Below are 72,089 nucleotides of genomic sequence, written 5' to 3' on the forward strand. Positions count from 1 at the left end.
GAGCAAATTATTGATATATTAGTTATTCAGCCAGTCTGAAACAGAATTTGGGGGATCTATAGTTGGTTTTACATGCCTTTAGAGCTGTGTTTCTTTATGCTGGATGTAAACATCTACTAGAATATAACATTTGGGGGACTTGTATTTTTACTTGACTTGAGATTTGTAAAGCATGTATATATAGTCCATAGATCTACACAATATTTTTATGTAACTTTGAATACAAACACAAAGGGCTTAATGACATTTTTCCATGTTGATTTTTAAGCATCTGATATTGTTTATACCAGAAATATTTACCAAAAGTATTTACCAAAATTAAACAGAATTTGCTTTCTGCAATTGTTCTTTTCACCTGTTTAGGGTTCATGTAGGCAGTGCTCTGTGACAGAAAAATTCACAGCCTAAGCTGTTTGGAAAAATGCTTTGGTCTGAGACATACACCTGATAATGTCATTGCATTTCTCTGACTTTTATAAACTAGTTGAATATTTGTACATATTGAAGAGGAGTATTTACCTAAGTATAGAAACTTTTAGAATCAGACCTGAAAAGTAAAATTCTTGGTGTGTTAAAATGAAATCCATGTGGACACATGCAATAAAAGCAGAAAGAATAATGGCAAGTAGACTTCCTGTCTCTAAATATCTTAAATTTGCTATAATTTTCTGCTAAATCATTGCTACTTATACAATTAAGACTGAAGCCACATAAAAGACTGCCAACTTTTTATATTTATTTAAAAAACCAACAAATCACAATCACTGGATGAGGTTAACTTTGCAGATCATTAGCAGGTAGATTCACATTCTCCTACAACCTGGACATCAGACAGTTGTGGCATTTCATAGAAATAATATATATCGCTTGTTTAATAGTGTAAAATAGCTAATTTTTAGATTTATGAACTCTAATATACCAAAATCCTCAGCTGACATAAACCAGTGAAGCTGTACTATTTTATGTGAGACGAAACTCAGACACTGAGTCTCAAAGGCTATTTGTAATTTTGGAACAATCTTTTGGAATAATGTATATACTTTTATGAATAACATGGTTTTCAAAATGTGCACACTTTGGTCAGTGTTTGGTAGCTGGGAAAGTTTGAGTTATGAGTATTTTATTCAATTGGGAAAATATTGTCCTTGACTATTATAAATATATGTACTTCTTTGCTGGATTTGCTTTTGTTCCTACTAAAAACTGTCAAAGCTATTGACTTATATTGTGAGTCTTTTCCACTCTATACACATTGCAATCTCTCAGACACATATTTGAGGTAGGAATAATATTTTTAATAAGTAAATTTGTAAAACCACATAATGGAATTCTTATTACAGGCAAAAATTTGAGGTACAGTACATGGGCTATAAGCCAGGCCACTACTTGAATATTTTTTCTGCTAAGAAAGTTGGCTTTTGCATGTGTGATTTCCCAAGCCTCAGTGACAAAATGACAGACACTTGTAGCTCTTAATTATTCATAAACCACATTAATGATACTTAGAAAATGCAGTCATTAGAAAATAATTAAAGAATAACAGTCCATCTATATTACTACAGTTTGTGAACAAGTTGTTCAAATAAAAAGAAGCTTTGAAATGATATTTCAAATTGGATGACCACATATATTTATGTACTTGTCTATTACATTTTAAGGATCTTTTTCAATGATTTTTTTTTTCAGTGCCATGTAAGGGAAATACCAGTTCCCTTCAGTATATCATAATTAGCAAACCTAACATGACAGCATTTCAAAAGTAGTCAAGAAGAGGAAAAAGATGTGACGATTAGAGAAGGATGCACTATACACTGATACAGATTGTTCATGATAGTCTCTTTATTATGGATGATGCATATACCTGCCTTCTAAAACAAATTAGAAGAAAAAGAAGTCAAATCATTGCTACATATTATGTCTGTTGAAATAACATATGCTTGCTTCATATCTATGCACTTGCATTAGCCCAGTGATAGAAGAAAAGGTGCAAAGAGAAAATGTGCAAAGCTACTCCAAATGAAACTACGTTGTTGCATACAGTTACAGTTTAAATACAATAACTACCCTGTTTGATATTTATATATTCCTTAAGATTCTCTTTGCTGGTAAATATTTAATAATGCCAAGCTCTTTTGTAAACGTGATGTTTGCAATGTAGGTGACCACCAATAAAATTATCCATCCGTAAGGGTTCAAGGTGTGTTGATAAATCATATTCAGGTTGCCAACATAATTGAGACTGTGATATAGGAAAGGGATTCTTGCAGGATAAGGTAGCACTCAATAAGGCTGTAAATCTTCAGTGTTTTGCATACAGGGAGGGGACAGGGATGTTCACTGCTCCTTCACAGAGGTCCTTTGGCTTCATTGGGGCTCAAATCAGATATGGATAGGAAGTAGGAAAGGGATGGGACTCTGCAGATGCTGCAGACTTTAGGAATTTTAGGAATAAATCTATCCAGGGCTGATGACTGCTGTAGGACAAGTACACCATCTAAACCACCCAGATAGAACTCTTAATAATGCAGTTGTGCTATGCTAACCTTTCACACGGGGGAAAATTTAATGACCTGGAATATAAAAGAGCACACTATGGCTCATCCACTTTCACAGAAGCAAGTAATCTCAGACATTTCAAACTTCATCTCCTTAGCACGGACAAGAAATCATTATTATTTTTACCAGTCATCTTTATGTTGACCATAAAGAGTCAGATCTTGGGAGGTGCTGAGTTACATTGCCAGGCTTGTTGTCAGTGAGCAGCTGGTAAGGCTGCTGATTGTCTTGCATGAATCACTTTGACTCTCTTGAGGCAACAGACTCGGATTAAAAGCAACCATTACTGCAGATTTAAGCATCATTCATTATTCTTCTACTTTTGCAACGAGTAGTTTTGCAATCCTTACCTAAAACATACTTCAGAAGGGCAGCAAATGCAAAAGTAATCTCAAGAGGGCAGCAGATATTATCCAAAATTTTCATCCATAATAATTTAAACAAAATTATCAACTCTCCCCCCAAAGAAGAACAAGAGATAAATTTCTCTAAAATTATTGCTATATTTAGCAGCTCATAACATCACCGACATGCACATTTCTGTGATTTAGACTTAATACAAATATTTCAAAATACAGATCTGAAAAATGCTCTCAATTTTTATTACAGGCCTATTCAATAAAATATATACCTTTGGTATAATATGTTCTGTTGTGTATAGCAAACCATTTTCATTGTCATCAAAAAATATATTTTAGCACTTGCGAATTACAGGGGACTTTAACTCCTCAGATAACCCACATATTGGATACAGTATCTCCAACCAGCTCATAAATATGTGGACGTGATACAGATGTACATTTTCTATAGGAAATGGAAAGTGAAAGGTCTTTGAGAATTCTAAACTTACTAATGATTAAGCTACTTTAATTGTCTTTATGCTACTTTCATAGATAGATAATAAAACATTATTTTCATTGAAAATATGCTTTCAATAAGGCAATTTTTGTAGGAATTTAAATAGTATTTTTTTCTTGCATGAAAAATCCATTTGCTCGTAAGGTGGTCATGCCTCCCTTCGTATTCTAAAATCACTACAGGCAAAGCAATAAAATTACAGAGCTTAGCATCCTTCAAGGATGAAATCACAGTGAAGAAAGCTGTGATAGAGTTTATGCTGTAAATCATATCGTATCATATCATAGGATGATACCACAATAGAAGAGAGCTGGTTATTTACACAGTGGTTCTGACTGGAAAATGTAAACAAGGATGAGTCAAGCACCTCAGCAATGCATTGACTTTCTAGTTCATATCCAAGGTTTTACAATGTTTTTCATTTAGTTCCATTGATAACTTGACATGAGGCACCTGTTTTTAAGGTAAGAAACTGGTCAGGGGATGAAGTGTCAGTGGGGCTTTCAAGTAAATACGAATCCATTCAGTTCATTAGTAAACCAAGGGTTTACTCATCTATGATCCAAGAAAGATGGAATGCTGTTTATATGCAATTTAAGGAGTTCAGAACGACAGAATGACTATTGTCTTCTAAGACATATAAGCTCAAGAAAATCTCCAGTACAGTAAATAATAAATATTTTAAAATAACTGTTTAAGTAAAATTCACATTTTAACATGGATTAACAAAATCTGATGGCTATTCAGAAGCTCTTAGTCCCACTGACATTTTCAGAATTAGCTTGGAAAAGCCCAAGTGTAATTGAACATCACTGTAGGTATAAAGAATTGAGCATTAAAAGGTATGACACTTGGAGCTTCTTTCCAGAACTAAATGCTCCTTCTTTTTAACGTCAATTTGAAGGTGAATCCTATTGTGAATTACTTTTCTCTGCCAGAGAACTTCATTACAAGGAGAGATTCATTGTTGCGGGAGACAGCCTGTCTTGCTATTCTTCCTCACCTCACACTGTACTTCCCCTTACTGAAGAGGTCCCTGCTGTCTGAGGAAAGTCCTGAGAATCAAATGTTCTTCTTTGTACCATTGTCATAAGTAGTATCTTCTCTTTTCTGTTATTTCAAGGTGTCTAATTACACTTAGGTTATTACACTCTGTTCATAATTTCGGTAGACACCTAATTATTAATTTGAAATCTTTATCCATGGCAAATTAAAAAATAACTGCTAGCCTCAAGTTATTCTCAGGAGAACAGTTTCAGAATGACCTTAAATACTCATGCTGTATACATGAGTCTTTCCCCAGTGTTTCATGGGCTTAAGATTCCACTTACCAGACAAAACTGTCATACTCTACTATCACCCCTATTAAATTAATCTTCTCACAGAGATTTAGAACTTCTGTCTTGTACACAAGTGAGATATTACAGTTCTTCCTCACTTATGTTTCTAGAAGGTGTTTCTCCAGAAACTCCTCTGGGGCACCTCCTGATTTCAGGAGTTACCATCTCTTCAGAAGTAATGGTCATTTAAATTTCACATCCCAACCCTCCTACACCTCTTTTTCATGCTGAAACAGCTTGAACTGATGAATCATGGCTCTTCTCCTTTCTTGCTGTTTATCCTCCTGCCCTTGGAGCTTTGAAGATAATCATTCAGGCATGTTTCTCCTCCTAAAAGCTATTTTAAAATTGAGTAGTCAATTGAGAATGTCATTCCTAGGAGGACTGATGAGATTTAATATCCAAAAAATTATATTTATGTCCATGTTAGTAGCAAAAATATATAGGTGGAGGTACTTATCAAAAATCCTAATGAATTTTCAATTACCTACATTATTCAATTCACATCTTGTAATACGTTACATAAAGGTCAGATTTAATTTTTTGAAAGAAGTTTTCAGAGATTTTAGAATCAGGGCCGTAACATAGACAGAAAAAACATGTGGAAAGTGGATTTGTTTTACTGAATCAGGCAATAAGGATACTTCTGATTCAATCTCTTTCTAGGTGCTTATCTCCATCTGGGAAAAAAAAAAAGTCGCCATTCATAACTTTATATTCCACTGAGGAAATCATTATGCCATTATACAAGGGATATACCATTGTATAATAGGACCTGTATGTCAAGGCTCTGTAACAAGTTTCCAAACACCATGCAAGGAATTTGAGCAAAGTGCTTTCAGTGTAGGAGATATATTTCACTACAATATTTAACAGGAGGTCTAATAAAATGGACACTTTTTTTTGGATGCTGTTGAGTGATAATAGTAAGATTCTCATTTTCAGACAGAGTCCACCTTCACTTGATTGTTGTTTGTAATCAGCGGAGAAGGTTTGCTTCTCATTCTGTCTCCTGCTTCATTAGAACTATCCTGGGAAAAAATTTTTGCTGTACAAAAAGTGACAATAATTCTCTTGTATTCTCTTCTGAAGTTCTGGTTCAGGAGTCCATATACTATAGCATTAAGGCAGCTGTTGAAATACGCCATGTAATAACTGGACACAAACAACCACTCTGGAATCCTAGGGATTACAGTTTTGGGGTTGACAGCCACCGCAAGGCCTATGAAGTTCAAAGGAGCCCAGCAGACTGCAAAGAGTACAAACACCACAAACATGGTGACAAAGTTCCTGAAGTCGTGTGGCTTCAGCCTGGGGTTGTTATCTGGTTTCACCCTTCTCCTTACCTGAATGACGAGGATCCATATTCTCAAGTAGCAGAAAGTGACGACGGCTATGGGGAGCAGGAAGTGGAAAAACACCACTGCTATAGTGTAGGCTGAGCTCACAGACTGGGCAAAAGTACAGGAGTAAATCCTGGGGTCGTACTGCAGCGACCCCACGAACAGGTTGGGCACTATGGCCACGAATGTCAGGGCCCAAATGAGGACAATATAGCACAGAGAATTCTTGTCGCTGTACAGCTTGTCGTATTTGAGGCTGTGGCAGATGTAGCAGTAGCGGTTGATGGCGATGCCCGTGATGTTGAAGATGGATCCAATGACACTCAGGCCCATCAAGAAGCCACTAATCTGGCAGTGGAGGTATCCCAGTTTCCATCCGTTGTGAAACACAGATGTGAGGACCAGTGGGTAAGGGTAGATAGCTACTATCAAGTCTGCAACTGCCAGGCTTACAACAAACACATTTCCTGGAAAATAAATATAAAAAAGGCAAGTATTAGTTTTTCTTTTGCTCTTTTCTCCCGTTTCTGGTCTCATTATATTGACGAGCAGCCTCAGTGGAACACTTTAAATGTAATTAGTTTCTTCTTTCTAGCTCAAAATCCATTGTCATATACCAGAAATAAGACACCTAATTTTAGTTTAAAAAGTTAGATTGACTTAAAGATGCAGCTTTTGAAAGAAAACTGTCTTCAAGTTTATCTACCATGACCTATTATTTTTCTTATGTCATTTATTTGGATTCTTTCAATCACACAGTCTTAGGATTCATATAAAATCAAAATATTCATAACTCTAAGGCTTGCTTTGGTTTTAAATAGTGTCTCTTGAAAAATTAGCAAAAACAATATTACTAATAATTTTGAAACTCACATTTACCTTCTTTATTTAACTTCCTTTCATTACATTAACTAGCCCTTAACTTTTCCAATCTTGAAATTAAAATCTCTGTTCTCTCATTTATATTTCAAGCTTCCATTACTTTAGTGTGACTTTTACATTATTCTCTTTGAGTATGCTGGCAAGTATGTAAATAATCTTAACTTCTAAGGGCCTAGTTGTCTTTCCTAAAGACATGGTCTTCAGTAAAAAAGAGAGATGCTGGGCAGTGGCCTTGACAATTCCCAGACAGTATTGATGCCCCATTTTTCTCTGCCTCCAAACTGGAAAAATTAAGGCAATGAAACATTCTGCTTATTCATTTTTAAACCAAGGGAGATGATATTCTTCAAAGACAATTTAATCCATCTTGGTTTGAATTCATTTTTTGAGAATAGATTTTATTTTCTTTTTTTTTTTAATTGCTTAAATGATAACCCATATGAAGGCCTCCCAACCATTCTAATTTCTAAGAAGAAGCTCACAAGAAACATTGATGTCACTTTTATTAATTTCTTTAAAATAACTATTACAGGTAAAGCTCTAATTATTAATGTCCACAAGTACAGAAAGCTATCAATATTACCTATAAATGCATGTTTTTAGGTATATAAATGCACATAGGCATTTGATATTCTACTTTGTAGTTCTGAGATTATTCATGGAAGATGAAATATGAGCTTCCATTGCAACCTGTAACAAAATATATTAGCTTTAGATGACGTACAATTTCAGTGCTAATCAAAGATGGGCTTGGTGAATTGTTTTATGCATTTATTTTGGGCATACAAAATATAAACAGATAATAGCAGGTTAGTTGGAAAGGCAATGCCCAATGGGGCATTTTATTCTCAAATAAAACGCTAATTTTATTAATTAGCTAATATTCTCAAAACTAATTTTTGAATATATTATTTCAGGTGTCTTCAAATGCATAGTCCCTTACCAATCTCTGTCTTTAAAAGTCCAGTTATAAATGTTTAATCTGCAAATACAGTCAGAGAAAAACATAGAAATTATCTTTCTCTGGTTGCTCCCTACACTGTTGTGTTTAAATTTTGATCCATGCACAAATACCACATTTGATTTGATGATACCACGTTATCCTAATGGCACCTGGAACAAATGGCCTCAATTAAAAGACTGCTGCACTAGTTTTTTTTCCTTGATTTAGTATCTGGATTTATAAATAACTTCCTTGTGATAGTGTCTGTAGCTGTTTCATCTTTGACTGGGGATTCACTGCCAGACTGAAATATGCTTATCCTGAAGCCTTTGGCAGAATTCCAGATCATTTCAGCACAAACATCAGAGCTTCTTTAGGCAGAAGATGACACAGGAAAAAAAGCACTGCTTTGAGAATTTATCCTTGACGTAGTGGCAACTGATATAAGAACAAGAGACTGTATGGAACTTATAGCTCTTTGTTTATCTGATGAATCAAGAAGTGGAAAATAAATGAAAAGGAGCTGTTGGCAGGTTTTTTTTTTCCCCTGTCCAGAATATTGCAGGATTGACGAAAGGGTAGCATATAAACTCCAGACACTTAATAAAATGCAATACTTGAAAGAATTCTATTTATATCTTTTTATTAACTTTCTGCTTAGCTGGACACTGCCCATCCTAAACTTCTTTCTCTGCCTTCCACTAAAACTTGCTGCTGCTCACCATTATTATTATTGCTAATATTGTCACCATTTACCCACTTTAGCCACGTGATAAGGACCAAATTAAAGGGTTTTTTTTTTTTCCTTTTAAAAGGTGTTGTACTGAAAGGCCACGGATGGTACACATTTCTCTGAAGAGTTTTAGCTTTGGAAACAAATGAGTCTAGGAGGAGCAGGCACTCTGTCTCTGAATCAACCAAATTTCAGGCTTCCACAAACTCATGCACCATGGTTGCTCCAGCTTTTTTTCAACTCCCTGCTGTAGAATGGCAAAAAAATGGAAAATCTTAGAAACACAAGGTGTTTCATGGGAAATTTGGAGGCTGGCAGGAGCCTAGCAGAATATCCTAGTGGCCTGTCTTAAAAAAAAAAAAAAAAAAAAAAAAAAAAAAAAAAAAAAAAAAAAAAAAAAAAAAGTAAAAAAGAAATCATGATTTTGGAAACCAAGTGCCAAGCTGCCAGCTCATGGTTGGCATGTCAGCTGAATGAATGAAGCTCTGGGGGTGGAAGCTGCTTGGGAACCAGATGCCTGTTTGCAGACAGGACTTTTAATTTGCCTTTCAGGAAGGGTTATTTCAAAACTTGAACATCAGATAAATTTTCCTTATGAGCATGGAAATATTTGGGATTAGCATGACTGTTGTATGTTTTGAGCTTCGTTGTTTCAGACCCTGAAGTTGGAGGTGAAAAGAGTTGAACTTTCATATGTTATATAATAAACAATTTAAAAACATGGTCCTAGCTTTAGCTACCACGTTCACAGAAAAATACTTCTAATTTATCAAATTTCCATATTATAATGGCATATTGTGATATTAAACCCTTATGTTTGTAGAATACTTGGTATTTTAGAGGTATCACAAACATGTATGTAGGAAAGGGTTAATTTTTATCTTCAGATTTAAGTTTGAACAGAATGCTATAAATGAAGCCTGAAGTTCTATATTGAACCCTTCAAAAAGGCCACAAAATCAAAATCTTGAATAACTCTTCCTTGAAGTAAAAAATATTCATTCTCTTTAGAGAGTAAGATGACGTTACTGTGAAAAAATGTGATTTTGTGTACCTAAAGAATATATTATTATGCATTAACACCACTTGGCTGAACTGAGAAGGCAGAGGTTGAATTTCTTGACTTTGACATAAGCCAAATAAGCTTTAATAAAATTAAGCAAATGTTGTGCAGTGGATGTATGTGGGAAGAAAGATAATCTACTGGTAACCAGCTTGAGCAGGTTATGTTTTTAGATGCTGTCTAAAGCAATGTTCCAATAAATACTTTCACCACCCTTACTGAAAAAGAAGCTTTTCTGCTCAGCAAACACACAGCAACATCAGACCTATCTGCTGAATATAAAACTCTATGAATGGAACAGAAAACAAACAAGTGTTTTCCTGGACAATTTGACTTCTGAGAGCACAATACAACATGAACTGAGTGTAAAAATCGTGACCCTGACAGATTATCAGAAAAATGCTTATGGGATTGCCAAGATGTCAAAATGAATGTAAGAGCCTCAATAAGAACTACATGATGTAGTTGTATCAGTAGCAACTTGTATTTGCAGAGCATATACCAATTACTGTGTGGGTTGTTATTCCCTAGATTTAGTGCTAAGTATGTCCTGAATGATAATCAGAAGGCTTCCAGAAATTTCTAACAACTTAAATATGTGCAGAATATTAATGGAAAAAAGATTAAAATTACATAGCTTAGGTGGTGCTGAATGCCTGCCATAGAGTTAGAATGGAGAGCTGAACACAGGTCAAAAATTACTAATTCTTCAGGCAATTTTAGGAGAACTGAGGGTGATGTGGTCTACAGAGCTCTTTCCTCAAGTGTTAGGACTGTGAAGTACTTTTACTGCTTTAAAATATTTAGTCTGAGGAAAACAACCTACTGTAAAAAAGGGAAACAGCTTATGTATAGAAAAAAAGCCAAGAGTGTTTTAAACCATTAGGGAGATTCCAGCTAAAATATTTGGTGCTCAGAAAATCTGAGTGAATTTTAGAAAAGATCTCATATTGCTGGGAACATCAGTAATGCTACATTTTCTCCTTTTTTTTTTTTTTTTCACAAGTTATTTCTATACCTTTTAATATTGGTGGCCAAGTCACTATTCTATTCACCTTTTTCAAAGTTTTTTCCCTGGATAATTAATGCTTTGGCTGCTTACAGCAAACGTTTTCCACAAGCCATCATGTTTTCATCATGTGGTTGCATTTTGAAACACATACCATCACGTTTCCGTTAGTGCTTCAGGCTGGACCAGTTTTAGGTGAGGGTTTTAGTCCTTATGCCAACTGGAGCTGCTTTATCTTTTAGGTAAAACTAAACAGTATCTGCATCAGTCACTGAAATCATATACAAGGATTTTCTTTCAGGGGCCACTGTCTCTAATGTTTACTTGCTAAGTATATCTTTAAGGAAAGAGAATTGTGTAATTGGTCCAACACTGCTAATTTTTAGATCAAACTTAGTTTCTAATGATCAGATTCATGTTATTCTTCTCTACTGTCTTTTCATCACTTGTAAGATGCTGCCAAATATGTTAACAGTTATTTATAATTGTTTCATGACTAGGCTTAAGTAACAGGAGGCTTTCATATAAATTTTGATCATTTTTTGCAGACATTAAACTGTATTTAAATATCATGCTGCCAAGTTTATGGACACGGTTTTTTCACATCTCATGGCACAAATAATAAATGTAAATAAAAAAAATTTATTTACATTTCAAAGCACTGGTTTCTGATCATTCTAATACTTCTACAAATTTCCCTCAAGGATAGCTTACAGACTTTTTTGACATTATTAAATCTTTCTGATTAATCTAGCCCTTGCTCAGGATGTTAATTTGAAAGTTTTTGCTCCTGGCTGAAAGCAAGACTATGATAGGTGCTCACCAGTGAACGCCTGCAGCATCAGAAACTTTTAATGTGATGCCTCATAACTGGGTACAGCATCACAGAGATGAGCTTCTTCCTTGGAGAGGCATTTTGTCAAGCCTCTGATTATTTAATGATGTTTCCATGCACAAACTGATATCCCAATAACAAATATTAAAGCTAGATTTGTTTCATATTCCATGAACATTTTTGCCTCGAATGTTGTTCCATTAATATCAACATTTCACTTGTAAAACATCATAAACAACAACAAAATCAAGGAGTCAAAGCTGGTTTTGGGAGCACCTAATACAAATTTAATAAAATCTTCTTGTACATGTATCCAGAAACAGATCTTAGCTCCTACTCAGTGTTTCTTCTACCTGGGAGACCATCCAGTCAGAACGTTTCAAGAAAAAGATCAGTTCATAATTTTTCTAGCATTAAATTAATATTGGATAGTTGTTGTACCTGCCAGTACAGTTTAGTTTTCCACAGAGATCATGCAGAACAAAAGCTGCTAAATTAAAATACTTCTAAGTGGGGACAATGACCATGGTTTCTTAGGAAAAATCCCAAAGTCAAGTAAGGTTACCTAGACAAGAAAATGTGCAGCCCCAGCTTCACTGAAGAAAGATTTGAAATGTCTAAGAAACTAACAGTCCTTGCAGCTCAGCATCAAAATGGCACAAAACAGCTGAGCAAAAAATGTAGAAATAAATATTACATAAGCTCTAGTTACCCCTGGGAGCTTCATTCACTTTACAGATCATAATATCAACTCCCCTAGATCTGTAAAGCCTATTTTTAAACTAAAGGCACTATTTATAAACCCGTCCTGAATCAAGAAGTCCACGTGCACATTAAATTTGAATAGCATGATTGGCCCGTGGGTTCTGTGTCTCATTAGAAAGTTAACACTGATGCTGCAGGTGGAGATGCAGGGAAATGTGAAAGGTTTAAGCCCATAGTCAACCTTGTAGCTTTAAGCATCTGTAAAGAAAACCTCTCTCTTTCCTTTTAAGCTGAGGAAAGACCTTTGTTATTTTCATAAAACCTCATTCAAATGTACACTTCTGTCATAGAAGGGACTTTTTCAGACCTTCTGTCATCTAGTAGAGATGCTAATGAAACCAATAGGGCAATTAAAGACATCGCCACTGCCTACCAGAAATAATGATGATGGGCAGGTAACTTGTTAGCACTGAGGAGAGTATTAAATATTTGAGGTTTAAACTCATTTAACTATCTCACTAAAGTAGAAATATTTAGTGTCGGGTAAGTTCAGATATTGAAATCACCTAAGTAACCTCAACACTTAACTCCAGTTAATAGAAATTCAGGGTCCTGATTCTTACAGGTCTGGACAGCTGGAGTACTACATAACAGTTTATCAGAGAGATATTGCAGAATAGATTTGTGAAAGAGCTATCAGCATAATCCATACTGTAATGGTTTGTTTCACTGTGCTGAAAGTTGAAGAAAAATTTATGTAATCAGCACAGTGTAAATGAAAGATTACTGAGGCATTCAGAAAAGAAAATGCTATACTGTATTTAGATTAATTATCATACGGAATCTTCCAGCAAAGCTGCAGCAACAATTAAATTTGAAATGCCTATGCCATCTTCTGGCCAAGAAAATCAGATGCACGAAAGAGTAATTGGCAGAAAATGGCAGTGAGAAATTATGTAGTATTCAGACCAAAGGAATGGTTGTGCATCAGGTCCAAGTTGACTGCAGCCAAGGAGTATGCAGATGAGATAAAGTGGTTTCACAGATATGCCAAACAACATACAGTTTGCTGTGGTTTTTATCACCTGCCATTTTTTCTCTCCAGTCCCATGGTATACATGTGAGTGAGAAAGCTCCTGCTATCCTTCTCACAGTCTAAAAATATTTGTTGCTGCTATTTTTGGAGCTTCAGTCAAGAGAGGAAAGTGATGTGAGTTTACTGTCAGGCACAGAAGGGAATTGAATCCATATGCTGGATGAGTGCCACAGACTTGGGGATGCTCCTTGCCTCTGGAAGTTTTTGTATGGCATGCCAGGGCTGCCTTGAAAATATCTCTTATATTGGAGCTGTAACATGAGAGATATACTTAGTTTGTATTCTGCAGCAGATTTAGGAGGTGCATGGGATATTGAATGCCTCAGTACTGATAAGACTGAGGTATTTCTGGGTGTGCCAAGGAGGGCATCACTATCTACTGGATAAATGTACTTGACATGAAATATAAAGCACCTGAGGAAAGCAGCACTAAAGAAAAGGCCTAGAGAACCACTGCCCACCTAACATAGGACTAAACAGGAGCTGACACTAACTGAAGATCTCATGTGAAACTGAACTTCAAAAAAATCTAAAAGTGGTGAGGTTATGGGTCTTTTTTAAGAACTTCTAAGAAATGCCATTTTAAAAAGCACTTTAAATAGCTCTCAGAGCAACAGTGCACCTCAGGATACACTCATCTTTCTGTTACATTATGCAGTGGCATGAAATATTTCTCTTTGAGATTCTACATAATGGGTTCATGTCCAAGATATTTTCCCTAAGAACCAGCAGCAAATTGAACAAGGCTTCTGTTCTTTTACAGAAATTTCTAAAATTTCATCCCAGCTAATACCTATTTACCTCGGTAACAAGATTGCATTAAGCTGACACTGGCATAGGGTTTGATAGTTTTAAAAACATAGAAATAAAAGATAAAAGTGACTCTTGTCACCCAGCCAAGAGCAAATTAAGACATAACATAAAATATCAAGAAGACTTGTAACGACACACGTGAATCAACAAGTCCTGCTGTCTTACAGGTGAAAGTTAGAAATCAGGGCAGGCAAACGTACTGGTGAATGTCTCAACTTCTGTGACCCTGGTTTTGGCTCTGATATCTGCCTGGCCTGTTCTTTCCACAGTTCACTGGGTGGGTGTGTTTTCAAGGTCAGAACATCCATCCCCTTTGAACATCAGCCTCTTCCATCACGATGGCAATATTTCAGAGATCAAATAGATTTGCCTGAATAACTTATCCGCTTTTACAGGAGGGAATTATATTGCCACTTCTGACTTGATCTTTTCTATCTCTAATTCCTATGATCCATTTGGGAGGAAAAAAAAAACCCAAAAAACCCTGTGGACAGCCTGTTCTCCAACAAGGTATTGCCTAGATGTTACAGAACACTGAGGTTCAGCGAGCTGTATGAAACCCATTAGAATAACAATATTGCTGATGTCAGAGGATCACGGCACTGAACTGCATCACAGTAGAATCAGTGTGACAGTACTTTTGTCCCCTTCAACTCCATTTGCACTAGAGACTGGAAATATATGGAAAACCAAAAATTGTACCGTTCACAGCAATATCAGAGCTCAGATAAATAAAATTAATAATACAATTTGACCGTAAGAACAGGCAGAGATGGATGCTTATGAAACATAATTACGTTTTGTGTCTGTACAAAACCTCACAGATCTGTCAGGGCTGATGCTAGATAATGTGAAGATGCAGTCTCTTCCCTTCCAAATTCTAATATGTGTTTTGAGAAGACAAGTAGGAGAAAACAGGAGAGTGAAGTTGCAACCACAACTGACAGGAAAACCTGACAGGAGAGGCTTCTGTACTGTTTAAAGCATTGCAAACACAAAATCACTTCCCTGAATCTCTTTGAAAGTCACACTTTTATGTAACAGGATTTTGTGCCTGCAGTTGTCCAGAATTATTCATGGCATGAAAAAGAAGTTTAAAAGTTCTCAAGAGGACAAAATAATCCATTTTCTTTCTGTTATACTAATAACTGTAGCTGGTCATTCAGCCTATGTAGACAGTAGACAGCAAAGCTACTAAAATGTGTTCATGAAATAGTCTTCCCATTTCTTTCTCTTAAGCATTGGTAAGATGGTTTTACGAGAAAGAAAGTGGGAAAGAAATACTTTCCACCTGCCAAGAAAGTGGAAAATAGCATTATAGAAAGAAATCACTTCTATAGAGTTACACACATGTGTTTTCTGTCTTTTCTTCTATCCATTCTCTTTTTATCTATTTTTCCTTTTCCTCCTTTCCATATTTATTCCATCACTGTTTTTTCTCACCTCACTGACTTATGAGCCAGAATCTTTTGTTTCTGACAGAAGCCTTTTTCCTCCATCTTTTCCTCTATTCCTTTTTCCTCCATCTTTTCCTCTCTTTTCCTCTTTTCTTTTTTGCCCCAAGTTTCTTAGAAGAAAAGACACAGATGATTATTATACTAATTTCCACCTTGATGATTTTTAGAGTGTATTCCACTGTGCCACTATCACAGACCCAAGTGACTATATCTCTTCCTCCTTTCCTTTCACTTCTTCATTTTCTCTTTTGTGCTACAGCAAAAGTCAAGTTGAATGGTCCCACACCAGAGTGGAGCAAGTGAAATGGCATCAAGTATCACGGGGAATTCACCCAAATAAGTGCTATTTTATTGCAATATTAGTGGGAATTTTTTATGAAAGCAACTGCTGGCATCAAGAATTCTTGCTGTCCTGTACCATCAGGAATGCATTCCCACTGGAAACTGAAGGATGGGCAGATAAGTGGAGCTTCCATCTGCATGGCAGCAAGGTGAAGAATCCTAATATCCATCTTCTCCATGGTCTTTTCCATTTTATGATGGACAATTGGATCAAGGAAACAGGATATGGGAAAACAGCTCTGGATTAAAAGAGAGTGAAGACCCTAAGATGTTCCTGTCTTCTGTAAAAAGGTTGTAAAACCTTGTGAAATTTGCTCCAGCTGTTGGACTAAAAACTATCTCTAATTCTAATTCTGTTTCAGCCCAGCTGAAAAATATTCCTATGCTATACTTCTTTTTCTGCTGTTTCTATATGTCCACAGGCTGCCAGGAGAAACCTTTGCTGAACACATTCTTTTGTAATTTGATGGGAACCCACACCAACAGCATTGTTGGGTGTAAATGGGGTAAAAATATGCAAGAAATTCAAATTAAATCTTAAACTGGTTACATTGAGTGTCAGGAAAATTCAAAATATGACAAAACAGCAAAGCAGACAACTTTCTTAGTGCAGATATTCTGGATTGTTGCAGCTTGCAATTAGAATGATAGCTCTGGCAATTTGAATTTGTCAAAAGCTCAGAGAATATTTTTGCCTCCTGTATTATTCAAAAAGATGGATTTAGATATAGGATAAAATTATAAGAAATCAATTGATAAGAAATTAAGGAATAATAAATTAATTTATAATTTAAAAATTATATAAGAAATATATAAAAAATTAAGGACGAAGGTATTTTATTTGTTATTGCCCTGATTCATTAATCATAACTTTTTAGCTTCTACACAATATAATTGACTCGGAAACAATGTTTGTTTGCTAATATTAGATGTGTACTTTAAAATACACTGCTGATTAAACTTGCAGTTGAAATTTTGTATTAGAGGAGAAAGAATTAGGATGCTGCACTACCTTAAGTAAAATCTGTATTTTAATTTGTATCAAAAAAGTTGCAGGGAACATACACTTTATCTTCACCTAAACCCCCTTGTTTCTTTTTTTTTCTTTTGTTTTTGTTGTTTTTTGGGGTTTTTTTACCTAAAAGGTCTAACTTCTAGTTCTCTCATAGAACTCAAATAGATGTGAATGAATAAAACTCTCAGTTTTCTAATGTTATCCTCATTGCTAGTAGCAATAATCTATAAAGAAATTAAGATAAAGTTTAACACTTGTGACATTTAAATGACCATAAATTATTTTAATTTATTCTAAGGCTCCCCAGGATTCTTATCTTTGTACAATTTAGTTTCTTCATTATGAAAGCAAGTGTCAGATTAGAGGAAACAACAGGAACAAGCTGACTATAGATTTTACAGAACTTTAAAAATAATCTTAAGTCATTTCTCCTGTAATTCTTCAGGCAAATTAAGATATGAATTTTTTTTTTCAGTATTTCTTCTAGACAGCCTAAATTAGACACTGTGACTTCACTGCAGGAAAAAAAGACTAAGTTATCCTAAATTTATGCCGACGCCTTTATAATATACAGTGATATGGGAAGTACTGATGCTCATACACATCACCAGTTGTTCTGCAACTGGATGCAAGTAATTAACATATCTCCACTTAAATTTTAACTGAATGATCTGGTTTTTGCTATCAGTCTAAATGATGGAACTTTCACAGGAGTTGGCTCTGGGTTGAGCAGATCTCTGGAAGTCATAATGAGGAGACCCCATTTTATTGCTTGGTTCTTTGTTTTTTTTTTTTTCTTTTTTTTTTTTTTTTTTCTTTTTTTTTACCTGCATGATGAGATTTTTTCATACAGAAGAGAATAAAATTTTCAAGCAGTAATCATTTTAGAGAAAACTAGTTAGACAAATAGTGAGGTATGATTACCCTTTGACATCACAGGAGATTTCAGGTATTTCCACACTCTACCTTACAAAAGGTGAGGTCAACTTGAAGGATTTTTCCTTCTCTTTAGCAACTACTGATAGAGAAGTCCAAAAATTTTTCAATATCCTCTAGATTATTTAATTAGCAAATACATGACTTTTACATTTAATGCTTATTAGAAATAAAATGGGGTTTGGATTTGTGCCTTTTATCTTAACAGTATTAAATTAAGTTCTTTATTGAGAGCTCCCTTACATAGAGACATATAATTCAGCATACAGATGAACTTGCCAAACCATTGAAATCCTTAGAAGTAGACTTTTGAAAATAATAAAAAAATGGCTAAAATAATGATTCAGCTGACTCCACTGACAAGCCGAAATAGTGTAAGTGAGCAAATAAGTGGGTCATTGCATTATTGAACTTTTATTCCTCTCCATCTTGTTTTAGTCACTTGCCTTTTCTCTGGGTTGTACTTTCATGAAGAGTGGTGTAGAATTTCTCAGAAAAGCATTCATCTCTTTTTATTGCTTAAGACTAAACTGCTTGTTTATCAGGGAATGTAGTCAAAAAACTCTGACTCTATGGCACTAGCTAATATGAAAGAAATATATAAATGGTGTTGACTTTCAGTATCCACATTTGTCTTCAGAACTTATCACCCAGTGTTCTTATTTAACATGCTGCACAAGACTGTCCAGCAAAATAATACAGAACTGCTGGAACCTACACTGGCTGTCAAAAGTATTGGATTTTGTATTATAGTCATTTCAGTGTGGGTGCATTTAAAAGCTGTGTTATGATAGTTCATCTGAATTATTTGTACCCATTGATTTTTGTTATGACTCAGAAATACCCTAACTGAGCACTTTGGGAGACCAAACACAATTTGTAAAATTAAGTTCAATACCTCCAGTGTAAAAATGTGAACCCCTTCACTGTGTGAGAACAAAACAAATCTGGAAAATGATACCACCATTATTACCTTAATCTCATAATTTTATGTGTATAATATCTTAGCTGTGCAGCTCCTTTCTTTTTTTAATGCCTGTTTTTCCCCCTCTTATACTCCTTTCTATCTTTGTTTAAATGTTAGCAAGAATCTAACAGAAAAAAAAAAAAAAAAGCTTTTAAGCAAGCTGAAAAACTATATATAGACAGCTAAAGATAGTATCCTTTTAAATATTCAGTAAAAACATTTCCAGTTCTCCCTCTGAACCTTACTGCTCAGTTCTTCATCTTTTTTTAGACACAAGCTTTCTGTATGCCAACATACTTCATTATTTAACAAAATTTAGCAAACCAGAAGTCAACACTACTACTTATGAAACTAAAAATAAGAAGCCCAAGGAAATGTGGGATAACTATCTCAATGAATATTAATAAGAAGTATTTCTATGTTGAAAGGATGCCAAAAAGTAGAGAAGTTCTGTACAATTAGTGTATGCCAAAGATGCCATGTACTTATATTGTGTTACAAAACCTGACTCGAGGTTTATTGTGAAGAAGAATGAAGCCTTAGCTTCAAACAGCACTGAACAGTAACTTCACATTCCTTTACTTTATTCTATTGGGGAACAATATCTCATTTTAAAAACAGTATCTTTGTAAAATATCCTACAGGTGATTGAATGCTAAAAAAAATGGTGGGGAACAAAAAGCATCTTTCACACCTCATCTAAAAGATTGTCCTACTTGAGTTTCAGAAAGATTGGCATTCAGCTTTGTAGGTGAAAAGATTTTCTCAAAACACAGCTTGAGCCCCTCAGAGAACCACTTTAGGTGTTTCCACGTATGAACACAAAAATGTCTGCTTCAGCACAGGAATGTTTTTATTAAACTAATAGCAGAAGGGCTTCTCCTAAAGATCTGACTAACAGCTTTCATTTGTGTTGTGTAAAAGTGGTCAGCTCACTAATCAAAGTCAATTATTTTGGTAACAGTTATTATTAAATTAATTGTTAAATAACAATTATTTTGGTAAAAATTCTCCTTCTAAAATCTTTTATTCAAGTTGTGGGTGTCAGTTGAAACCCTTGATGGGCAACAGCAGAATTTCTTGGCATTACAGTCACCTCCTGATAGACTTGACTTCATATTTTAGGAAAGTCCAAGTGGATTATTTGTTTAAAAATGCCAGTATCTGGAATAGGACTGTGTCAGCTCTTTACAGTATTTTTAGATGTATTAACAAGTTTGTGTCCTGTAAGTTTGGTGTGGAAGGATGTTGAAGTTGGTCAGAGCTTTAAAACAGATCAATCAACCTTCTTACAGTGAGCTCAGTGAAAAAAAAAACCCACATAAGACAGAGAACAATAAAAAACCCACAGTTTCTCCCTGATTTTCTTGTATTTCTAAGGCACCTCCTTTCTTCCAGAACTGATTTCTGTCAGTCCCATACTTTGATTGTCTCCTGTGGTCCTCTTCTCATTCCTTAGGCTGGTGTGTTTTCTGCTCTTCTCAGCCATCCCACTCCCTGCTCTCTTCTTGGTGCCTTCTTGTGCCTGAGCCTCCTGTTGGCTGGGGCTGGCTTTGACTCTGCTCTTCTGAGGGAGAGTCATTTCCCCTTTTTTCTGGGAGATAAATCTCACCCACATATCCCTTTACTAACAACTTGGGGCAAGCAGAGTGAGGAAAAAGGTAACAAACACTCTTAACCAGATTGAAGGGAGAGGAGAACAGAAGTTAAACTTTTCATTCTAAAGACAGTCCCTGAAAATGTCTTTTGCAAGTCTGCAGAGATTTAAAAATCTACACCAAACCACTAAGTCAAACAAAGGAACAAACACATCCAGCCTTATTCCTCCAGCACAAGGAAGCACTGAGTTAGGTTTTCAGCAGAGGTACAAAAGTGAGAAGATGTAAAAGCAGGACCAGTATCAAAGGAACAGAGTCTTGTTTAGCTTAACCATCAGTGGTTTGGCTGAAGGGACAGATGCCTCCTCAGCAAGCTCAGTGAACACAAAGCTGGGAGGAGAGGTTGACAATCCAGAGTGCTGTGCAGCCCTTCAGAGGGACCCTGAGCCTTGGGCAGAGAAATGGATGTCCTTTTGACAGGATGATGGGGAGAGCCTTGCTCCTTATCCCTTCTGCCACAGCCAACTGCATTTTGGAAAGTCTCTCCACTGGTGGAGCATGAGAGCAGGCAGGTTCACTGTGAAATGCAGCCTCTCATGCTTGGATTCCACCATATCTGGACAGTAAAAGGTTTGTGGAACAAATGTTCATGCAATTGGTCATTATTTCAAACGTGATTTTTATTATAGACTGCAGAGGTATAACTTTTATGTCTTTTAATGATAGAAAAAAATAAATAAAATTTGGGGGTAATTATTATCCTGTGCATTTTAGCATAGTTTTGCTCACTCAGATAACAGAATCACAGAATCATCAAGATTCTAAGAGACTTTCAAATTCAACTCGTCAAATTCAACTAATCATCAACCCAGCAGCACCATAATAACCCCTGAACTTTATCCCCAAGTGCCTCATCCAGATGTCTCTTGAATATTTCCAGAGGTGGTGAGCCCACTACCTCCCTGGGCAACTTATTCTATTGCCCAGCCTCTCTCTCAGTGGTTGGTTTTGTTGGGGATTTTTTCTGAGATGTAATCTGAATTTATTTTAATCCAGCCTCTCTCTCTGTGGTTGGTTTTGTTGGGGATTTTTTCTGAGATGTAATCTGAATTTATTCTAATGCAGCCTCCCTCTCAGTGGTTGGTTTTGTTGGGGATTTTTTCTGAGATGTAATCTGAATTTATTTTAATCCAGCCTCTCTCTCAGTGGTTGGTTTTGCTGGGGATTTTTTCTGAGATGTAATCTGAATTTATTCTAATGCAGCCTCCCTCTCAGTGGTTGGTTTTGTTGGGGATTTTTTCTGAGATGTAATCTGAATTTATTTTAATCCAGCCTCTCTCTCAGTGGTTGGTTTTGCTGGGGATTTTTTCTGAGATGTAATCTGAATTTATTCTAATGCAGCCTCCCTCTCAGTGGTTGGTTTTGTTGGGCATTTTTTCTGAGATGTAATCTGAATTTATTCTAATCCAGCCTCTCTCTCAGTGGTTGGTTTTGTTGGGAATTTTTCCTAAAATCTAATCTGAATTTATTCTAATCCATCCTCTCTCTCAGTGGTTGGTTTTGTTGGGCATTTTTTCTGAGATGTAATCTGAACCTCCCCTGTTCAGTTTAAGGCCAGTTGCTCTCATCCTTTGAGACATGGCAGAAGAAGTCAACCCCCACTTTACTACAACCTCCTTTTGGGTGGTTGTAGGGAGCAGTGAAGTTGTCCCTGAGCCTCTTTTTCTCCAGATTAAACCATCCCAGTTCCTTCAGCCTCTCCTGTAGGACTTGTACCTTCTCCAGCTCTGCTGGAGTTCTGAAGTTCTCTGGACTATCTCCAGCATCTCCATGTGCTTCTTCCAGTGTGTGGCCCAAAACTAAACACAGGATCCAAGCATCTCCCCTTAGCTTCTATATCCAGGCACTTCTATACTCTCCAGGAACCTTCTAGAACCTTCTTCTTCTCTGCTGTGCTGTATTTCCAGCAGACATCTATCCAGCTGAAGTCCCCCAAAAGATATAGGAAGAACAAATATAGGCTGCACATGGCCAGAAATTATCTTAGTGGAAAATACAGCGGAAAAAAAAAAGGTAGGGACTGCAATGGATTTGTGTCTCTGTAAATAGGGAAGATCATTTGAAACCACTGTTGGCCTTAGTTCTTAATAAAAATTTAGATGTTGATGTAAATTTGATTTACGGTCCGTTTAAGATTTAAGAGTTAAAAATCATGCTTCAAATTAAACATGGCTTCAAGTCAACCACACATCTATTTCAGTTAATTGCACAAATGCAGAGTATTGGGACTGGGGTTTATAGTATTAAATGACTGCATTAGTGTTTTATAATTTGTAAGCACGTTGTTAATACATAAAATGGTTCACTGATAACACATTATTATATAGTGACCTTTTATTGCTCCCTACAGAACCCTGCTCACTGAGGTTATTGAACTTCACAGAAATGAGACAAAATCTGAATCCCCAAAAGGGCCCATGATGGAAATCCAGCAGAATTATCCAACCACCATAAATACATCTTTTATTGTATATTACTCACACTTATTATTATTCCACACAATCGAGCCCTTTAAGGAACACACATAGAAATTTCCAGTAGCAGCTATTACTGCATTTTTATTATTTTAGTCATTTTATTCCCCCCACCAAAAAAACCCTAGTGTGTAGTGATATCAAAAAAATGCTTTTCTAGAATAAAATTCCAAGCAGCAATAAAAATATATATTAAAAAAAATCCAGAAAAAGTAGCATTAATTTGAATAAGCATAATGGGGGCTTAGTAGATTAGATTTTTAGATTAGATTAGATTAGATCAGAGTTAAACATAATATCTTTTTATATTTTTATTTACTAATTCATTATGATTCAGTTTCCAAGATTAAAAAATCAGGCATAACCTATTTCCTTGTAGAGTTAAATATTCTGAAGATTGAATTCATTTCATTGCACTCAAGTGTGTTTAAGAATGAATAAAAATACCCCAACAGATTTATTCATATAAGGTTCTGAATAATCCTTTGAAGTAAATTCAAGGGTAGAAATCTATTTCAGTGCTTTGGTTTTCATGACAAAGATTAAAGAATACTTTTTACAGATGGCAGAAATATTTCCCTTTTTCAGAGAAAAAAAAAATCATTAATTAAGTTCTTATTTTAAGTGTCTTATGGGTGAGGCTTTGCCTTGCTCTACAGGATCAGTATTTGCTGTAGAGCCTTACCTTCATTTTCTGAGCAAAGGGATTACTTCTTAAAAATCTCACCGTTATGAGGCTGGGTCAAGAGTTTAATTTAAAAAACTCCAGCACCCAGCACAGACAACTTTGTGTGTAATAGATTTTGCTAAAAGGTCAGAAAAGCAAAATTTCTGCTCTGAAAAGAATGGCTGCATTCGTTAGGACAGGGCTGTTACTAAATCTGAGCCTCCAGTAATCTTTAGAGAGCTGCAGTGTGGTCATGTCCAGCCTGACCTGAGCCTGCAGAAGATATTGAAGGTATGTCACTTCTCTAGACAGCAAATTGATGTATTAAATTGAGTAAATGCCAATATTATGATAGCTACTATCATTATTATTAATTATCATTATTAATAATATATATATTATAAAAATAAATAATAATAATAATAATAATAATAATAATCCTTCTCTGTATTTTGATTTTTTTCTCCCCTTCTTCAACCCCCAGTTTGAGGCACAAACAGTGGAGGACATGCAACCTCTAAATGACAAGCTCTGCTTTCAGCACGTGAATGCTCCAAAAACAAAAAAGAATGAGGCATTTGAAGGTAATTTAATCACATTAGGACCAATCCTTTTGCTTTTTTTTTTACTCATGAAGATAAATTGATGTCGGATGGCAAATGGGGAAAGACAGTCTCTGAAGAATAATGTTTCATTTTCCTTAGTCTTGTAGATACATGAAAGGATATCAGTGTCCATCACTAAGTGATGGACAGCTTTTTGGCCTGAAGTTTTTATGCCATGAATTTAATAAAAAAATTGGTGCCTTTGCCAATGGCAAGTGTAAAATAAGGTGAATTTGCAAAGTTTTTTATCTAGCTGCTGGAAATCTTAAGAAATTATAATATAAATACTCTACCCTGGTGATGTTGACATTATAAACACATGGCAATGTCTCATGGAGGTTGTACTAGAATTTCAATAAAATCTATCAGAACCATTAAATATTTGAAAGAATGAAAAAAAAATAAAAAAGCTTATGTTCTTTATCAAAACTTTACCATTAAACCCACTTTCAATCTTTCAGGTAATCTTTTATTCTAACTGGCAAATAGCTTTTGTGTCATTAAATGTTGGTGCAGTCATTGCAGTTAACAAATCTATCAAAGCCTGACATTTCCTCCTGCAAAGTTAACTGCTCTGGGAATAGAATTATCTTATTTGCTCTCAGTTTGATTGTGTTTAAGAATGAATGCAAATCACACATCAGATTTAGTAGCCTGAATGAATCTTCCAGTTATAGCCCTGCATTCCTTTGGCAAAGGCCAGCTATAAAAGAGCATAAAAAGTGAAAGTGTTTTTTGCTAATATGCATTCATCTTACCACCTCCAAAAAGGGTTCTGTGTTTGAGAGAAGTTGTAACTGCAATGATCATTGTACTGGATATGTGTTCAACTTCTGGGAAAAGGAAGACAAAGTGCAGTGACTGTTAATGTGCCATTTCTCTGTATTTTCTCGTGATTGTATTGGAGGAAAAAAACTTTCAGGTCCTAATATGTTTGCTTAAGTTAATCAACATAATTACAGCAACTTTGAGGAAACTCTACAGGGTTGCAGGCACTGAGAACAAACCCATTCTGAGTTTTTCTCAAATTTAAAGTCATATACATTTGACAATGTGTCCTTATCAAGGCCTATTACTATTTTACAGGATTTCAAATAACCTAAATGTTATTATGTTGAAATCTCTCCAATAATTTCAGCATAAGGCCTTGGTAAAAATAGAAATTCTTACTAAAAAATAATAAACATATCTTTAACACATCTTTTAGTTTTTAACTTTAAATTCAACTTTTAATGTTAATGTTAATTATATAAAAAAGAAAATCAGTTTTAACATCAAATAGCAGGAGCATTTTAAGATATTTTCATTTTCAGAAAGCTGACAGAATATAAATAATCCACTGGTTCTGTGGCCTGTCTCTCATCTGTACTGCTCTTTGTGTGTGAAGACTGGGGGAGAATGTTCTTTAAACCATCTCACCCATCATGATACAAGATACCAACATTTCTGGGGTTTAGATCATTTGGGAACAACAGGCACGAAAAAAAAAAAAAAAAAAAAAAAAGGACTTAAAAATGGAATTCTTAACTCATAATGACATATGCTATCTACTGTAGTAAGTATAGCTCCAGAAGTTACAATGTTTAGCACAGGTACAAATTTCTGTTCTAGAACCTGAACAGATATGGATTTTATACAGACATTGAGCTTTTAGAGGTCTATTTATTTCTCATGTTCACAAATCTCATGCTATTGGGACACATGGTAGTTTGGCATATTTGAAATTTCTGGCCAGTTGTTTGAGTTACTGCTCCGTGAAATAATAATTTTTAGTTATTTCCCATGCATATAAAAATACTACAGCATTTCAGGGCATATTGTAGTTGTCACCAGCTGGAATTCTGTCTGTTAGCAACATTTATTTTGGTTCAGATCTCACTGTGTACATTTGAATTAAAATAATTACAATCTAGGAAAAATCTTTATTTTCCTAGCTATTATTGCTAATCGTCAATATTTTTCTTAGTAGATGATTGTGAACTTGAACAGAGTTAAACACTGAAAATAACAGACAGCTCTTGTAGACACCTAAATTAGAATCCCTGAGGGTAAGATCTGCACAGAAGGAAAAGGTAAGCTCTTCAGAGTCCTGAAAGCATGTCTATGAGCCAATATGCCCAAGTGTTTGATAGAGACAGGGATCAGACTTGGAGCAAATTTACTTAAGCTTCTAAACATTTTCCTTCTCCATTAAGCTAGAAAATGTACAGATAAAAGCTTTGGCTCAGGTCCAGATCATATCTGTATGCCAAAAGTTGGCTCTTGTCACATAGAAGTTGACTCAGTCACATCTCAGGAGAGCAACTTCTCAAGACCCTCAGTTACTTCTAAGTTTTTTCTGAGACAAAATTGTCAAATCAATCTGAATTTGCACATTGGACTTTTCGAGAGCTATGATCATACTACTTTGTGAAAAACTCTGCCAAGAGCCAGCCAAAGCCATCATTAGGAATATGCCTGTTTAATTAAAGGATGCCATTAATCCGGCGAATAATGTTGCCATAGAGAAGATTTCTGTTGCTTCACAGTTTAAATTTACATTTGAAATATGTTTTTAAAATATTTTAGATAGCTTTCAAATTTGGATTAAAATATAATGAGAGAACCATTTTTTCATGCAATAACACATAGTATTTACATGCCTCTTAAGCTCCACTCATTTCAAATTATCTGCTCTCAAAATTCAAGACTCTAAGAAAAGTCAAGTATAAAGTTGCAATGACATCTTTAAAATTTTTTTCCAGAAAAACAGATGGGTGTCCAAGTTGAAGTCAAGAATCCTTTCTGAGCCAATAATCTGTAAATTTAGCATTTCATATGTGCATCCATGACTTAGCCCACAAAAAAAATATCTTAGTAAAGTAGTAAGTTAATGACTTGAACACAGTGCAGCTCTCTCAGCTTTGCATCTGCAGTCTAAATGCAGACCACTTTCAAAAGTTAATCAGCATTGGATCGATGATTACAACAGTTGCTTTGCTTTTGTTGACTGGAAGTCTGGTGGACAAGAAGAGAAAGGAGGCTGATATCACCAATGAGGGCATCACCAGCAAGGAGAGAGAAACCACTGTGCCACTCTGCTCAGAGCTTGTCAGGCCACACCTGGAATACTCTGATCAGTTTGGGCTCCCACTACACAAAAAAGAAGTGTATGGGCTGTAGAGAGTCCACAAAGATGACCATATGACTGGAGACTGGAAGGCTGTGAGAAAAGCCTGAGAGGACCAGGTTTGCTCAGCCTTCAGAGAAGAAGGCTTCTAAAGACCTTATCACCATGTTCCTGCGCTTAAAAGATAAGATAACTCCCTTTTTACAAGGAGTCACATGGAAAATATGAGGGGTGATGGGTACAAGTTACTCCAGGGAAGATTCCCATTAGACACAACAATTTTCACAGTGAGAACAATCTCCCCAGGTAAGTGTGGGACTCCCCTGTGTTGGACACTTTAAAAATTCAGCTGCACATGGTGCTGAGAGATCTTGCTCAGACTGTGGTTTTACTGTGTTCTTGCCAATAAAGATTAATCCCCCTTGAGGTCCCTTTCAACCCAGTGTCCGATGATTCAAGGAAAATATCTCAGTTAGGGGAGACGACTTGGGAATATGCAGAAGTAAGTAAAGGAACATTTTTTTATTTTTTTTATAAGATAAATTATTACTGGACGAGATGAAGTAGTCGCCAGTCTTCCCTTTCAAAACAAAAAATTTAACTTATGTACAAAGTGCTTAAAAAAATTACTAAAGAGGACCCTTCTGCAATATTTCAAAGCCAACCAAATAAGTGCACAAATAAGTGCCACCCAGAGCAGGGCAGCACTGAATCTTTCCTGTCATTTTTAAATTAGGATATTAGGAAAGCTGTCTGTAATATTTGACAGTGGTCTATTCTAAGGAGTAAGAAAATGTGCTCCTGCACTGTGAATTGCAGTGGAGAGATGGCTGCACATCCATAAAAAAAGTACTTTCCAATATACTTGCTAGTCAAGACACAGAGAGGACTGATTCTTACAACTCTGTGGGGAACTGGCTAGAACAGAGTCTGCAGTCTATTTAGCTGCATCTGAAATGGCCCTAATGTACACCACAGACCTCAGAAAAGACCATCCAGCTGTGCTAGGAATATGCATGATGTAGACTTTAATTTTGTTCGTACAGAACTGGTTGTGGAGGCTGGTTACACAGCCAACACTTACCATTTGAAGAGTGGGTTCAGTAATGATTTGACAGTAGAGACAATGGGATAAGAAGCTGCAGCAGGTTCAATCATAGCAGTTTTTAATAACTTTAGTTGAGGTTTTCAATGTTTCGACTCACGTTTTGTACCAATTTTAACTGGAACTGGCCATCTAGCCACTGGAGGTGGCTTTACAAATGTTACCCACCAATTAATATTTTACTCTATCAGCAGCTGATGCTAAAATGTTCCCAGCTGTTACACCAGGCACTACCCTGGGGTTGTTGGGTGAGAACTAAAATCAAGGTACAAGAGAGAATAGAGGAAAAAATACTTTTCCATCTACATGAAGAAAGCAAAATTTAATATTTCTGGATTATTTTTTTTTCATATTTTATACCTATTGGTAATCTTTTGCTGTACATCCTATGATGAAAAAACAGGACGAGGTAAAATTCATTGACAAATAAATATCTTAGCAGAAGGATCAGTCTTGTATTCTAAATATTAAGAAATCCTTTTCTAGGTAATATCTTTAAATATTAAAAAAAAAAAAAAAAAAGAAAGAAAAAAAAGAAAAAAATGCAAAAAAAAAAAAAAAAAAAAAAAAAAAAAAAGCTTTAAAGTCACTCCTACCTGGATGTTGAAACTTTTGAAACAGGGAAACAGGGTCTCTAAGACACTGATGCAAAGTTTCTACAAGGCCCTTTTTCATTTTGGCTTTTTGTCCCAGTTCTTAGCTACTGTACTGCTAATTGTCTCCATAACATTTTGGGCCATTAAGGAGTGTCTGTAGTACTACAAAATAACACTGACACAAGCTAATCCAGTTTGAATTGCACTTCATCTTTGTTAGCAGATTAACAAAATTTATTTTCCTGTTTCTTCTAGATTATACAAGAATGTTTCTAGAGATTGAGAACTGGCATAGCTGACAGTCCAATACCAAAAGCTTTATTGGTTATGATTTCAATACTGGAAAAACACTGCATTTGCAACTGACAGAACCTCTGTGAAATAGGTGGAGGCAAAAAATTAGGAACAGAACAAAATGAAGTTTTTTCTGAGTATGTATAGTCTCTTCCATAGGGATCTTTCTTTATTCCCTTCTAGGATAATGATTTAAAAAACTTCTATGTGTAGTTATAGAAGTACTACATGGGAGGAGAAAAAAATATATATGGTCTTTATATACAAAAAAAAAATAATATTTACATACACATATATTTTATACAGGCACATGATGCTAAATTGTCTCTGGTATAAATACAGAACAAGAAATAAAATAGAGGTAGTTGTGATAAAGGCCTCTAGGAGTATCAGAGATTGTTTATATCAAGTTAGTTTATGGCAGAAGTCTGACTCTGTTACAAGGCTGATTTTTTAGGTGCATTTTCTTGATAACTCATAGTACAGACAAAGTTGTTGACTAATAATGTTAGAAAGAAATGCAGAAAATTAAATTATTTAACATAACCAGAAATCTCAGTGACAACTCATTCATTAGGGATGTATTTTCCCCTTGTTGAACATACATCAGCCTCAATGATATCAGTGAGAGATGACATTCAGTAACTGCATCAGCAATGGATATGTGTTCAGATAATCCAACTGCTCCTTTTTGGAAATCATCTGGAAATTGTTTCAGCCTTGCTAAGTAGTCACATTTGCAAAACATTGTGAACGGACCTGTCCAAAACATATGAAGGGCTCCCTTTTGTATATCATTCCAATACAGATGTATTACTTTTACATATGGGTTGCTTTGGTTTGTCTAATTAATTGCACATTTTAGTTAAAAAAAAAGCCCTTAATTTGAGAGATGCACAGGAATTTTGAAGAATTCCTAAGAGAATGTTCAGAAAAATCTCTGTACATTTACATTTGTAGAAGAACAAATAAAAGTATTAAATCTTCCCAGTTATTCAATGTAGCTGTATGGAATCCTGTCTAAACTCCGTATTTGCCTGTCTCTCTCTATAAAATTATTTTCTTCCAGATGACTAAAACAACCAATGTGATTTTAGAGCTCTTTTCCCTCATGCTCAGATATATTTACATTTTAAAATACAATCTCAACAAAAATTTGAGGACCCCTGATAAACAACAAACCAATCAAACAATTGTGGAGAAAGGTGTCAGCTTTTTTACTTGTCATGATCACCTTTTTCTACCTTCATGGGCCCCAAGTGTACTTGCAGCCCTGTCTTCTCACCTACCAAATGAGTATCAAATAGAAGTCCATATTATTCTTTACTTGTCAATTCATCTTTCATCACCTAGTAGAAGTAGCACAGCATCATTTCTCACTGTACTGTAGCACTCAGACAAGGGGTAACCAATTATATTGAGTAATTCTCCTGGCTGACACTTCCATTTATCTCTCCTCCCTTTGGCTGGGTTTCTTGCATCTATCAATATGAAGGCAGAACACACATCTCTGCCCTTTTTGGAATGTTCCTACACCTTCTGCCCCATCCAACCTGCTGAGAGTCAGCAAAGGAAGAAAGGCAAGGGATGTCTTCACAGGATAACCTGCTCTGAGATCCTAAAATGGACCTCAGGGGCTTTGGATGCCCAGAGCTCAGCTCCAAGGGCAACCACAAATCTTCTTTGAGAATCTCAATTACATCTGCCAGCAGTACAAACAGTGGGTTGCATTAAGGAGGTGTAACACAAAAATAAAAAAAAGCAAGTAGGTTCTAATGCTGTCCTATAATGCCCTATAGTGCTGAAGATATTCCAGCACCTGGGTTGGAATGGTTTTTGGCTTGGTTGGTGAAGAACACTCGTACACATCTGTTGTTCTCTCTGTTACTCATCACTCTTCAACATTTCTGCTTTCTTCTGTGCCTGTCTGGGAGAAAACACCACTGAATTTTCTAAAAAACCTCCTGATTAATTTCCGGTAAAATGTATTGTGACATATACTTGGATATAAATAATCAAAGTATTTTTGAGTTGGCAAAGCTCTAAGTAGTCTAATTTTTTTTTTTTTTTTTTTTTGTTTTGGTGGTAAAGCAGAACATAGAGAGTGTGGAGTTCAAGAAAAAAAACCTGTCAGACTTGTTTTAAGAAACAGCATCACAAACATAGAAGAATTCTTTGCGCTCATGAAAATATTTCATAGAAAAGAAAAAACGCAGATTCTGTGAATGAACATGTTCACAAGAACTTATCCATACACAGAAATTGAACCAGCTACCACAACCTGGACAAAGTTGTTACATTCTAATTAAAATACATTGTATTTTAATGGATTTTCGTACTCTGTAAGGATTAAATAATCAGGCTGTATCCCATCTTGATGCCAGCTGACTTGTAACCAATATTGTTATGAACCCCATGTCTGAGTGCTAATTCAGTGAGTCAATAACAATATGAATACAGTATAATTAATCATTTCCTGCTACGACTAGAAAATCTATAACAAATGTATTACACTCTGCATTTTTATTCTGAGAAGCGATGCATAAAATGGAATACATTACAGCTTAGTTTGCATCTTAATGGTCTAAAAACATGGAACATTTTTCCCCTCTAGTGCCTGGTAGTGGAAATGACAACGAGTTGAATGCATTTTTTTTTTTACTTAAAAAAACTATATTTTTTTAACCTATACCGTTTTTAATATGAAAATGTTAAAGTCTAACAGTCTAAAGTCTAATGCATTATTTTTAAATTAGTTTCTAACGAAGAATTGATATCAGATCCAACTCATACTGAATTTTTTACTAAAGTTTTATTGTTGATGTCAATGGTCTTTAAATTCCTTTCTAAGAAATAAGAAAGGGAAAAAAACGCATCTTCAGAAATTTCAGATTATAAATCACATCAGTTAGAAACAATTACAGCAGGTGTAGATGGGAACTTGCATTGATAACGTGGATCTTTAACACTTGGAAAAGCCCTAAAACTCCAGATGCATCAATATAATGCCCACTACAAACCAATATTTTCTGGGAACAGCCAGCATCTGTTCACTTGCAGTCAGAGCTGAATCTGCCCCATCTGAACTTGCCTCTAAGCTTTATATATTTAATACACTGAAGCCATAAATTGATCCTGGCACTTCCTAGAGCGGCCAAACTCAAAAGACTGAGAAGAGGAATTCAAGGTGACTGCCAGCTGTACCATCACCCCTGAGTCCTGCAGAGCCAGCAGAGAGAAGCAGGCACCAGAGAAAAGTGGGGACTGAGAGAAGATGCTTGGCATGTGAACTTTTCCTGAGTGTGGGGAGTGCTCTGGGGAACAGCCAGAACCATTAATTGCTGCTTCCAGTGTCCCTACAGTGACCAGATTTCCTCACAGGCCTGAGAGTCCATTCTCTGAATGCACCCAGCAAGTGGTAAATATTATTAAATCAGACAAAAAAAATGGAATGCTTCTAATGTTTCTGCACTGCAGAATGTTTCTGCGCTGAATGGATGCTCCTACAGAGTCTACAATCTACTGAACAATTATATTAAAATAAAAACCTTTGTGTGTGTGTACATGGGACTTATCTGGGTTTTGCTAGTTTTTCTCAGCTCTCATTAGAGGAGTCTACATTTGGAAGTCTGTCTGCTTTTATTCAGGCATTATTTTAGTGAAAGTTACCCCTTTGGATAAAATTTAGCTCAGATAACTAAATTTCTTTAACTTTCCCACTTTCCAAATTGGTTAGAAATGGCAGATTTTGAACATTGTTTCCCTTGGACTTTGAGTTTCAGGAGTTGTGTTTGGGGATTTTTGTTCCTTTCTGTGTTGGTTTATTGTTTTGGGTTTGTTTTTTTTTTTTCCTAAAGATTTAGTAAGTGTGAAAGAGAGCAAGCTAACTCCTGCACCCCCAGCTTCCAGAGGTAAAAAGTAATAATGGCAGCTTCAATTATTTTATTTTCTAATCAAGTTATTAAAAAAAAAATAAAAAAGAAGTAAAGACAAGCAAAAAGTTGTGTCTTTCTTTTCTTAGTCCCTCTGTAACTCTGTTCCAACTTGCATAGTCACAAATTCATTGTTTTGGCTTCTGGTGTCTTCATAATGATCCTCCACACTGCTGTGTATTTATTGAGAAAAATGAAACTTCAGACCTTTCAATGAAACCTCTCACATTTTTCCTCCTCTGCTATAAATTAATAGGCCCCTCTCTTCCTCCCAGTGATTCAGATACACTGTGTGTTTTTAAGAATGAGTAGTCATCCCAGTAACCACATTGAAGCCCAGAAATTGTTACTAGGGGAATGGAGCAAACAGCAACCAGATGTTGGATTAATGAGAAAATGACTGCTCTCAGAAAATTCATAATAGTGCTCATAATTCTCAACCTTCTCAAACTCTTACGAAGATTTGAGACTTTGTGGAAAAAAAAACTTCTGTCTCAGCTGACCAGAATTCTTGAGGCATTTCCACTGATTTTACAAATGCTTCTGATTCTGTACTCCTACCTGAGGTCCTTTCACTGCTACTTTACAGAAAATTTGGTTGCTACTTTAATCTGTAGATATTTTGGTGTCTAGTTCTTTGACACAATGCAGTTTATTTCATGTTCATGAGATTTTCTAGGCGTTTTTGACCTAGAAAGTATTAATGGAGGAGAAAGACTGTTTTATCTTGGCACTCCCCTATGAAGGCAAAAAAGAAAAGATGAAAAAAAAAATTTAAAGGAATTTTATTTAGAAACTTAAATGCAACATACTGAAGTCCATTATTGTTTAAAGTATTTGGCACTCCAATATAAGAATGGAATTAAATAGCTCATTTCAGTTAAAGATGATGGTGGTCATCCTTGTGGAAACATTCTTACAAAAGTATGTCAAGCTTAACAAAAATGAATAAATTTCATTCCAAAAGCAGAAAGTTTCAATGCCCTGTAGCAATCTCAGAAAGATATACTTCAGGTACATCAAGTAATGTCTCTTACAGAACTCCCAAATTGAAAGGTACTGTGCCTTATTATTTTTAGTGTACTTAATTGAAGATAAATTCCCTACAGGGAGAAAGAGCTCTAAACAGCTTGATGCAATAATATTTCACGATTTTTATTGTAGCACTGCCAGAATCCCTGCTAAAAATGCACTCTTTACTTTCAAAATCCAAAGAAGAAAAATATCTTACCAAGTGTGGGTGAGAGCTGTAAAAACCTGACGTTTGCTGAACCTTTGGCTAAACAGTGCCAAAGGAAGTGAAAGTCAAATATTTTGCCTAAAATGGCTCTTTAACAAAATTCCTTAGAGTTTGCTGTAGATGAATTAACAAACAGTTGGTTGCAGAGGGAGTTCTCTGTAGATGGCACGCTAATAAATTCTGACAGGCTGAATGGTGCAAAGATAATGGGCTGAGCTGTCCACTGACTGTAAAGCACAAGATGATTAAGGTTAAGACATCAGGAAAATACTCCCCCCCCAAAAATGGATCAAAAGGAACAATTTGACTTAGGGGGTTGAGCTGCAGGGGTCCAGTTTGTCTACAATCTACGTCCACACATCAGTGATTGATGTGTTAGTCAAATTCAAGCATCTGAATCTTTACACTGGTATCATGACTGGCTGCAAAATTCATGATTGTTGATATTATATAATATATAATATTGACATTCACTCTTCTTATCCAGATATGAAGGGTCAGCCAACATTTATTTCATCATCTTAATACTGCCTTGGAAATAAATTCAGATTCAATGAAACACAGAGAGTTATTATTTCATCATTTGATGGAAAACTTGTTCAAAAGAGACTACCTGAAATTAGTTTTCAGAAGATGAAAGAAGATTAAATAATATTAGAAATATCTAATATTAGAAATATCTACCAAGGAATTGTTGCACAGTTTTCCTTCCAGAAGAACTGTCATTAAAATCATGGCTAATAAAATGAGGAATTTATGTAAGAAAGGTGGCAAGACATGTGAAAAGGCTGAAAGACTTTTTTTGAGCTTATAATCAGTAAAAGAATATGAAGAACTTCTTAGGTAGAAAAGAAAGCTTTGTTTGTAGAGATAATAATTTGTTTACCTTATGCATGAAACAGATTAAATCTCTCAGAAATGGCAACAGAAGAAACAGCATTTACCCTTTGTATCTTCAGCAGAATGAAAAGCAATATTTTTCCCCCTTTTTTTAATGTAAATTTTTTAGATGCTGCCTGCAATGAGCACACTGAGCTGTTCTAGACAGTGACTTATCCAAGGTTGGGTCCTCTTACCATTACTCAAATATCAACAGACCGAGGGGCTTTTCTTGGACATGTTGACAAAGAATAAATAAATTCTACAAGACCAAACAAAGAAAAAGGAAACAGAAGCTGAAAGTGAATTTGTCAACATCTCAAATTTACCAAGCTTTCATAATTAGGCTGTGAGAATTCTGAAAGAGTAATGGCCCATTAACATCAGTAGGGTGCTGGAAACAACTTTCAGGGAAAAAAAAAAAAAAAAAAAAAGGCAAACTAATCTTCAGCATATAAAGATAAAATAATAAAGATTATTTTCAACACAGAAATATGGAAACTTCATTGTTAAGCTATAACTTGCTGCTTTTAAGCTATAGAAAAAAAACCTTTATATTTTAATTAGACAAAATATTAAAAGGGTTTTTTTTCTTATTCACAAAATTATAATCTATCTGGAAGCAAAAAAAAAAAAAAAAAACAAAACAAAAAAAACCTAATATAATTTCAAATTAAAGATTTTATCTTCAAAAACCTTAAACATTTCAACATATGCAGACATGTTTTGCTATAAACCTCAACAAGATGATTCACAGGACCCAAGGTAGATTTCTAACTGGTGAAAAACTTCTGAGAATTTTCTTCATGAAAGTCTTAAGGATAAAGAGCAACTGTATATTTCTCCTATCATTTTATTGGAAAAGTGATTACGTATTTTTAGTCTTTGTATGCCTTTTTGTGACAAAGACAGGCTCCTCACAAATTGATGGTGATACTTCTGACTTCTCTTCATCCATTTCATCATGTCATTAGAAGGAGGAAGAGAAACAACCCTGAAGAGAATGAGAAAGTAGCTCCTGTATGCACAGATGTAAACTTAGTTTTTACTCCACAATTTTTTTACAGCACAGGATTCAGCAGGAAGATTCTGAAATCCAGAATTGACTGAGGAGATGCTTTTTCAGGGTCATGTTAGCAGAGCTGATCCTGTGCTGGGTAGGAGAAGAGGCAGATTGACTCCTTGACATTTTTACTGCAGCTGTTTTCTCTCATCCCTATGGAATTTATCATACCCAGTATTTTGGGAGTTATTAATGCTGCTTTCTAAATTCCCCAAAGCCTAAACGGATGAACAGACACAGACTGGAACAAATAAAAATTCCCAACTGCAAACAAAAGTGTAAATATACATATATATATATATATATTGCAAGTATCCTAAAAATTTAAATTTTCTTCTTAAGGTCATGTTTATACACTGCATTCAGTATTCAGAAGCCATTGTAATGTCACAGATCATTTTTCAGCCACTGCTATCTGCCAGGCAGAAATCAGACAGCAATCACTGTGGCCATATCATTTCTAAACTGCTGAAAAAACACTGCTGTGAGACATTTTTCTCTTCTGGAGAACTACAATGCAGATGGAGACTAAAGAGACTTTCTGCTTCATGCAGTTGTTAATGATAGTATATTCACAAAGCATATACATCAGGCAGATTTGGCTTGACAGTCCATGAGGTAACAACCTCATCTTGTTTCTAAAAGAGAAATGATGTTCCCTTATGACAGTCACGCTCTTAAAAATTTTGGAAGGAAAAAAAAAAAAAACCAAACTGCAAAAAAAGTGGCATTTAGCTTAAGAGATGTGATTAGGGGAAGGCATCACTGATGCAAAAAGAGTCAACTAATTTTCTTGCTGGAAATGGTCAAATTTGTCATTTTCAAACCATCCATTTGCCTTTGGAAACCAGAAAAACCCTGGCTGCTTCAGAAGAGCTTTCGAATGAAAAAGATTGAAAGATGGGGTAAAATGTGGAACCACCTGGGAATTACCTTGAAAACAATAAAAAACATATATGCCCCAGAAAATTTAGCTGAAATTTCTTTCTGAACTTTGGACTGCAATTGATGTGCACTGCTTTGGTCTGTCAGTGCTTCAAAAAACAGCATCACAAACTCTATTTTGATGAAAAGCAGATGCCTTCATTAATGTGACTTTTGTGACAATTCAAGCAGCTAAGGATAAGCCAAAGGGGAGTGCAGTGTGTTGGAATAAATTTTGATTTTAGATAAATCCATGGTTTTGAGTGACTGGATCATGGGCATAGGAGGCACGTAGATACAGTGACAGAAGAAATCTTTCAGCTACTATTGCTAGAAAACATGTCCTGGGAACTTCATCTTGAATACTTTGTTTACCAGAAGAAGAGTGGAGTCATTTGAGCAGAAAGTGCCTTGAGAATCTGGATAGAAAACAAAATAACTTTGCCTCTTCTTCTCAAGTATAACTGGCACTGAAGCTATTTTTCTCCCTAGATGTTTAATACATCAATCATGATCTGCTTTTGTGGAGGTGTTGCAATATGATGAAGACAGAACTATCTAAAGTAACTGAAGTATTCCTGGCACTTGTTGCAAATTTAGTGTCAGCACACTGTTTGTTTACATTTTTATCCTAAATTCAGTTTAGACAAGAAAGAAAAAAAAAGAAAAACAAACCAAAAAAAAAAATCTTCATGATGGCTTTCAGTTGCAGATGCTTCAGTAGTGACATGCATAGCTGAGCACCCCAAAAGCATCTCAACATATGTTAGCTTCAGGAAATAAGTGCTGCTTGATTGGGGCATTCAACATCCTTAAAGATGTTTATGTGTTGAAATGGAACTGCCCAGAAAAAGAATGCTGTCTGAAAAAAAGGCAAACCACAGCAACCCCTCAGTGATCACTTTTTGTCCTCTTCACTTGTACAAAAACGGTCATGTGAAAATAAAGGAAACTTCATGAGAGTTCTCTGTGAGGTGACTGTATTTGAAAGACAGCAGGAAGGGAATTTCTAAAAGAGTCCTTCCAGCAAACTGTAAAGCCTTGCCTACCTATCCAGCTTTTTCTGAAGAGGACACAATGAACTATTTCCCAGTCAGCAGCTCCCAAAACACCCAAAAAATCCTTTATCTCAAGGAGAGAACGAGAAAATCACTAAAACTTACAGATCTTCACAACTCTGTGCTTGCCCATAACAATACAGGAGGGATGTGCACTGTACACTTCAGCTGGAAAAATTTATGTCAGGAATGCTCCTGTGAGTCTGAGGTTCCTGCTGGTTTCTCTAAGCCAAAGTTGGGATAGAGAAGCTGCTGCCTGCTTTCCACCTCCTCCTTCTTCTGAGCTGCAGTCTTGGCGTGCCAAAACCCTTCATTTGGGAAGAATTCCTTGGAGAAGTTGGTTGACACAAAGCTCAGCGTGACCCAGCAATGCACACCAGCAGCCCAAAAAGCCAACCATGTCCTGGGCTTGTGCATCCAAAGCAGCAGGGACAGGGAGGAGATTGTTCCTGCACTCTGGTGAGACCTTACCTGTTGCTTTTCACTGTTGGCATTTTGTTCTCACGCAGCTTGAAGTAAACTATGTATATTATTAGAATTGTTTACATTCTTCCTCTCTAGGAGGAGAAAGATGATTGATGGTGATGTTCACCAACGAGGTCGAAGAGGTGGCTACCTCTGTAGCCAATCTTTGGCCTGTCTGTAAAATTGTATATATTTGGAGTCAGAAAAATAAAAGTAGAGGTTTCCTGCTTGACCTCCTGCTGCCTGCCTCGTCCTTTCGTGCTCCTGACAGCAGCCACAAGTGGTGACCCTCCATCACACTTATCCCAAATCCTGCATCCAGCTCTGGGATGGCCAATGCAATAACAGTGTGGATCTGTTATTGGAGCAGGACCAAAGGAGGCCACAAAGTGAGCAGAGGACTGGAGCACCTCTCCCAGGCAGTCAGGCTGAAAGAGTTGGAGCTGTTCCTCTGGAATCAAAGGGTCTGATGAGACCTGAGAGCAGCCTGCCAGTACCCAAAGCTGAGGGAACTAACTGGAGTTAAGGATGTGGGGTTTTGATCAAAAGCAGATTAAGGAGAAAACTCCCAATCTCTGCAGTGGCACGGACACACTCCTTTCACACAACAAAATGTGGGCAAGACCACAGCTATTAAAATCCACTGTGAGAATCTCAGTTCAAGGTTAAAAGTCCACACAGCTGAAATCAAGGGAAAAGATGGCTCTGGATTTTCATACAATAGATGAAATATGACACCACATTGAAAAGAACAGTTTGAGCTCCTCAGTCCAGCTGAAATCAGGTTTGGAGATAAATATACCAGTAGGTATAGTCTCACATACAGAGATGGCAGAAAATGGGCAGCCAAAGCTATGCAGATGTTAATTAGAAATTAAATTATTATTATTGTAAAGGCCTGCTGTCATGAGCAACACAAAAGGTATCCTAAAATAGGGAGATATTTCCCTTAGTGTGTGATGTACACAGCACATAAACATCTTACCCAACTGTGATACAAATTATAGCTCTGGCCCACATCTGGAATGAATGGTTAGCTGAGAATTCTGAAATGCTGCTTTGATCAGACTTCAAATAATAAACAATTGCACAAACAGAGTTCATAATGGCTTAATTGTTACCCTTTTAAGAGGAAACTTTTTTTAGTGCTTTGCAATGCTTACTACACAGGTCAATCCATGATGAGCAGTACAGATAAAAGCATGAAATTGGTAATATTATTCCTATTGCAATGTAATTTAATTTCTGTTGCCATAAACATAAGTCTCTCTCATTTTTTTCCCCCTCTGGTTTAAAAATACTTTTTCAAAGTGGTAGCTATCACACGTGGAAATGAAAACAAGACTCTTTCCAGATTTGTGCTTTTCCCTTAAACTGGTCATGAGAGCTTCAATTTTTAATCACTGCACCATAAACAGAGGGACCACTGCAATGCTTTTTAGAAAATTTCTGTTTACAGCTGTGCTAACAAATCTTTGAGCCATGCAAGTGGTTTGATTTGTGGTTTACTCTGTGACCTCAGCTCTGCTAGTTCTTTTCTTCAGGGACAAGATTTTTCAGGATCTTCCCTGATTAACTTGGCTTTTATGAGAGAGAACATTTGGCTGAGAGTGCTGGACTAATGTTTTAATGTAAAAAGCTTGTTAATTCTCTGATGATAATACTTCTTAGTCAAAGTCACTCATTAGCCCTTAAAATTAACATTAACCTATAAACATCAGCGTCAGCAGAACAGAAACCTTCTAGAAAGTTCTGAAGTCTACAATTTAAGTGGCAAAGACCAAAGCTGTAGTAGCAAACAGTATTAGCTTTTCTTGTACTGATTTTAAAGCCATGCCAAGCCTATATTTTCTGACTACTTTATGGCTGTCAGTAGAATTTTCACACATGCATGGTCACCACTGACTGGTGTTTCACCTTGTTTACAAGGACATAAACTATTTTATTAGAAGTTTAAGAATTCACAAACTAAAGGAGACCTGTAGAGTTTACTGTAAATCTATTCACAGACATCCTGCAGTCTTTTCTGAAGGTATCATCAGAAATGCTGGTCTTGGGAGAAAACAGAGAGAACTGCCTGTAAATAAGCAGCACTGTAAGCTTCCCAGCAAGTGCAGAAGAGTGCTTTTTTTGGATAAAGACTTTAAAACAATGGTAACTTCTTTGATAGGAGAAATCTAGCAACAGAGATATGCAACTCAAGCTCATCTACTGCTTATGGCAGAGTACAGTATCTTCTGTATCTTCTGATTTCAACAGTATGGAAAGCTATGGCAGTGTGGTGGAAGAGATGACACTCCACCTGGTAAAATTTTAGGATCAGCTCTGTGAAGAACACCACAAGCTTTAGGTACTGATGCAAAAAAGTGACAGAAAATATATTCATATTAGATATTATTTGAATTGTCATTCGAGTGAAAATGTCTAAAAGCTCTATTTTCATTGAAGAGAGGCAATATGAGGCAGAAGAGCCAATTAATCATCTTGGCTAAAAGGGCTGACATAAAGTGAAAAGAATTTGCATGACCTAAGGAACTCATATCACTAGTGAGTGATCTTCATGATGTATGCAGATCAAAGAAACAAATAGCCACAGGAGTTTCAAATGGTATTACACAAAAAATGCTGTCCATTAAGATGTTTTAGAGGGAGGTCACAGCATCCAATATCTGTAAATCCAGTAACAAATGTTCAGTCACAGCTCTATTGAAGTACTGAACTATACTGTAGTTGAAGGATCAGAGTCTCATGAAATCCCCTAGCTTTGGCATCTAACTGATGCCTCTGAAAATGATATCTTTTGGAATAATCAAAGAAAAAAAAAGAAAGCAAACATCCCCTAAGGATTATCTTCATTCTATCACTTCACCCAAAAACAGCTGCGCAACTTAAGTAAGAAATTGTGTCAGTACATGATCATGAAAAAACCATCTAATTACATAGGTAATTTCATTTTTGGAGGTGTATTGGACATATTCATCCCAATTTGCCATATTCAGAACACGTGACTTACCTCAAACACAGATTCACAAATCTCTGCCTCATCTCTAAAGCACTGCAGAATAAGTAGCATATAAAGCTTGGGATTCAGAGAAACTTAACATTCTTCACAGCAGAGGTTCTCTGAGGCTTTTTAAAGTTGCTGAAGTCAACATATTGCATTATTATGGCCACTCACTTCACAGAGGGAATAGTTAAGACAGTCTGACACTGTGCCTTAAGATTTGAAAGGATCCAAAAAGCCCAAGGTGAGATGACCTCAGTGGAAGCAACTGTCCAGAATAAGGATAGTTCTTAACACTTTCTCTCGAAAATTTTTACAGTGCCACTGAAGTTGAAAAGTTTCCTTTTTGCTATACCTAAATATGCTAAAGTAGACACGGTCAGAACAGGCATCCACCACTCAAATCTCATTATGCAGCACTTGAAATTCTTTGAGAGGTTGTGGACATTCCTGAGCATTGTATATTTATCATGATTCATATGCTCCTTTAATATATATAGAAATTTGGGGGAAATTTGGGGGAAATTTGGGGGAAATTTGGGGGAAATTTGGGGGAAATTTGGGCGAAATTTGGGCGAAATTTGGGCGAAATTTGGGCGAAATTTGGGCGAAATTTGGGCGAAATTTGGGCGAAATTTGGGCGAAATTTGGGCGAAATTTGGGCGAAAGGGTCACAAATGCACTTAGAAGTGGAAGAACCATATAATCAGTGTGAATTTGTCATGAAAAAAGGTTAATAGCACAGCCCTAAAGCACTCTCTCAACTACAATTTGTATTGATCTTGGAAGGTCCTAACACAGCTATTAAGAAATAAGAAGAGTTTATACACATAACTTAATCAATGTTTAAGATCAGATGATCAAATAGGTGATGCAAACAAATTACCTGTTCTGAAAAAAGAGAATGGGTATTTAGGAAAAAAAAAAAAACTCAGCTAAACAGTGCATAGCTACACAGTATAAATATTTTTTTATTCTTTTTGGAGATAAAATCAACAGTGGATTGGTGCACCACTGAAAAAAGAACCAAGGGACTAATTCAGGGTCACTACAGGCATCCATGAAATAGGTAAAGACAAGATATAAATTCACAGAAAATATGAAGAGACACTGAAGAAAGCAAGTGACAGGAAGTAGAAAGATGGACCAGATAAAACCGCAGATGTAGTAAAAGAAATTAAATGCTTTAACTATATGTTTGTTCTATGAAAAACTACAGCTATAGTCTGGTACAAAGCTTCTTATGGCACAGAGGTGCTGTGGAAGATTACACTTTTTGCAGTCATTTAGGATAAAGAAACTTTGGCTGTCATACTGGGACAAAAGACTGCTCCAGAAAGAAGCTGGGAAATGTTCATGAGAACAAAGTGTTGGAACAAGTAGACTCATTAGTAGAGGTAATAATAATAATAATAATAATGCTACATTCAAGCCACTATCACCCAAACAGTGAAGACAAAAAAAGGCTTAGAAACTGTGCTTTTATAATATTACAACAGTAGATGCAGCAGGAGACAGACAGTTGTAAAAAAGGAGGAAATTCACTCTTAGCTGATAAAAAAATTACTTAGCATTGCACACGCCTCAAACAAAATGTCAATAAACATATAAAAAGTATGGGTCCAAATAAAACAGACTATCAATTCCAGATAGTATTCAATTTTCCTGGAAAATGCTTCCTAACCCGTGCTGAGCATTACTTTAGTTGAAAAAAAAAAAGATCATGAAGTCATAGTCCTGTTTCAGTTTGCATAGAAAGGAATAATGAAGTGGTCCTTGTCCTTTTTCTTCCCCAAATAAAGGACTAACTCAGCCTATAACTTTCCTACACATAATTGCCTGTTTATCTGAAATCAGTGTGTGATCTAATATCTTTCTTGTTCTGGACTAATTTTTTACATTGCTCAAGTCTCACTGAAAAACCATGACAGACTCTGACAGAACTTTAGAGCCTCTGAAAGCCAAGGATCTGTAACAATCTTTGGCATTGGTGACATAAAGTCCAACTAGGCTTGGACAGAGTGGACTCAAGAGAACACACAGGACCTTAAATGACAGTCACTATTCTGAAATATTGCTGAGTCCAGATTTTCTAATGCTAGAATTCTGGAAAACATCACGTGGTTGGGATATTTTGTTCCATACTTGGAAAGGCCTTGCTCTTATTATTTCATTACATCCTTGTGTCACCCTTTTTTTGGTGTCAATGGTTTGCACAGTGCATACACTATTAATGCCTTTATAGTGTTATCAGGGAAATCAGTTTAGACCCAAGCAACAGTTAACTGTATCAGTAAAAGTCACTAGTGACATAAAAAACATGCAGTATTTTTTTTTTCTAGATTCCCAAACCTAGAAAATGAGAAATTTGGGTTCAAAATTATTCTACCATTCGCTTCACTTCACCAAAATTAATTTCAAAATTCCTATTAATTTCTTTCTTTGTAGCCCCTCCTCTCTGGCATACTTCATATTTCATACATGAAATTTTGAAGGCAATGCTGATTCACTAAAATTAGCCATCTGTCTGGACAATTAAAGCATTGGGTGCTGGTTTAAAAAGCTTAACTCCAAGCAGCCTGTATTATCCAGTAGCCATAATCCAAACAAAAATTTGAACAGCAAGAATCAACAAACACTTGTCAGTACATCCAAAATGCTACATTTCAGATTGTTCAATTCTTTTTCCCCAACTTAAAAAAAAAAAAAAAAAAAAAAGAAAAAAAAAAAAAGTCCTATCTTTTGAAATAGTTTTGACTGAAGTTGCATTTTTGCTGTACTGTCTTACAGCTACTATTAATAGTACTCATTAACTGAGTACTATTAATAGTACTTATTTAATGAGTACAACATTAATGCTCTAATCTCTATATGTAGAGAAGACTTCATAAATGAACATTTCTGGTGTTACACAATGATTTGTAAACTGAAGGCGTTTGATGTAGATGCAGAATATATGAAGTGATAAAATTTAGTTTTAAAGTAATTTTTTCCTAAGTGTAGGCACAGTTTAAAATGAAATAGGGTTTGATATAGAAATGACATGTAGAAAAAAAATTGTCTAGGGACTGCAAGAAGCAATAGAAGCCAATGGATTTATATTTTCTACACTGACAGTCTGAACATCAGGCCATAAAGCAAGATCTATGAGAGGATCAAATGAAATGTAGTGAATTTTAAGCTTTGGCTGGGAACAAATATGGAAAAAGGTTCATGACAGAAGGACAAAAAGGATCATCCTAAAGGAAAAATCTCAGGGAGAACAAGACAGAAGTCACACATATGCAAGTGCTCAGAAATTCAGTGCTCAACATATGGAAAGAGATTGAAAGATAAAGGTCACATCTGAACCTTGAGTATGGAGATAGAGTCAGTGAAGTCTACAGAGGACTGGGAAGATGGTTCTGGAAGACAGTAAGGAAAAGGACAACTGATGCCCTTTCATTAGAACTTCAACAGAAGATTTTTTAAGTCTGCTCCTCCAAAGGAGCAAAAATAACAGCATTGGACAGACTGCTCCAGTTATTGTTGGAAGCTGGAAAACAACCTAAAGCTGCTTAACACTGCAGAGAGTAATAGACAAGAAAAAAAGACAATATTAACTCTGCCCACTTGCATGTATTATATAGACCTTTAGGGCATGCTGGATAACTTGTTTTGTTTTACTTGTGAGCAACAAAATGTTTCATTACCCCTGTCAGATAATGACCAGGTGCAAGAACTGAACCAAACACATTCCCTTAGCAGTGCAATCCAAGATGATCAGAAACCTGGTGGAAGCAAGGTGTTGTGAACAAAAGACCCTTCTGGAAAGCCTCTTTAACAAGGTTTATGACAGCATCTAGTTCCATGCACATCCATTTCACAGCTGGTGCAGAGGTATCCTTGAGCAGATGTACTGTTCTGCACAATGGCCAAGAAGAAACCCAAGCTGCAGCTAAAAACTAAGTTGAATAATTAAGTTCGGGGCAAATAAGTCAAGGAACTTATCAACTACATCAATATTTATCAACCATACTTATCAAATGACACTAACAGCAAAAAAAAAAAAAAAAAAAAAAATTCTCAGAGTCTGAAATATTCCATACTCTGAATGATCCAATTTCTTTTCCAGAAGTAAGAGAAACTAAAGAAAGCAAGAAAAAACAGCACCATTTTAAGGCTGCTAGCTGAAAGACACCCTGTGGACTGAAACCACCTCGAATGAACCAAAGTTTGCAGTGAGGTCGTTTCTGCTCACCACTGTAATTCCTGCAGTTGGAATCACTGCTGTGGGCTGGGGATTTTAACCCTGACACTAAGTTAGGACAGAGAAACTCCAGCCCCAAGCAGTCACACAAATACAGAGTAGTGCCTCACTTCTGATAACCAACTCAATAATTACACCTGCTAGAGGAAGATTGGGTTTAGGATTACGGACTAATGAGTATATTATATAGCTGAGATAGTAATCTAATTTAGTTACACTTCATTCCTAATTTGTCACCTCATATGACTCTTTCCTTACCTCAGTATAGCCTCAGTTTCTGAACATAGAAGACATAAAATTTTACTTTACAGATGATCATTAGACATCCACTTATTTCCAGTGTGCTAAAAAGTCAACATTTTGTGTCTCTATAGAAAGTATTGGATCATATACTGCATTTGCACTTATCAAATGAGTATGTAGAGATGTCCCCACAAAATAAATCCTTAAAATAATGCTGGTAAATATGTCTTCAGAACAGGTATTAGCTGAAATGAAACACACTGGAGCTGCCTTGTAAGGTTATTACTGAAAACTTCATTTACTTCATTGGAATACCTGTATAAAAGAGTAGACCAAAAAACAACACAAGCAAATTCATGATTTGGAGATTTATTTGCAAGACAAGCAAGTTTCTGGAGCAGAGTGAGCAAACATGCTGCCCAGTCATCACCACCAATGACCAGCAATTCAAAGGACAGAAACAGGTGAAATCTCTATGAAATTTGATAAAGAAGGTTTTCTGAGTTAATATGGAGACAGGAGATATAATATGAATATCTAAATAGAAGCAGAATATCTTCAAGACCAATTCAGTGCTCTGGTGATAGTTTTGCCTGCACTAGAAAGATGTGCTCAGGCAGCTTTACCCCAGGAAGCATCCTGGCAGCAAAGTCCTGCCACTGCAATAGCCTGAGAAAAATAAAACAAAAACACCCACTAGCAGTGAAAAAAAGCTTGCAATGAAAAGATGCATCACTCTTGTGACAGATGGGATGCCCCAGTAAAAAAGAAGCACCAATAACAAGCAGACTGCAAATTCTGCGCCCACTGGGTTATTTAAACTTATCTTGTACACCTCATTTTTTCCATTCATACTTCTGCATGTTCATGTTTGTTGGATTCAGCCACATCTTTAGGTCACACTGGAGATAACAGCTGCAAGTGGTATTAAAATGGTACAAGTGCAAGCTTTGCACAACTGGAAAATTGCCCCTAGACTGTCACAAATTATGCATTAAAAATTCTTACAAGGAAAAACTACAAAAAAAGTACTTCATTTAAAGTGATAGCATTCCTAATGCCCCTAAGAATAGTGCAGCATCTCAGAATTCTATTTTTACAGAGTGTATAAAACCCAGTTTGGACAGAATGTGTAAAGGAGACCATGAGGGAGAGACTGGAGTTAATAACTGAAAATAGGCTTCAATAACTTCTTAAAGGCTCTAAAATAAGAGCCTTTCAGAAAAAAATAAAAACATGACATCCACACTCAGTGGAAAAATGAAGATTGTGTACATGACGCTCCCCAATACAAAAATTCCTGTGAAAGCTGCCTCAATAACCATGAATAGCAGAAACACCAAAATTCTTGTCATTTATCCTAAGAACTAAAATGCAGGGGAAATAAAACAAGGGAAAACAAACCAAAAAAACCAAAAATTCAGCAGCAAACAATTTAGCAAGATTAGTGCAAGGTTGTTCTTCAACACAGGAGTGGTCATCTTCATGCCACCCTCAGGATAATACCCCATGGGTATGGATCAACCAAAGGAAAAGTGCAAATGTGTGATGAGCAGCAGCACAACGAATCCATAGGAACATGCAGAATAAATTGAACAAAAGTGGGTATGTTAGGTAAATACAAAATATTTTTGGAGATTGCCTGCAAAGGAGACAAGTGTTATGCCACAAAAATTAAGAAAATGAAGGTGGTTTCCCACCAATCAACAAAATGTTCATGGTTAATATTATCAGGCACTGCAGCAGTGGGATGCATTGGATGGGCAGGAGAAAAAGGAATCAGAAAAGCTGCAAAAAACAATGGTATGCACACAAATTTTTAAGTGAAAACACAAAATTTATTTCCAAAAAAAATTGTTCAAAACCCTTTATTGCAAGAGCAAGAAAAACTGACTGCATTTTGAGTTCTACATATTCTAGATATTTAATATATGCTAAGACACAAATTGCTGTCTTCTCCATACTCACCAGTATACAGAGGGAACAAAAAGCTCTTTTACTGAGCTTTATGAGGATTACTTTGTTAACTCTGTAATCTTGAAAGTTTATATCCAGAGTTAGAATGTTAGAAAAAGAATGAAGATTGTGTACATGACACTCTCCAACACAAAAATTCCTGTGAAAGCTGCCTCAATAACCATGAATAACAGAAAAAACCAAAATTCTTGTAATTTATCCTAAGAACTAAAGCCAGCACCTGTGTCTAGCTGGAGGAAAAGTAAAGATTACTGTTCTCCCTCCCCTCAGGAATGCTGAATATTGTTCTCCTGTGTATCAGAGACTGTAATTTCTGGAGTGTGTATATCCACAAGCAATGCACAAAAGTATGAGTTCTAATGTGCCAGCAGATGTTGCAGTAGGAAAAAAAAAAAAAAAAAAAAAGGTTAAACAAAAAGGTCCTTTCTGCAAAAACCACCAAATTACAGGAAATGTTTATGGATGTATTTACATCTGGAAATTCACAAACCCAAACTACACAAAATTCAGCAAACTTTGGTTTGAATAACTTCTGCAACAGGGTAAAAACCAGCAGGATTTACATATTCTTTAATGTAAATGTGGTTCTGTACATACCCAGGACAAGACACAGCAAATGCTATGAAAATCCTTAGCGAAGGGTGTTGGAATGTGTTACCTCATCAGGAACAGGGAATAAGATGGGTTTAAAAGCCCTGCAGAGATTCTCAACAGTACAGTACTTCAAAGGGGAAAAAAAAACCCCAAAACAACAAAAGAGGACTAAAAAAATCAGTGGTCACAGACAGGTGTACTGAGAAATTTCCAAAGGGATATCATAAATACATACGGTGACATAACTCAGAACCACCCACCTGTACAGTGAGGCTACAGCAGCAAAACCCCAATTTACTCTGACTAATGAACATAAAGAATAACAAGTTCCTAGAAAGTAGAAGAGGACAAATATTTCAAGAGTATACTTGTGTGATCTGACCAGACAACTCTAGCACAACTTGTTCTTGACCTTAATGACAACTCCCACTTGTAACCCTACAAAAGACACCATTGCACTAGTAATCATTGGTGGTCTCTCATATTTTATTTTTTTATTCTGAAGAATCAATTTTCAGACTTAATAGCTTGCATACCAACTACACATCAAACTGTAAGTGGCTTCCTACAATGCACCCACCTCAGGATGTACAGGTCAGGCACTTATGACCCTTACCTGTATTCAACTTTATTCCAACACTATCAGTGACCCAACAAAAATCCTATTCCAGCTCCAGAGTTATGGAAGATTTCTCTGCTTACCACGCTTTGGATTTAAGGCTATGAGCAGTAGAGCAGCCTTCTGACTCACTGGCAAGTATTGCAGACATAAAAAGTGAAGTGAGACAGGCACTGACCTTGGTAAGAGATTTGCTATTGATTTCAGTAAAACCAGAATTTCACTTTCAGGGAAGTTATTTCCAGAGATCAGGCATACTCCTGGAGGTGCATCTCTCTTGCAAAGGGGAAAAGTTATTTTGTAGGACTAACAGAACTTGATATCAATCTTTCTTTGATTAGCAAAGCAACAGCCAAGAGGTGATACTTTTATTCTCACTACAGAAATAGCATCGCTGTGTAATATTGGTACAACTGCAAAAGCATATAAACTGACAGAAAATACATTTAGACAATAAGAATCATAGAGTGGTGTTGGGGAAGATGAATCAGGGAGACCTTTTAAATATGATTGCTTAGCAAAAGATTCTGAAAATATGAAACCTATAATGGGGATAGAAATGAAAGCTGACTTTGCGTTGTAGGATACTGAGTCTTAGTTACTATAGAACCTGAAAACAATGGTCTAGCTGAAGGAGAATCCCTTTGGATTGAGCAGAACCCTTTCTGTTGGCTGAGGGATCCAAAGGTCAATGTAGCAAAATAAAAGTTTAAACAGTAGTTTTAGAGTTTAAAATACAACACAGTATGGCGATATAGTAGTTCTTATAGGCTGTATGTAGATTCTATAGGATTTTGTGTCTTGTGTTGGTTGGTCACTGTAAATTAGAATATTCATCACAAAAGGAGATATAATGGATTGTAACAAGGACCTCTCTCTCTTAACTCTTACTTCTTAACTCTCTTACCTCTTCCTCCTCTCCTTCCCGCTACTTTTAGCTCCCTTAACTCTCCCTCTTCCTCTTCCCCCTACTCTCGCTCTCTCCTGCTCTCTCCCCTGCCCTTTGCTCTCTCTCCCTTCTCTCTCAGCTCTCCCCCTGCTGTTCTCTCTCCCTCTCTCTTTGGGACTCCCCTCCAGCCCAGGCTGGTGGCTGAAGGCAAGGCCCTTTTACCCACGGCCCTGCAATAAACCCACATGTTCTAGAGTATCCAGGTTGGCAGAATTCCTTGGCCCAGCCATCCGTGGATTCGCCTACAGAGTGGGTTGGGTTGGAAGGGACCTTAAAGATCACCTAGTTCCATCCCCCTGCAATGGGCAGGGACACTTTCTGCTGGACCAGACTGTGCTCAAAGCATCACCCATCCTGGCCTTGAACACTGGAAGGAATGCAGCATCCAAAACCTCACTGAGCCACCTTCCAATGAATCAACACTCTTCTTCAGCTGGAGCAAGGTGATGCCAAAGGGATTCCTATGAACACCTCTGACACCTGAAAATTGCCTTTGATGGTTGAAAAGGTCCCATTGAACCCTGTGTTCTAAGTGAGAGCTAATTCTGTGACAGATTCAGGGAAGGTTCAGAGATGTAATAATGGGAATGTGGTGAAGAAGCTAGGTTTCAAAAAGATTACAATTATGTGAACCTGCATGTTAGTGGCAGCACATTTCAATGCTCAAATTGCAGAAGGCAGACCTCAGCATTACACTGTCAGAGATAATCTGGAGACATCTTTAATGTAAATAATTACTGTAATTAGGAATGTAAAATACACAAACCTTAAAGACCATTAATTCTTCATCCAAAATGAAACAAAAATGCAACTGAAGTAAATTATTCATTTGCATTTACGCAAACTTTGATTCTTCATAATACACAACTCTCGTATTTTCAAAGTATTCCTGACAAAAATGTCATACCCTAGCTGCACTGGGCTCTTTCACCTGTGAAAATGTAAATACTTTTGTCTCCCAAACACAGACAAGATGAATGTATCCTTAAAAATCAAGTTAGACTAAGGAGTAGAAAACTGTTCATCAGTCATTCTGGAAAACAAGCATAAAATGAAACTTTTACTCACTACTGGGGAAAAAAATATTCATAATTTTTTTTTCCCCAGAATGCAAAGATCTGGTGAAACCTCTGCATGGTGTGGATACCAATTTTCAAAAAAAATACCAATACTGGATACCAATTTTCAAAGCTGATCCCTGTCCTCATGCCATTTGGTTCATCTGCACAGTTGGCCACCTGGTAACAAAGTCCTGGCAGCTGCACTATAACTCAAAAAGAAGTCACATTGACCTCAATACCAAGCATGGAACTGACTTCCTCCAGGACAGGGACAAACCACCTCTGCTTGGTAACCTCTCCTTGAAGGCAAACCAGTTTTGCTAACCTTGCATCTGCAGTCAAAAACAAACAAGCCCATGGTAATATAATTAGACCTTATATTTCAGCATCACATGTGGAGTATCATGTACACATCACTTTGAATGGTGTTTCTATAGGCCTAAATGAAAAAGCCAAATGTCCAGTCCAGCTTACACAACAAAGGCAGCTGAACAGTCAGTTTAAAGGTGTTAACTGAAAAATATTATTAATCTGAAACCCTTCCAGCTGCTTAGTCTGTGTTTGACTAGAGAATTTCAGTGCTTGGTCACACATGTAAGTGTTTAAAATCAACTGCTTCTGTTTTCTCTCATTTTAGAGAACAGAGTTTCTTAGAGTGGAGAGTCCAAATGAAGCATTGAAGGACTTTTTTGGAATTCTAGCAATGGAAAAAATTAATCCTCCTCCACCAAGAAAACCCAACCCACCACTCTGCCCAAAACCCAAACAACCAAGTTTAAGTCCTCCACTCAAGCATAAGATTGTCTGATATACTCATACATGAATTTTTATGAAGACCAGTAGTCTAATATCTATTCTTCAAAAAGCATATCTAACTACACAACCTGGTACTGTATTAGGAAATGTATAAAATGAAAAGAACAAACGGAAAAGTTTTACTTAGGATGTTAGGGGCTTCTCCAAGGAAGGGAAGTAGTTTTCCTCCTCATTAAAAAAAGTATAGCACATGAAACTTTTTACAAATACTGGTCAGTTATTACCACAAAGCTCCTTCAAAGCTACAGAAGTCATTATCTAAATGCTGTAAATGTCTTTGCTGTTACTTTCAGTTGCTTCTCTATGTGAAAAAAAAAAAAAAAAAAAAAAAAAAAAAGGAAAGTATTAAGGAGCTTGCAAGCATGCCTGCCATCTGAATTTAAGGGCACTGGTGAAGTTAAGTTGAATCATCCATTCTTAAAAAGCAGTAAGAAGTTAATCAGACCTTTTTTTCTGCCATTTAAGGCAGAAACCTTGAATATCCCACCTGTGACTTCAGGAGGGCTAGATTTGGAAAGAACTCTGGATTTGTTTAGCAGCAGCATTTGCATTATAGTCCCAAGCATTTAACTACACCCATTAAATACGTGTTTATTTGCTCATCCAATAAGCAAACCTTGTTTGCTCTGTTAACAGTTTATGTTCTGCTATCCAGAGGAATTCTTAGCACCACCTGTCCTGAAGCAGAGGCCTCTAATTGTTCCTCAGGAGTGGAAACATGGTATTTTCAGGCAGCTCAGAGACGTGACCAGAAGAAAATCTGCCAACAGCAAGGGGCACAAGTTCTCATCAACCTTGCAAAACTGTGATGCACAGCATTGAACTGACACTGCAATGTCTTTTACTGCCCTAGGAAAGCAAGTCTCACCAAGGAAACAGGATGGACATTGCCACACCAGCACTGGGGGCCCACTCCTGGCAGCTTTTTTTGTCACTAACCTGGACTTGCTGATGATGTCTGACTGCTGGAAAGACATGAAGTAGCTACGTAGTGAAAGAAGAGTGGAGAGCATGAAAAGAAATAGGATAGAGATAAGAGCAGAAGCAAATTGGATATTGCTGATGAAAAAATTACAGATGAAAAAAAAAAAAAAAAACTTCATGAGAAAAGGGAAAGCTCCTCCAAAAATAATCTAAAAGAGACAGTTAACAGCAGAGAATATGAGTATCACTGCCCACTGGCAGCAGCTAACTAGAAAAAGAAAGTTCTCTAAAAACTTCAAAACACAGAATCTGGCAAAAAGAATAAATAGCTGAGCTTGACAGACACATTAGTAAGAATAAATTATTAATTATTTGAAATACTCACCTTTACCTTTGGGTCACTACCACCACAGCACCATTTAAACAAGTCTTTGAAGCAAACCTTTGATTCAGTAAATTATTCAATCAAAAGCAGTCTGAGGAACAATTTTATTGAAACTGCATTTTTATGCTCAGTTCTGGTTAACAATTGGCAACATTCAGCATCTCCTCTAGACACCTTCCCTTCTCCCAAACAGCTTACCATTTTTAATACTGGAAGTTACTAATTTCTGAAATAATGTTCATTGCCATCAACATCTCAGTTTTATCAGAACCCTGAATTTGTGCTATAACTTGATCTTCTAAGTTCTCTTCCTTGAGTCAAGTATCTGTCGAGCTACCAATAGTCTCTCAGGGCACAAAATGAAGTCCAAGGTTCACCTGTGACAAAAAGAATGATTTCGTTAGTCTCAATTCACAACATGAGTTTCATGTATTAGATCAAAAAAAGCTTTACTAGCGCATTTAACATTATAATTTTAAAACTAAAACCAAAACATCATCAAAAACAGTATTTTTTCTGAAAAGGCTGATGATATCTCCAATCTGGTTATCAAAAGATAGCTCCATCATTATTTACAAAATTTTTATTCTAGAAAATGCATTAAGAGAGGAGCACTCTTCAACTAGGTTCTTAAGACTGCTTAAATCAAAACCCGGGGTCAGTTTGAAAAGCCTCCAAAATGAAATTCTTACTGACAGATTCCCAACTCTAATTCTGCAATGGCTATACTTTTCAGCAAAGAAAAAATTAAAAAAAAAAAAAAAAAAAGGTCTTAGGTTGCTGTGTTTAGTTCTTTCAAGAGTGACTTCACTGATCTTAGGAGATTTTAGAGATTTCCCTTACTCAAGGTTACCCTTGAGTTCATTTTATTCTTTTGAGCACTCACAGAGCTGTCTTCACAGAACTCTGGGGATCTAAAGCAGGTGATGCAGACTGAGATACAAACACTGGGGATTTTTTCCCCTTTTTCAATGCCATCTCATTCAGAAGTCACCACACATAGGTAAGCTTAAGCATGTGTGCAGTCCTAGTGGAATTAATTGTATTTTGTTGCCCTGAGCCTTCAGCAATGTCAAACTTCCTCTATGCTTTCTTCACTAGTAACAAAGTTTTAACAACAAAACATTTGGGCTGAGGATGTGGAAAACTAGAAAAAAAAAGTACAAAAAACCAAAAAACACCTAGCACAGAACAGAGATCAGTGAGAAGAGGGTGAGTGCAGCTTTGTGCCCTGCTTTGGAAGGTGCTCATTACCAGTCTGGCACCATTCCCTGGATTATCCCAACCCATGGCAAGTGTCAGCAGACAGGACAGGACACAGGAGTGAGGCTGAGACTGCTGGGCTCCCTTTTTGCCTGCTGGAGGCTCCCTCCCACCCTGGACTCAGCTGCAGTGGGCATTCTGGATCCCAGCACTGGAAGCACCCAGAAAAAAAAACCCCAACCCATCCAGAGAACAGTTTCAAAAGGAAGAGAAAGAAGAGCAAGAGGTGTAACACCACTCAAGAAAACTTTCTTCATTGACCTTAAGAATGGTCCAGTCCTGCCATCACTGAGTACCCAAAGCCACCTGTCACCAAAAGAACAGGCGTGTGCTGACATTTTAATGTCACTACCAGAGGACTAATCTCCACAGCCAAAGCCTTAGAACTGCTCCCTCACCTTGTTCTTGATGCATTTTTTATTCTTGGTGTGGGTAACAACAAAGGCATAAGGATACCAGCAATCACCAAATTTCTGTGTAGTATTACATAAATCACTTAAATGATGTCCTCGGTTTTCTGAGATGCTCTGATTTGATGTTGACCATTTCAAGTAAAAGTTCCACTTGTTAAAAGTATTAAAAACAGTTTTTTAATACACCTTCCCTAAGGCTAGTTATTGCATCTTCCCAGGATGGATCTGCTGAATGATCTCATTTCTGATCTATGAATATTTGGTAAATGAGACAAGGATTTACACAAAACTTTTTTTTTTAAATTATCTATTCTCATTCTTTTTAAAATTAGTTACGAAAGAAGGCACATCAGTTCAAAGTTCAAGTTGCACGAGTACACTACCAAGATACAGTCATTAAAATCCTTATGCCTTGAATGTTTCCCTTGAACTTTGTTTCAAAGTTTAAAAGATTACAGATATCATAAACCAGATTCAGTCTTTGTGTTGGGCAGCTTTAAATTGCAGCTGCTGCCATCAGGACTGAATTGGTGTCAGGCACCTCTTGGATTACAAGCCACCATAAAAGAAATAACAGACCAGAACTATGAAACTTATTATAAGTCAAGTACATTAAATAAAAGAGGATCCTACCAGTTGCATCATCAGCTTCTGTGTCTAGAAGAGCATCTATTGAAGCCATGCTTGTGCCTATGAAGGAGTCTGTAGTATCAGACACTCCTCGCTTGCTGAGACAAACTTCTTTGAGTTACTGACTCCTCTGCTTTGATCAGGGTCTTTTACTAACCTTCTGACTGTCAGGAAGGTTACACCACTTGTTGAGAAGGTTTTTCTAGGCCTTCCTACTATTCCCCAAATGCACTTTTTTTTTTTTTTTTTTAAATTGTAAGTCCACAGGTTCAATTTGTAGTGTCTTCCAATAGATATGTACATAATAGAGAGTAGGACAGAGATGCAAGATGTTTTCCCCCACCAAATCCACCTCTTTGTGAAAGGGTTAAATACTCCTTATTTCTGTTAGTCCTCTCTTGCAAAGAGGGAAGAAAATCTTCAGTGAGATACATTTTCTTCAGGAGGCATCTTCTGTTCCTCCCTGACCTTTTTCCAGTGGAATTTTCATCCTGTGTCCTTTTTCCTCAATAAGTGTGCCAGCAAGACTTAATTAATATTAGTTGTTGCAAAAGTAGAAGTTTCTTTCTTATTACATTTCTGTAAAAAGTCATAACTGCCTTTGGCATTACCAAGTCACAAATTAGTTGTATGTATAAACCAGATTATTTTCAATGTAATCTCTTCTTGAATAATCTGAACTAGGATATGCAAGATTTGGGAGACTTTAGTCCTCAAACTTACAAATATCCCAGGGTCTTCTAAATAATTACTCCCTGTTACAAACTTATTTGCCTGAGTAACCCCTTCCTAATTGGAGGCCCAATTTAATAGTGGTGCTAAAAAAAAAAAAAAAAGAAGTAATGCCCAGCTAGAGATTTTTGCAGGATTAGTGAAAAACACTTAGAACACCTTTAAAACTTGTGTTACTGCCAAAGATTCCTTTAATCCATTTACTAATCCCCCCTATATTTTAAAGAAAAAAAACCCACAAACTTAAGAACTTTAAAAGCTTGCTTCTATTTTTCTCCTAAATTTAGACTATAAACTATTCACCACACTGTACCAAGTATCTACTTGCTTTAATTAATCCTTAATTTCAGAAGGCCAAGCAGTATCTAGTTCATGTTCCAGTCTCAAAAAAATGTTATGTTCAGAAGATTGCTCTATTCTCCTAGCTGTTGCCAGATTATTGCAGCTCTTAACAGTCACTATGACAGAAAAGGCAAGAACAAGAAATGCAGTAAGAGTGAGCACGTGTTGGGATGCAGGAGGGATTACACGATATCCACAGCAGAGAGCAATGCACACACATGGAGCCCAAGGATTCAGTGACATCTCCAGAATACAGACACCACGGTTATTTCAGGCTTTACCAGACTTGTCCATATCACAAACTACCCACAGAAGTGCTGGAGCATAGGTTTATTAATTAAGAAGGAAGGGAATACCACCCATTCCCCTAGAGGAACCCAAGCAATATTCTCTCTCTCCATTGAGAAATCTTCCAGGGAAGAAGGGTAGTCAAGTGCTCACTTGGCCCTCTGCAGTTGGAGTCTCCTCTCAATTACATCACATTGCACGTGTTACCCTGGCAGCTCCAGTGAATGAAATTTCTATCAATGAAAGCAGGGAAGATAATATAGCTTTCAGAATTGACATCGGTGGCGATTGTAGGGAGGAAAAAAAAAAATTAAAATCTGTTACTCTTCATTTTGATCTCGTGTGTGGCATTCCACTGTGGCTGAATGAAACACAAGCAGACAAGCCGCTTGAATTACCTGATTTAACCTCAGAAAAAGAAGCATGCCACTGTCTGCCAGAGTCCAATACTAGATACCTTTCTTAGGCTGGCTCAGAGCAAAGTCTAGGCTCAAGTTCCCCCGCAGATGGATTTTTTTAAACCACTGACTAATGAACTCAGTGCAGTAGTGATGCACTAAGAAGACCCCGCCAGCCCAGTTGTGAAAAAAATAAAAAAGCAGCTTCTCAGTTGTCATGGAGTGAAATTCTGCTTTCATTACCAGTACAGCTCTCTTCCCATGCGCCTGTATTTTATTTTTTTTTCTTTTTTCAATGAAAGATGCATAGGGTTTGGAGTGCACAGATTTGGTACACGTGCACAGCAGCTGGTCTGACATGATAAAGCAGAATGAATCTGAAGAAGTTCCTGCCTGTCTGACCAATAATCCATGAACTAAGAGGGATTTACTCAACAGACCTGCACAGATTCTAGCCTGTCAAAATTACAGATTTTTGGGGTTTTTTTTTTTTAAGTGCCTAAAGCTGTTTTCTGTTAGATGCTTGCCATTCCCCAAAGACCTAGACAGCAAGTAGGAGGCGAACAAAGGTGGGGGAGGGAATTGTCTGAATCCTGCAATGTTTATAACTTCGCATTCGCTTGATTTGAAGCTCCAACCATAGAATTTGTTACTGGAGACATTTCTGTAACTCAAAGAAAATCAATCAGAAGAACAGCATCCAGCATGCACAGGCACACACTGTATGCCCAGGCAGCATCCCCGGCACCGTGCCTACATTTCATTCTTAAATCCGACTTACTCGCCATTCTCTTTCGCTAGGTGGGAACTGCCGAGAGCTAAAAATAACACCAGGATTCGGTGGCGGGAGCTAAAAATACCCTTTTCCCGCTCGATTACCGACTCGGCAGGAAAGACGGAGCTCTCAGCATCTGTCACAGCCCATAAGCGCCAGCTGGGGACGGAGGCGAAGAGCCCGAGCGCGGAGTTAGGCGCTCGGGGAAAGTTTCACGGGTGGCCAAAGGGGGCACGGCGCCGAGCCCCGGGGGACCCCCACCCAGCCCAGCGCAGCCCGGGCGGTGTCCCCGGGCCTCCCCGCCGCCCCTTACCCGCGTTCCGCAGCTTCTTGTTGCGGTACACGGAGAGGATGACCAAGAGGTTGCCCAGCAGATCCACGGCGATGGTGAAGATGAGGATGGCGGCTAAAGTGGAGGTCACCCAAGGCTGGCGACGAGGGGCTCCCTCGGCCGGCGGCTCCCGGGGGAGCACGGTGCCGTTCAGCTCGCTCTCGTTCACCCTCATCCTGCCGGCTACCCGCGGCGGGGGGCAGCTCGGGTCAGCCCTACACCGCGGCGCCGCCCGCCCTAGCGACCGGCCGCGAGGCGCTCTCCTCCCATAACTCCATCCACGAGCGATCCGGGCGGGAACTTTCCCCGGAGTGTGCATGTGCCGCGGCGGGACACTTTTATAGCGCCGCCGCCCCGCCCGCCGCCGCCGCTGGCGCCGGGTGACAGCGCCCGCCCCCGCGCCGGCACGTGCCCGGCCCGCCACCGCGGCCCCGCAGCGCCCCCGCGCGGCCCCGCCGGGAACTGCGCCGCGCTGCCCCATTCATGCGGCCGCCCGCTCCATTCAGCGCCCCCGCCGCTCCATTCAGCGCCGCGGAGCCGCGGCTCTCTGCGGTTGGTTGGGTGGTTTGCGGCGTTATTTTTAGCCTTTCCTGGTGAACGGCGGTGCTTAATTAGGCGCCCGACGGAGTCGCCCCTCCTCTCCTCTCCTCTCCCCTCCTCCCCCCTTTCTTTTATTTAACATCGCACCCGCACGGTAACGTGAGCGCGGAGAGAAGCCTCCCATCGGGGAGCGGGTCGGGGCTGCTATAAAAAGCTCCTGGAGAAGGAGGCCGGCTGTTTGGGCAAGGGGGGGCGTCTGAGGATCCGCGTCCCCGGAGCACCACGTGTCGCCGCAGCGAGGAGGCGGCGGGGGGGACACGGACCGCCTGGGCACCGCTCCTTCCTCCCCCTCAGCCGCTCCTTCATCCTCCTCAGCCGCTCCTTCATCCCCCTCAGCCGCTCCTTCATCCCCCTCAGCCGCTCCTTCATCCCGCTCAGCCTCTCCTTCCCTCAGCCGCTCCTTCATCCCCTCAGCCGCTCCTTCATCCCGCTCAGCCTCTCCTTCCCTCAGCCGCTCCTTCATCCCCTCAGCCGCTCCTTCATCCCGCTCAGCCGCTCCTTCCTCCCCCTCAGCCGCTCCTTCATCCCCCTCAGCCGCTCCTTCCTCCCCTCAGCCGCTCCTTCATCCCCTCCAGCCGCTTCTTCATCCCCTTCAGCCGCTCCTTCCTCCCCCTCAGCCGCTCCTTCCTCCCCCTCAGCCGCTCCTTCCTCCCCCTCAGCCGCTCCTTCATCCCCTCAGCCGCTCCTTCATCCCCTCAGCCGCTCCTTCGCCCCCTCAGCCGCTCCTTCCTCCCCCTCAGCCGCTCCTTCCTCCCCCTCAGCCGCTCCTTCATCCCCTCAGCCGCTCCTTCATCCCCTCAGCCGCTCCTTCATCCCCTCAGCCGCTCCTTCCTCCCCCTCAGCCCGGGCCAGCGGGACCAGCTGCACGGGGAATACAGAAGTAAAGGCAGCGGGGATGCCCTGTGCCACCCCCGAGGAGCCCCATGAGCTCTGGCTCCCCCGGTTCCCCAAAAGCAGCATACGCTTCAAAGGAAGGAGGGGACAGGGAGCCATTGCACAGCCGTGAGGAGAAAACCCCGCTGACCGAATGGGGTGTCCCCCCTTCACCCTCTGGTGCCGTGGGCGCTCTGGTAAATAAATAAACAAATAAATACAAAGGCACTTTCTTCTCGTTTGCAATGTGCAGAGCTGTTGGGGATCTCTGGGCAAACTGAATCGCTCTCCCGTTCAGGATAAGGGGCGGCGAGCGCGGATGGCGGTGCGCTGCCCTCCGCCGGGCGCGGTGGCGGTGACCAGGGACACGGACCCACCGCCACCCTCCCGGAGCTCCCGGGGCTGGGGACGAGCGGGCAGTCCTCAGCTGGAGCATCTCCATCTCAGATGGAGAGAGATGGAGCTCCTCCCGGCACCGCACAGCCTCCGTGCCTTGCGCGGCTCTGCGCGGGGCTCATGAGGCTCAGCGGGGCTGTGGCCGGCCCGAGGTGAGGGCTAGCCAAAGGCAGTGCTGAGAGCCGCAGTTACATAAGGCGGCGGTGTGGCAGGAGCCCGCGGAGGGGCGCGGACAGCAGGGCGGCGGCGGTGGCGCCGCAGTCCCAAACTGCACGGCTGAGTGCCGGGAAAACCCCGAGCTTCCCATTCACGCCCGGTTCTCTTCCAGCGCTGCGGGCAGGGTAGCCCCCGGCGCTCAGCCTCCCGCCGCTGAACGAGAGCGCTGCGCTTCGTGCGGGAAGCTGCCGCTTTATTCCATCACTTACTGACTTTAGGAAATGTTCAATATTCCGGCAGGGTGGTTTCCCGCCGCCCCGGCAAACAGCAGAGCCGGGGGGATGTGTCGGCACTACAGAGCATTCCCGAGGAAAGGAAAGGAAAGGCAAGCCCATCCAGCCCTGCAGATGGAGAGCAGCACCCCGCTCTCCAAGAGGAGGGTGCAGAAGAACCCCTGAGCCGCATCTCCCGGGCAGAGGGTGGTGGTGATGTTATCCACATCCACCCACCGCCAGCCCTCTCCTCCATCCCCCCGGCGGGTTAGTGCCTGTGCCCGTGGAGGTGCATAACAAATAGGTTCTCAAGCTGTGGGAGAAGATTAAAAATAGGAGGAGCCAGTATCAGGGGGATATCAGATCAAGGGCAGCCACACGTGGAAACAGGCAGAAGTGCCTGGTCCTCAGTAGATCTCCACGGGTGTTTCACTCGAGAGGGAGGGGCTGGCTGCCCGGAGAGAGCTGTGAAGTTTCACAAGGTCAGGTATTTTTAACCAGAAGGTAGAGCAAGGATGAGGATCAGCCCAGAATTTTGCTTCAGAGAAAGGGAATCTGGTCCATGAAGGAACTGCTGTTATTTGTCTCCTTCCTGGGATGGCCAGTGACATGTTTGCAATTTAGACCCACAGGGGAATGGAGATACTGCTCCATCCATCCCATTTTAGTCTTGTGACAAGAGCATGCTCTGGACCAAGGCTGCTTGTGTGGTGAGAGAGATGCTTAAGGAAGGGGACACTTCTTGAAGAGGGGACTGAAGATGTCCTACTGGAAAACCCTACCTGAGAGCTAAGAGTGACCCAGGCACCATCAAGAGCCATGATGCATTGAGAAGCCTTGTGCTGCTGCTCTGTGAGTTGGATTTGTTTCCTGCAGAGTGGGAGATGGACATCAGGATGTGGGTCAGGCTGCAGCAAGAATTCCCCACCAGGGAGTGGGACAACCTTCTCTTTCCTCCCTCTCACCTTGACAGAGATGCCTCGTACTAGAAAGTGCTGCTCTTTAAGGTTTTGCATGTGTTTGCTCACATTCTGGAGAGTTAGAGACTCTAAGATGCCACCCAAAACAAGCAAGCTGGGAATATAACAACATCATGGTCCTTCACACTGATCAACATTCAGAGACAGTATCTTAGAGGCAGTTTGGTATTGTTTGTTACATCCCCTGAGGCTGGTCTCTCTGCCCGCACATTTTCTACACTTTTTCCACATATGCATTTTTAAAGGACAACTGAGTGATGTTAAATGATGCTTTACATGAAAGCAGCATAAGATAAGATCAAGGCACAAGAAGAAGCAAATCTCTTGGGCCAGCAACCCTGTATTATAATAATTTAATTCACAGTTGACTTCACTGTAATGAGCAATGTTCACAGAGATCTTATTACATGAAGAAACACAGAAGTTGTCTGACCTGTCATAAAAAAGTCCTGATTTGGATTTGCTCGAGTTATGTTTGGCATGTGCCTGTTGCCCATTCTGTCTCCAGCCAACTTTCCTGGCTGATCTTGAACTGATGTAGTCTTGGTTTTTTGGTCCTGTCTCCTGTTGGCCACTCTGGATAAGTGCTAGGTCTGAGTCTTCTTTTTGTCCTGTCTAGGGCTATCAGTTGAGTCTGTTGGCAGCATCTGTCACTGCTTGCTGCTCTTAGGTCTTGTGAGATTGTGGTTTGGTTGGTGTGGGCACTGCCTGGGCTCAGATTTTCCTTGGCTCCTGGTTTGCCTTTCCTGTGGAGCAGCTCTTAAAACTACACAGGACATTAGATGAGTTGAGGGAGCACCGTCCATCTGAAAAGATAGATGGAAATACAGGAAATATGAGAAGAAATCAACAATTCAGCTGATTCTCTGAGTAAAAAAATGGAGACTGCCTGGCAGATGGGACTGAGATAACAGGGGTGTCCTGGGTTGTAGTTTAGGATGTATTCTCTCACCATCTTCAGTCAATGGCCCATCAATGCCTTCTGCATGACTCAGAGATAACTCCCTCTGGGAGTTATCTCTCTCTTTAATGGGCCATCAAGGCCCTCTTCCATGACTCATCATCCCATTGGGAGATGCACCGCCCACGGGGAGGAGTCAAGCATTCTCACCTGGATATAAGCTGGGATTTGGGACAATAGAAGCAGTCCTCACCTACTGGATTCCCAGAGGACTGGAGCTGCCAGACCTTTCTACAAGATTTCTGTTTCAGGAAGACCACCTCATCTGGACTGTTTCCATCACCCTGATCAGGTTGTATTCTGACTCTGTCAGTGGTTTTTCTTTTTGTATTTATTTTATTTTATTCTATTTTATTTTCCTTTTCTTCTCATAAAATTTTATTTCTGACTTAGAGCCTCTTACTTAGTTTGTTTTCAAAACCACAACAAGGGGCAAGTACTGAGAGCATGCTGGTGTGGCTGCCTGGCAGAGAATGGAGAGTGGGCAAAAGGCATAACATTTGTCTCCTTCTGGAGAAGTTTCCACCATGATATAGTGTGGTTTTCTTCCATCAGAGGAAATAACTGTGGAGGCTGATGGCAGATAAGGTATCTTGGAAGGGGCTGACTTGAATACAAATGTGGGAGGAAGGCTTTGGAGGGCTGTACTGGAACAGGAAGGTGAGTTAGTTGCGATGCCTGCCTGAAGCAGCAGCTTCTGATATCCTTTATCACCATTTTGGTGCCCTTCTCTCTTTCAGAGAAGCCCCAGAGCTGCATGAAATATATAAATACAGACTCTATTCTGCTCAATCACAATAGGCATTTCTGTAGTGAAAAGCTGAACCTATCTTAGAACTGAGGTGGGGAAAAAAATGAGGTAAGCCAAGTGGCAGTGTGTTTCTGTGGTGAGCAGTAGTGCAGAGAGTAGGAGCAGCTGCTCATTCGAATGCTTAGCATTAAATTAAGTGGGTGCAGATTCTGTCTGGTGCCATTCCTTGCTATTTTGAGACCTCCATAACTCCTCTGTTATGCTGAAGAACTGCCATGGTGCTGATGGTTGTTGAGCACTCCAGTAAAGGAAGGAAACCCACAGCTCCTCTCCACTGTGGTGCTTGGACACACTTTCACCATGACATGTGCCAGCCTCTTGGGCTGCTCTCCCTGCACACAGCCACAGTTGTCCCCATAAAGCTGCCTTGACAGCTATTGCTCAGTACACAAATCTTGCTGATACACCTATGGGACAATTCCACTTCCTCACCAGTTAAACTGCTGTGGCAGCAGGTCTGTTGCAGCTCATCCTGTGGCAGGAATTTTCTTCTCTTCATTACATCACACATAGTGTGATTGTTATGCCACACTACAAAAAAAAAACCCAAAAAACCCAACAAACGTGGCTGTTGTTCCTTCTGTCTTTTAGAGGAGTGATTCAAAGTGCTGAAATTTTGCCATGTTTTATTTTGTGATGTGCAGTTTTCTTTCTCTGACAAGTCTTTTATTTAAATGTGGTTTTTTTCTTAAGTTTGCAATCTGTGGCATCTCCTACCTACATGTTGTAAGTCATAAAACAACTCTGTAAATCACATCCTCTCATTGAGTATCGGGTTTGGGCAGATGATGTAAGAGTTGATGGGAGGGAAATGTGCCAACTCTTTAATTCTTCATTCAGCACTGCCTTAGAGCACAGGTTTTGTATTCAGAGAATGCTGTTATGACAATTCTTGGGCAACACAGTCTGCTTTTGCTTCTGGCTTTGGGGTTTCTAAGGTGAGATGCCATTCACAAGATGGACAAGGACTTTCATTTAGAAATGAAACTACATCCTAGGACTCTTCTCTGCATCAATACTCTCTTCTCCTCCAATATGAAATGGCCTCAAAAGGAAGAAATAGTAGCTTTTCACTGTAGGATGGCATATTATATAATTGTTACAGCAGTCTCCAGGAGGATTAGAAAACTATCTTTGAAATTTTGCAAGCAGAAAAGATAATTAATCTCAGCTCATCTGTATTTTAGGGTAGGAAAATGAAATGCTGTATATTGTAATTGACTGTTTTAAGCATGCTACCTCATCATTTTGATTTTAAGGATTAATTTGGAGCTGATTTTGAAGTTGGGGGAAACAAAGTGTGTAAGGTTCAGGGCTATAAATCCTGGTCAGAAACATGCTTTTTGGAGTCCACAGTCACACACCACAATTGCTGATAGGTGAGTTAACACTCAGCTTCGTCTTCGGTGCCTCCAAGACTTCTAAATCAGTGCAACTAGTGGCAGATCACACTAAGAGACCTCTCTTGCTACATACAGAGTGAGGTTGCTTACCTCAGACTGTTCTTCTGCTCTATTTCTTTGCCGTGTCCATTTGTTTTTTCCTGTGATTCTTCAGGATATTGGTCCCCAGCAGCTGCTTTTGAGAGCTGATTGACGTAGATTGTTCCACAATGTGAGCAGTCCAGTAACAAGCAAGGCTGCTAGAGAGAGGCTACTCTGGATTACATGTGTGCACCAAGGAAACAGAACCCTGCTGTTATTTGTGGTTGCCTTCTGCTTCCTTCACGTCTGCATTTAAAAGGTTGAGAATCAGGATTTCAATGGCACTAGCGTTTGATAGTGCCATGACAACGTGTCACTCTTCTGCCCTGCCCTCTGAGCACAGTTCCACAGTTCCTGGTAGATAGCATTTACTTGCATTACCTATAGAGGTTTTAATACTCCTGCAATAAAATAAAAGCTCTACCAAAAGCCTGAATGTACCTGCACATTCCAATTGTTAGCTGGTATTCTTATCTTGCAAAGCTGTAGCATGTTTTTATATGTTGTTACAGTGCTTTTTTATTAAGCAAGCTCAGAAATCCCCACATATTCCAGGCCACCCATTTCTCTGGTGTTCTCACTGTGCTGACCAAATTCAGCCTGTCTACTTAACATTTAAATTTGGTTGGTATTTTTTTTTTTTCTATACAGGAATCTTTTACAGTCAGGGAAATAGCATACTCCTTTAATAGAGCCTACAGAATGGTTTAAAATAGAAATGACATTCACTTTCTTGTTTTATATTTTTATATTCACCTTTGAATATTCTGCTGTTGTGTGTTTATTTTTTTCCCTCCTTGGCAGCGACTTTAAAACCTTTCTATATCTCCTTGTATTCTTTTATATGACTCTTTTGTCAGTCTGAGTGAATGTTTTCTTTGGCTTTCCTTTTGTTTAAATATGGGGAATAGAGGGAACATGTCTTGAATTGAAATCACTGAACTGGAAAGGGACTACAAAAGGAATTGACTGTAGTAAAGCTCAAGTATTAAAATCCAGTCAGTGCAGTCCTTACCAAGTGTAGGAAAGCAGAAAAATGCATACAGACTCAGAAAATACAGGGAGAAGTTACAATGGAAATGGTTGAAGTGAATGGGAAAAGTTGAAATTGGTAGTCTTGAAATTGGTAGTCTTTGAGATGAAGTTAGATGAGAATGAGCCAAGGGTGGGCTGCTGAGTCTGGGGGATTGGAAGAGGTTTAAGTGCTTAAAATAGAGAAGCACAGGATCGTTGTGTGTAGTCAATATTCTAGTTTTAGGCTGTTATTGATGAACTGAAGTCAGTGGAATAAAACTTGATTGAAACGGTGATGACACCATTGATGTAATGCTAAAGAGCACTTCCCAATGGGCCCTTTAAGAAATATTGAATCATTTGCAATTAGAATTGATGGCTAAAAACACAAAGATTTAATGTGAATTGAAATCCTCAGGTGCTGAACTAACTATTGAATAGTTTTGTTACTATAGAATCTCACCACAAAAAAAAAAAATCAATTACATGGTTGCTTTTAATTTTTTAATTCAGCAAATATGGGCTGAGCCATTTTCTTCAATTAGAGCATCATCAGCAAATCAAGGAAGAGATTTTTGAACAGTTTGCCTAGTGTGGAGTGTTTCTAGAAACCTTTTCTGGCTAGAGTCTACAAATGACAACTTGTAGCTTTGGGAGATTTTCATTTGTTTCATTTTCTGTTTGCACACACTCCCTTCTCCCCCTGCCCACACACACACACACATATAGAGATGTCTCCCCAGTATTCCCAGGGTAGGATTGGACACAGTTTGTAGATTCTAATAGGGTTAATGACAGTGAGTTACCTTCCCCATCTGCCTATGGAAATTACTAAATCATCCAGGTGACATGGCACTGTGAGCAATTTCTAAACTTGAATTCTACAAGGTGAGAGTGTTTATGAAGAAATAGAGGCTAGAAAGGCCAAATAAGTAATTTTTCTAAACTGGAAATTGTGTACTGCTCAACAGCTCTTTATATTAATTTCCCTTACTTCTTCAACAGGTTATTTCACACTTAATCTAATTTATTTTTATTTTCTACTCTTTTTGTTTCACTAATAAACCAAAATAGATTTGGTGACAGTTTCTGCTGTAACCTTTTAATTCCCTCTTTGTGTGATGCTCTAGACTTCCTCCATATTAGTATTAGTAACTCCTCAGGTAGTTAAGAGTTGTGTCAATATCAAACCCAGTCACAAAATAAACCACGAGTTCAACAAAGGTTACTCAATCTTCTCAGGGATCTCAAAGTCACCAAATGTGATGTTTTCCTCAAAGACTAAACAAGTGACACATCAGAGGTTCTTTAGAAAGGATTGAACACATTTAGTATTGCTCAGTAATCAAAAAAAACCACTTTTGTGTTTTCAACACAGTGCTCTTCAAAGAGACAAGTAACAGCTCTGAGAAATGTTTCCTCTATCTGGAAAATATGCAATACATCCAGGGAATAGAAATGCCATCTCTATTACTCTTGTACCTGAATATATATTTCAGAGGCAATGAGGTGTGAGAGGGCAATTCTGCCTTCAGAGGAAGAACTTGCTATTTTTTTTCTTTTTTAAGCTACAACCTGCTACATTGAGACAGTTAATATTATTCAGAACATGTAAGACATGTCTCGTTTCCTTTATCTGCTCAGGAGAAACCTGGGGTGGGGATGGGAGGCTAAAATATTATTGAAGTCAGTGGTCAGCACTACATCACTCTGTCACTTGGTCCAGCTTGTTCCAGATACCATGACCTGTGTCTTGGGATTCCTCACACGTCTTATTCAGGGCTGATTGTCTTCATTCCATCTGCTGGTTTGGCATCCTCATGTCAAGATATTTGTGTGGGCTTGTGCTTATCGAACATTTAATAATCTTGCAGCTTTTTTTAGTGTTTGTGTTATCTCCCTGTACACATCCCATCCTCTTGCTGAGAAATGCAGTTTGTTTGTCTGACTTAGTCACAATCCTCAAGCTCAGCCACAGAATTTCTCTTCCCTTCTGAGGCAGTTTCATTTATTTCACCCTAACATTAAATTTCATTAAATTTCATTAAATTTCATTTTGCTTCCATCCTTGAATCCTCAGCCTGGGACAATAAGAAAGAGGTATTTATTATTTTGTGCTCCCTACTTTTTAAAAGCAGGCTCTTTCCTGTTAATTATGCCCCTCTTCCAACAGGAAACTTCCCACAGGTCTTAGAAAAGACAAAGAAAAATGTGAAGACACTAAAGCAGAGTAAAATAAATCTGGTGATTAATCAGTCAATAAGCACCACTTGTAGTACACACACTCACTAAAGGGATACTGTTTAAATATATTGTCTTAGAAATCTGACATCATTAATCCATTATTAAATTTTTAAAATAAAAATTCTCTTTTTTGCTGAAACTGCCTTGCATTCTAAAACAAAAATGAAAAAAAAAAGTGACAATATGCAAATCAAAACTGCATGAGAAGACAGCATGCATAATAGAAGAGTCAGAAGTAATATAAAAATCTTTACTCTTTGAGAACTGTGATTCATACTTATTAGACTGATGTGGCCAAATGATGCTTTTTGCAGCTCTTGAAAAACAGGCATGAACAGTTATCCCAGTCGTGGTGGGAAACCTCAAAGTTATGAAAAAACTGAGGGAATTGCTTAAATTCAGAGCATGCACATAAATAAAGTGCTAAAGGAGGATTTCTTTAGTATTTTTCTTCACTATGAGGGTAGTGAGGCAATGGCACAGGATGCCCAGGGAAGTTGTGGATGCCCCATTCCTGGAAGTGCTCAAGGATGTGGCTCTGAGCAACCTGGTCCAGTAGAAGGTGTCCTGTCCATGGTGGGGAATTGGATCTGGATGATCTTTAAGGTCCCTGCCAACCCAAATCATTCTGTGATGTCCTGGGTAAGGTGTTTGAGCAATTTTGTGCTGCCAGTTTCACCACATCTGAATTTTTTACTTTCTGGGACTACAACTCAGGAAAATTCTGCAGCAGTAACCTATGTATGGGAGTGCAGATGTGGTCAAAAGTCATCCATGCTGGGTAAAGTTATATATTAGCCAGCAATTTTGAGTACCATCAATTTCAATTATGTTCATTAGATCCACATCTAGTTTGTTGACATGAGTGATTAATTCCAGCAGTGTTTTGCTACAAGGTCTGCTGAGGGTATGTTGTCTCTAAAGTTTGAATTTTCTGCTATTGATAAATTCTCTAGAACTTTTCATAGAACTTTGATCTCTAGTATGAAAAGACATACTCCTTTTAAGCTTGTTTTTAAATCTAAATATAGTAAAACATCACATGAAGTTGTCATATACTTTTTTATGTGATCTGGGACACAGAATAAAGGCTGTCACTTTGATACTGTGTGTTGACTTTGTTGAATTTATCTGAATTATTATTGAAAATGGTACAGTGATCCATTTCAGAGAAGCTTTTTTGAGTTAGAATATCATAGCAGATTTTAGCTTTATATCAGATTTTTATATTTATAAAGATTTTATAGCAGATTTTTTTATATATTTTATAGCAGATTTTATATTTATATCATTGTGATTTCTTAGACAGGTGCACATATCCTTTGGATTTATTTTGGAACAAGGGTGTAATTTCTTGGCTGAAAATAGATGGCCAACATTTCGACTCTGATTCCTGGGATGTTCCCCTATTTATGTGTGAGGAACTGGTCTGCAGCCTGTTGTAAGAGACAAATGCCAGTGATGCATTATTTCTTCAAGAGAGGAGGAAGCAATGGAGCTGTTAACAAGAAAGAATATTTCCAAAGTTGTATATCTTTTAATAATATATAAAGGAGGAAGGGGAATACAAAATAACACCTGGGGTGGTATTAAACCCTGAGAGTTTTTCTAAACTCCAGTAGCTGTGACATCTTATTAACATCTCATCCCCTAAAAAGGCTTATTTTCCTTTATCTTCATTCTATCTGACTTATCTGATAAGTGTTCACCATTCAGTGCTTTATATGAAATAAACTGGAGCTTTTCATCCAGTTAATGGATCAAAGAATGTTCAAAGAAGAAAATCTCCTTTTATTGGCGTTTTGTAGCAAATTCAGCTGACACAATGAGAAAGCAATGGAGGTGGAAAATGACTTGCTCTTTTATCTGTGAGTGTAACTCAAGGTTACAGCTAGCATGGCTGAGGGGTAGTTATTAATATTTTTAATTAGTCTGTGGAGAAATTTTCTATTCTATAGCTAGTGACCCAACAATTTATTTGTAGACCGAATCCACTTAAAATTATTTTTGGTGATCAACTCTCTGATTATTATAACAACCACATATAATGCTTAAAATGTTTTAATTGAGATGGCTGAACTTGCAGCTATTTAATTATAACTGAAGAACTCTTGTGATTTTATGGGGAAGAAGTAATCTAAAAGCCAGCTCCTGAGTTTTTTACTTTTCGAATGATGTGGGATAATTTGAACACAGTACTATTTTTCTTGGCAAAATTTATGCAGCATTATTGACTGTTTTTGTTCAATTAGAGTACATTTTAAAATATATATCTGGAGGAAATTACCCAAACTACAAAACAGCACAAAAGATGTCTGCTGAATAAAGTAAAATGAACAAAATAAATGGTACAAAGCCTTCCAGTACATGCTTGGAGTTTTGTGTGGATTTTTTTTTTTTTTTTTCTGAGAGAAGCTTGCAAAAGGTTGTTTTGGTTTTGGGTTTGGTTTTTTTTTCTTGAATCACAATCTTAAAGTCTTCCACGATGTATTCATTTGTCTTTGTATATAATCCCGATGAGCTTCTTTCACTGCGGTTAACAATCCCTTCTGTTTTTATCTACCATTTTTCAGGTGCTGTAGATTTTTCGTGACATGAGAAAATGGATTGCCACATTGCCCTATCATACAGAAATACATCTGTCATTTTGCCTGCCCTGTGGATTGTTAGTTATGAAGAGCTGTCTCTCCTGACATACAAGAGGATTTATTTGTATCTCTTGCCTGGATTTTTACCAGACATTTAGGCCCTGGGATCAGTGGAATTTCTTGGGATCAGCATATGCTTTATGATGAGCTTTGTTTGCCTGTAACAAAGTATCCCAGATAAGAAAATGAAAAAAAAAAAAAAAATCTGTTACAACTACCTGTAACAATCAGTATAGAGAGAAGATGCATGCATAGTTAGTAAAATGATGGTCTTTATTCTCTTACTGGTTAACCTGCTTAAATAATTATTAAGTTATATTATAGCTTGAAGATACTCTTTTTTCCATGTATATTCTTACTAAGAGCAACAATGTTCACTAAGTTATGGGCTGATATATTTTCTTTATTTATTAATTTACCTTAATTTGATATAGCTCTGTAGTTTCCAAGTAAAACAAGTGTCAGGCTTTGTTTATGCACATTTTTCTTATGCACTATTAATAAATCTTCTGTCAATGCTTCTAAAGCCTCAAGAATCACTAAGGAAATTCACCGTGCAGTGCTGAGCTATCTTACTGTAGGGACTGCCAGATCTTTCAACATTTAAAAATGTTTGAGGATTAAAACAAAGAAACAGTGGAATCAGATCTGTAATTAAATCCTCATTAGATTAACTCATTAATCCTTGTCACAGT

The 72,089-nt window shown here is 38.0% G+C and overlaps 1 protein-coding gene across 1 annotated transcript; it reads right to left on the reverse strand.

Moving 5' to 3' along the window:
* Positions 1–5,695: 5,695 nt before the first annotated feature.
* On the reverse strand, positions 5,696–59,131 carry MTNR1A (melatonin receptor 1A). Its single transcript, XM_066316914.1, has 2 exons — positions 58,938–59,131; positions 5,696–6,564 (listed from the first exon to the last, which is right to left on the reverse strand). The coding sequence occupies exons 1-2, from the start codon at positions 59,128–59,130 to the stop codon at positions 5,696–5,698; spliced, it is 1,062 nt and encodes a 353-aa protein (XP_066173011.1). The 5' UTR covers position 59,131.
* Between the last annotated feature and the right edge of the window lie 12,958 nt (positions 59,132–72,089).

Source organism: Sylvia atricapilla, chromosome 4, assembly GCF_009819655.1.
Source record: "Sylvia atricapilla isolate bSylAtr1 chromosome 4, bSylAtr1.pri, whole genome shotgun sequence".
Classification (NCBI taxonomy): domain Eukaryota; kingdom Metazoa; phylum Chordata; class Aves; order Passeriformes; family Sylviidae; genus Sylvia; species Sylvia atricapilla.

Bases quoted from the DNA above. Each gene is read 5' to 3' on its own strand.
- MTNR1A (XM_066316914.1), bottom strand. From the start codon at position 59,130: ATGAGGGTGAACGAGAGCGAGCTGAACGGCACCGTGCTCCCCCGGGAG. The intron at 6,565-58,937 runs GTAAGGGGCGGC...TTTATTTTCCAG, and splicing joins CAAGAAGCTGCGGAACGCGG to GAAATGTGTTTGTTGTAAGC.